The 71,773-nt window shown below is 39.2% G+C and overlaps 5 protein-coding genes across 6 annotated transcripts in view; all 5 read left to right on the top strand.

Moving 5' to 3' along the window:
• Positions 1-669: 669 nt before the first annotated feature.
• Positions 670-3,198, top strand: LOC105929710 (female protein). The gene is made up of 6 exons (XM_012867600.3): positions 670-680; positions 737-802; positions 908-962; positions 1,192-1,294; positions 2,190-2,487; positions 2,616-3,198. Exons 3-6 carry the CDS (start codon positions 908-910, stop codon positions 2,832-2,834), a joined length of 675 nt encoding a protein of 224 aa, XP_012723054.2. The 5' UTR covers positions 670-680; positions 737-802; the 3' UTR covers positions 2,835-3,198.
• An 11,907-nt stretch (positions 3,199-15,105) lies between these two features.
• On the top strand, positions 15,106-19,111 carry LOC118561299 (female protein-like). Its single transcript, XM_036133302.1, has 4 exons — positions 15,106-15,160; positions 15,403-15,503; positions 18,568-18,872; positions 19,024-19,111. The coding sequence occupies exons 1-4, from the start codon at positions 15,106-15,108 to the stop codon at positions 19,109-19,111; spliced, it is 549 nt and encodes a 182-aa protein (XP_035989195.1).
• Positions 19,112-26,255: 7,144 nt separating this feature from the next.
• On the top strand, positions 26,256-31,511 carry LOC105929719 (C-reactive protein). The gene is made up of 5 exons (XM_012867613.3): positions 26,256-26,387; positions 26,545-26,599; positions 27,593-27,695; positions 27,796-28,093; positions 31,084-31,511. Exons 2-5 carry the CDS (start codon positions 26,545-26,547, stop codon positions 31,300-31,302), a joined length of 675 nt encoding a protein of 224 aa, XP_012723067.2. The 5' UTR covers positions 26,256-26,387; the 3' UTR covers positions 31,303-31,511.
• A 10,493-nt stretch (positions 31,512-42,004) lies between these two features.
• Positions 42,005-59,558, top strand: LOC118561285 (serum amyloid P-component-like). Of its 2 annotated transcripts, none has more exons than XM_036133274.1 (6): positions 42,005-42,059; positions 55,626-55,660; positions 55,810-55,858; positions 56,346-56,448; positions 56,550-56,844; positions 59,067-59,558. In XM_036133274.1, the coding sequence occupies exons 1-6, from the start codon at positions 42,005-42,007 to the stop codon at positions 59,283-59,285; spliced, it is 756 nt and encodes a 251-aa protein (XP_035989167.1). In that variant the 3' UTR covers positions 59,286-59,558. The 2 variants fall into 2 exon arrangements, with proteins under 2 accessions (XP_035989167.1, XP_035989170.1); XM_036133277.1 differs by lacking the exon at positions 42,005-42,059 and adding an exon at positions 55,257-55,275.
• Positions 59,559-70,739: 11,181 nt separating this feature from the next.
• LOC105926389 (C-reactive protein-like) overlaps positions 70,740-71,773 on the top strand; it is a 2,745-nt gene continuing 1,711 nt past the window's right edge. Inside the window, exons 1-5 of the mRNA XM_021316461.2 lie at positions 70,740-70,784; positions 70,872-70,952; positions 71,136-71,238; positions 71,328-71,616; positions 71,711-71,773. The exon at positions 71,711-71,773 is cut by the window's right edge and continues 1,711 nt beyond it. Coding sequence (XP_021172136.2) covers positions 70,898-70,952; positions 71,136-71,238; positions 71,328-71,616; positions 71,711-71,773 — 510 coding nt within the window. The 5' untranslated portion in view covers positions 70,740-70,784; positions 70,872-70,897. The remainder of the gene's footprint in view (positions 70,785-70,871; positions 70,953-71,135; positions 71,239-71,327; positions 71,617-71,710) is intronic.

Raw genomic sequence — 71,773 nt, 5'->3', positions numbered from 1 at the left:
CTGTCTGAGTCTGTCATTATTTGCTGCAAGTATTGAACCACTGACTGAGTCAAAAAGACAAAATAAAGATATTAAGGGAGTAAGGGATGAAGGAGTGTTAGAACACAAAATATCACTATTTGCAGATGACATATTATTTTAACATATGTAAGTAAGCCTTCCACCTTGTTAACAGTCCTGGTGAATAACTTAAATGAATATGGGGAGATATCAAGATATCTGGCCAATGATGCTAAATCGGTCACTATGATGATTTCAGGTCAATGTCCAGCAGATTTAGAGGGCAAATCCAAGATCAAATGGACTAATACAGGGTTCAGATATCTGAGTATCATTATTATGTATGCCTGCCTTTAAAGTTCCAATAAACCCCCATACTACTGCAATACATATGAAAAGACCTGTGTTAATTTCGCTTACTATTTTACCAAAAGATTTTCACTTTTTTGTTTGTTTTTTCTTTCAACCGTGAATAAATGTTTCATGTTTCTTTTATCATGAAAACTTGCAGCTATGATGGGAATAAAGACTTTTTCATTATCAGGTTCATGATTCACTGTGCGCACACCCAACAAAAAAGGAGAAGTGGATAAAAATACTCTGAAATACATAATGACATGATTGAGTATAAAAGCATGAACCTCTCTTAGCTCCACCAAAATCCTTCCACTAATTTTAAGGTGAGACCATTATTTTTACCTTTTGGAAGAATAAAAGATTAAACATTTAACAAAAGCCTGTTTTTTATAGTTTGTCTCCATTTTCCATTGGAGTTGTTTATTGTAGGAATTACACCTAAATTGTAAGTATTTATTTTTGAGACCAACTCTACTTTATTTTAGATATGGTGGTTTTAAAGAACAATTATATCTTAATGTTTTCCACGTATTTGTTTTCTTTATATTAGATGAGGCTGCTGGTATTATTGGGAATGCTGACAGCATGTGCTGCAATAACCCAAGGTAAACTTGCTTTTATGATCAATAAAAAGCATGTACTGTATCTGTAAGAATTACAGGTGAACCAGTTTTGCTTAAAAAACTTTGCCATAAATTTTGTGCTTGTATGAAGTCCTTTTTGTTCCTAATGTCTTTAAGATTATGTACAAATTTCCCCCGTTCCAAAAAAAGCACAACAACATATCCGTTAAATAGAGGCAAATCCTTTTACTCTTTTTGTCCCTTTTACCAGATCTGTCTGGGAAGATGCTCATCTTCCCTCTTGAAACCAACACAACTCATGTGAAACTAAAAACAACAAAAAAGGATTTCAACGGAGTAACTGTCTGTCAAAGGTATTGAAGTTACTGATATGGAAACTATTGTACTGTGCAAAAAGTTTTTAACCCACCCTTAATTCTTTCTAGTTTGCTTCCAAGAAAACTTTCCTTCATTTTCTTTCAAGGTAGTTTCATTTAGTGGTTTTATGGTTGTTCTAAAGATCCTTCAAATTTATGTTGGCCTGGTCCTTGTATGTAATCATAACAATATACAGTGCAGTGAATACTTAAGAAAAGTGAAAGATGGAGGAAAAAAAGAAAAACAGCTAAAAACAATCTATTGCAGATGGACCAGTGTCGAGGGAAAGTTAAAAAAAAAACATTTAAAACATCCAGCAAAGACATATAAAACTCTGAGATATGAATCACCCTTCAGGCGATATTTTTGGTATTTTTCCTGTCAAATAAATATGTATAAATTATGTCATTGTATAGCCTGCTACTAGATCTAGGACAAAAAAAATAACCAATTGTTTAAAAGAAGGAAAGCATAAAAACACATTTGTTTAGCATTGCCTTTGACTGTTCTAGTTAAACTGTTTTGATGAAACATCATTAGTTCAAGTTTGTCATCAAACTGTTTTTAATATTTGCTTTTAGCTTCTATTTTCCCATGTTCTATTTTGTCAAATTTTTTCTACATTTAATCCCAACTGCTTTTATTTTGTTTGTATTTTACTATATTTTATTCATGTAAAGCACTTTGCATTGTCTTTGTACTGAAATGTGCTATAGAAATATATTTGCCTTCCATTGCCTTTAAAGATTCCAAAAGTCTGGAATCTTGGAAGCAAAATTCAAAGCAAGGAACTGAGGAGATCTTGGTTATTTTATACAATACTGCATAGCAACCTTCTGCATGTCTGTGAAGTATAAAGAGTAATGCATGTCACACTTGTAATTCCCCCAGATCCTTTACAGACCTTGAAAGAACCCACCTCCTGTTCTCTTTATCAACACCCACTTATACAAATGGCTTTCTGGTTCTCTGGCATGGCTCTGACAAGGCACTGGGGATTTATACCAGGAATGCATATGCAGTTTTTGGAAAACTTGACTACAAGCTAAACGCATGGCACTCTGTCTGCACCACATGGGATTCTGCGTCCGGATTGGTGCAGGTGTGGTTGGATGGACGACCTTCCACTAAGAAATTCACCAGCTCTGGATCAACTATAAACGGAAATCCTATAATTATTTTAGGACAGGTAAAGTTTCAGTGTTCCTCCTTATTCCATAAATTCTGATTAATATTAAGCTTGACAAATATATTTCAGTATAGTTGTTTCCATTACTTTTCCATTTACTTTCCATAAAAACTCTGCCTTCCCAACAGGAGCAGGACACTCACGGTGGCGGGTTTGACATCAAGCAGTCTTTTGTTGGCATGATGTCTGATGTCCACATGTGGGACTACATCCTCTCTCCCTGTGAGATCCAGAAATACGTGGATGAACGAAATTTCACTCCAGGGAATGTGCTGAACTGGAGGGCCATGGATTTTCAGATAATAGACAAAGTGCTGCTAGAGAATAAAGAAATGGTTTGTTCTTAAACTCTAAAATCAATATAAAAAGTAAGAAAAGGCAACGATCATAAAAAAATGACCAACGCTAAATCAATGCTTTAGTAATTGATTACTTTTTGTATAATTGGAATATTATGTTTTATTTCCATTTTGTTGCTTGTTGTTAGACATGCTTGTCATGGAAAAGGATGCTGTTCCTGTTACAGAATGACTTAGACCTCACATTGTCCTATGACCCCAAGCAATGGTATCACAATGAGTATAATGTCTTTCTGCCACTAAACCAATTTTACAGGCTGCCTCTAAGTGAGCGAGGAATATGGTGTATCAATATGTCCTTCTATAAGCCTCGTTATTTCTTTTAATAAATAGGAAAATTCTCTTCATTACATAGACTGGTGTATGGTGCATTTCTGTTGTAGAAAACCCTCCAAATACATTCTAGGACTGTAATGATTAACTCAGATAATCTGGTCTAGAACCAACAATTAAATAATCTATGGACCTGCTGAGGATTGTTTTTACAATTGCAGTTTTGTTGTCCTATATATACCCAAATAATCAAGACACACATTACCATTGTAAGGAGTCAATTTAACTTAGTTTATTAAAGAAGTGATACTCTTAATTTTTAAATTAAGACTATCAAATATCTTTATTTCTAAATAGTAGAAAAGCAAAGTTTTTAAAAACAAATCTACTCTCTATATGCTTTGTGGGGGATTATTGGTTTTGATATAGAATCACTTAAGAACATGCTAAACTTCTCAAGTTTGTTGATTATGACTAAGATTACAAGAGACAAGTACAGGCCCCAAGGCACAGTTAAGAATAATATTTAAGAATCAATTTAGGGCAGTACTGCTACATCTTTAAATGTCTCTAGCATCTAAACAGGCAAATGAAATCTTACCAAAAAGGGCAGTCATTCTGTCCACTTGTGGTTGTTATTTGGCCAGCTATGTCTTTAGTGGTATATGATTCGACCAAATCAAGCATCTAAAATGTAAACTTTTTATCAATTAGCGGAAAGGATTAGCGGAAAGGACGAGTATGAGTAGGAAAGAATTTCATCGAATACAAAACACTCAATCTGTGGTATAGCAACTGAAGCCTGTTTTTGGATAAGCTCAATATGTTGCCCTCTGTGCTAATTTTATCTCTGTAAATTTTTTCTTGATAGCAAGTTCAATAGAGACGCCACTCTTGCTGGGAAAGACTTAACCATCCTCTCAGAAGTGAGGGGGGCATATTTCTTCAGCAGCCTATTGAGTCTCGCACCTCTCCAATGGCTAAGGAACCACATAATTACCAAAAGCAACAGAGCAGCACTGGGCAAAACACTTTAGTTCTTTAAATTAACAAAATCTAGCCGACCAGCACAAATATATCTTTGCTCGACCCTTTAAAGGAAGCCGAGCCCCCAGAAATGCGGAGACAAGAAACATAGAGAATTAAGTTCATAAAACCGGGTCTCCAAAAAAAATTAAAAAATAAAAATAAAATGATGGAATAAATTCTAAAAAAAAAAAAACAGCAAATCACAAACAATTAGGTTCAACGTTAACATGCACATTGTTAAATACTAGCTTTTTCGATCAAGCACTTTTTTAAAGTTAATGTTTTGAAACACGTTTTTTTTTATTCCATTATTGAAACACGTTTGTGTGCATTATCAAATAAACTAATGTTTCTTGATAGGTAACCATATATGACTTAATGCAGCATTGAGTAAAACAGTTATATAAGTCAAGAGATAAGAAACTCACAAATAAGTATGAATACAGAGATATTGGAAATAACTAGTTTTAGTGTCAGGCGGATACATTTGACCCATTTTGACCCATTTTGACCCATTTGACCATTCCATTCTAGACTTGACTAGAACAAAAAGTGCAATAAGGGCTGTTTAGTGCATTTATGTAGACCAAGCATATTCCACTGAATAGGCAGTTACAACCATGCAAGTTTGACTAAAAAATTGATGACTGGTGTTTGTTCAAAGAGAATTTGTGGTTTCTTCTTCTGTATTTTTACTTAACCATTGGGACAGTATGTGAAACTCACTGTCTACACTGGTGATAACTTAGAATATCATCATTGTTATTATTTTTTGAGTAATTCAATTAAAAAGGGAAATTGCTAAATACGCTGTCTGCCCAGAGAGTGGTGTATGTTAGCATACAGTGGCTTGCAAAAGTACTCATACCCTTGAACATTTTCACATTTTGTTACATTATAACCACAAACATAAATCTTATTTGAAAGACCAACACAAAGTAGTGTGAAGTAAGTGATCGATTAAGAAGTCTATCTTTGGTTAAAAATCCTGTATTAAACAGGTTTCCTGGATGACCCCGGCATGGCAGGATGTCCGGCGGCCGGTGACGGAGCAGGACCCTAGGCGGCTGGCGTTGGTGCAAGGTCACTGACAGGCATAGTCAACATTGCACGGCCCCTGAAGGGCGGAGTCGACTGTGCAGGGCACCTAACGGTGCCCTGCACAGCGACGATGCAGTCTTTGGTTGATGTTGTCAACAGAGCTGGCCTAGAGACCAGGGACCTCAGCAGAGTCCCTCCAGCACCTCAGACAAAGACAGCCTGTTGGTGTCTGGACAAGACCCCGAGTTGCAGGCCGGAGGATACAACAGGATGCCCTTCTTATAGACTAGAGGCGGGCTCGTCTGAACCCCCTCCTCACAGGCTGGTGGAGTGTACGTGGGAGGCGGATCCACCTGGATCCACTCTTCGTGGAACGGAGGTGGCCCCAACTGGACCCCCTCCTCACAGAACTCCGGAGCAGAGACCAGAGCAGAACCGTCTGGACCCCCTCCTGCTTTGAGAAGTCCTTGCCAATTAGACCTTTTCGAATGCAACCATTGTCCCTGTGAGTTTGCTATGGGTAAACTTAAATAAAACTGCTAATCCTGACAGTCCCACCAAGGAAAAACAGAAGTGAGAAAAATATTCCTGACCGGAGATTTACTCTAAACTTCTGTTTATAGCAGTTCTGAACTTGTGTTGCATTAGAAAGGGTGTCAATCCTGTCAGATGAAAAGGAAGTAAAGGAAATACAAGTATAAAGAAATATCTGGAAATAAATTATAATGGTGAGGTATCATCAGCGACTCTTTGGTATAGGGAGAAAGCAGTGATACGGGGAAACATCATGGAGTTAACCTCTAAACTAAGAAAGCATTCCAACATCGAAAGGTTCAAACAAATAGGATCATCTCAAGAGTAAAACATCCCATTTCCAAACAACTTGTATCAGATCAATAGAGATAGGAGAAGATTTTGCAGAATATTATAAAAACTTATTTAATGACTCCATGGAAGATAAGACTCAAGCTTATCACTTTCGGAAGAAGAAACATCTGAAATGATACAGCCAGTTACAGTACAGGAAATATCAGACATTATAAAAATAATTAAAATAATAAATCCCATGGTACAAATGGGTTTCTGGGGAAATTTCATAAAGTTTTTACGGGGGTCGATCACACCAGGACTATATAGTCTTCAATTATGCTCTGGAATCAGGAGACTCACCAAAGACTTCAGGTCAAAAGCAATGATTTCAGTTGTACATAAGGAGGAGAAAGACCGAACTTCATGCAAGTGATATAGACCTGTCAGCTTGCTCTGCAATGACTTGGACATATGAACAATTTTAATAGCAAGGAGAATGGATAGACATATAACTAAATTAATCAAATCAGATCAGATAAGCTTTATTTCAGGAAGACAAGGTGCTAATAATAACATGAGGACATTAAATCTTATTTCATGTGTCAAATACAAATCTAGGCCCACCATGTAAAACTTCCACCTTGTTAACAGTCCTGGTGAATAACTTGAATGAATTAGAGGAGATATCAAGATATCTAGCCAATGATGCTAAATCGGTCACTATGATGATTTCAGTTCAATGCCCAGCAGATTTAAGGGTAAATTCAAGATCAAATGGACTAATACAGGGTTCAGATATCTGGGTATCACTATTACGTATGCCACATCACAACTATTTGAAGCAAGCTATAGAAAATTGATAATGGAAATTAGAAAAGATTTGGCTAGATGGGAGATTTTACCTTTGACTTTACAGTTTTTATTGGTTGCTTTGACACAGCAGTCAACTCAAAACCCACATTTTTCAAAACAGTTAACGCAGAGGTCTAAACAGTGGCACCAATGGTCAAAATTAAACATTTTGTTTGCAAAAGGCTCCAACTCTGCCAAAACATTTAACATATGATCCAAAAGCACATTTTGCCTTCAAACAACACAACTTGCACACAAATGTTTGAGCCCTTCCAATCATTCGTTACACAAGGGGCAACAAAATACAAAACACCATACTCAATGTGAATCAGTGCAGCATTGCTGGTAATTGTAGCCAAAGACTGTACGCATCTTACATGGCAGTGTCATTTGTAATCAAATTTGCCTTTTTGCAAAAAAAAAAAAAAATGGATCCAGAAGCAAATATGTTGTGATGCAAATTTTATTGATTCTTCATTCTTTTTTCCAGACAAACAAATGAAATATTCCAAAAAATGAAAGATTCCAACAGAAAACACTAGGGCTGTTTGTTCCTTCTAGTCCATTCTGTCCTGACGAATAGGCCACATGGCCTCATCTACGTCACATTCAATATTTTCCCTTGCACCTAGGGAAAAATCTTCTTGCATGCCTGATTCATCCTTGACATGCCTCTGCATCTATATCTTGTGCAGCAGCAGACATTGCATTGAGCAAGGGCATCTGCTCATAGGAGCCATGATCATATACTTTCCATCGCCATGCACTGAAGAATTCCTCTATAGGAATAGATAGAGATGTATATACTGTATAGCAGCAATACCTGCTGTCCCGTCGAAAAACTCTTACCATGGATGCAACCTTGTTTCTATTGAGAAAAGTTTGGAATCTTTGTCCCGCCCCTCTAAGTGAAAGGCCATGATTTACAGTTTTTATAGATTGCTTTGATGCAGCAGTCAACTCAAAACCCACATTTTTCAAAACAGTTAACGCAGAGGCCTAAACAGTGGCACCAATGGTCAAAATTAAACATTTTGTTTGCAAAAGACTCCAACTCTGCCAAAACATTTAAAATATGGACCAAAAGCACATTTTGCCCTCAAACAACACAACCTGCACACAAATGTTTAAGCCCTTCCAATCATACGTTACACATGGGGCAACAAAATACAAAATACCACACTCAATGTGAATCAGTGCAGCATTGCTGGTTCATTGTAGCCAAAGACTGTACGCAGCTTACATGGCAGTGTCATTTGTAATCAAATTTGCCTTTTTGCAAAAAATGGATCATCATGTTGTGATGCAAATTTTATTGATTCTTCATTCTTTTTTTCCAGATAAACAAATGAAATATTCCAAAAAATGAAAAATTCCAACAGAAAATACTAGGGCTATTTGTTCCTTCTAGTCCATTCTGTCCTGACGAATAGGCCACATGGCCTCATCTACGTCACATTCAATATTTTCCCTTGCAATGCACCTAGGGAAAAATCTTCTTGCATGCCTGATCCATCCTTGACATTCCTCTGCATCTACATCTTGTGCAGCAGCAGACATTGCATTGAACAAGGGCATCTGCTCATAGGGGCAGTGATCATATACTTTCCATCGCCATGCACTGAAGAATTCCTCTATAGGAATAGATAGAGATGTATATACTGTATAGCAGCAATACCTGCTGTCCCGTCAAAAAACTCTTACCATGGATGCAACTTTGTTTCTATTGAGAAAAGTTTGGACTCTTTGTCCTGCACCTCTAAGTGAAAGGCCGTGATTTACCACATGATCAATCATAGTTGCCTAAATTTCATCTGTAAATTCAGCCCTTCCAGCTACACTGCCACCTCACACATGGATTCCTCTTCCTCATAATCGTCTTCCCTTAAGCATCTACCTCTTACTCTGACTCTCATCTGCCTTACGTTGACCATCCATGCTTGCAAAGAACAACACACAACATGGCACCTTTTACGTAAAGCCTGTAAACTGACTGCAAATTGAAAAATTGTGTAAAGAGGTGTCAAACAGGTGCTTCAGTGATTTCATTCTGATCAAGAAGTTTCTAAGAGCTTGGGACATATAGTTTCTGTTTTGCTACCACAGCTAAAGCAATGGAGTTTGGACTGCATGAATGACATCTGCGTTAACTGTTTTGCAAAAGGGTGGGGAAAATGAGTCAAACCAATGAAAATGGGTTAACTCATTTGCAAGAGGTGTCTTTTGCTCTGCAGAGATGGTGACACTGAAAACTGAGAGGTTGCCAGTTTCTTCAAACAGGTCAAAGCAACCAATAAAAACTGTAACTCATTTGCAAGAGGTGTCTTTTGCTCTGCAGAGATGGTGATGCTGAAAACTAAGAGGTTGGCAGTTTCTTCAAACAGGTCAAAGCAACCAATAAAAACTGTACCACCTGAGCAATCAGTTGCCCAAATTTCATCTGTAACTTCAGCCCTTCCAGCTACCCTGCCACCTCACACATGGATTCCTCTTCCTCATAATCTTCTTCCCCTGATCCATCTACCACTTACTCTGACTCTCATCTGCCTTACGTTGACCATTCATGCTTGCAAAGAACAACACACAACATGGCACCTTTTACGTAAAGCCAGCAAACTGACTGCAAATTGAAAAATTGTGCAAAGAGGTGTCAATCAGGTGCTTCAGTGATTTCATTCTGATCAAGAAGTTTCTAAGAGCTTGGAACATATGGTTTCTGTTTTGCTACCACAGCTAAAGCAATGAAGTTTGGACTGCATGAATGACATCTGCGTTAACTGTTTTGCAAAAGGGTGGGGAAAATGAGTCAAACCAATGAAAATGGGTTAACTCATTTACAAGAAGTGTCTTTTGCTCTGCAGAGATGGTGATGGTGAAAACTGAGAGGTTGCAAGTTTCTTCAAACAGGTCAAAGCAACCAATAAAAACTGTAATAGGAAGGATATAATTTGTAAGAATGAACTACCAATATTGTTGTTTTTGTTCCAGTCATTGCCTGTTATTGTCTCTAATTTTATTTTCAAAATGTTAGACAGAATTATATCCAAATTTAGGATTAGATATAGGACACTTCTTTTTAAAAGAAAAGGGAGGACTGAATTTATCTAATCTCAAAAACTACTACTGGGCTGCTCAATTTAAGGCTATAGTTACAAATACTTACAACTAAGACATTAGCTTAAGACACATAAGGAATGGGAGAATATCTGTAAAATCCAATTTAAACTAGAAGAATTACTTATAGCATATACAGAGGGAGAGACAAAGAAATTGGTTGGATCAAAATTATATAAGGTGCTACAACAGCAATCTAATCATAACAATTTGGATGTCAAGGGAAAATGGGAATTGGAAGCAAACATTGTAATAACAGACAAAGGGAAGATACATTTATAGCAGGGCATAAGGTAACCAGCAGCCCAACATGGAGGGAGTTTGATTGGAAGATCAAAATGAGGTATTTTAACCCTCCATTTATTACACCAAAGTACAGCAATACTTCAGAGAGGTGTTTTGGACTAGTGGGAGATTTTACACATATATTTTGGGACTGTCTAAATATGTTAGATTTTTGGAAGAATATTTAAAAGGAAATATAACATATTTTAGGTACTGACTTTATCTTAGATCCAGCACTGTATATATTGGGTATAGCCCCAGATGATGTCGTAGATAGGAATTTCACTTTGTTACTGAGAATTCGGCTTTTTACAGCAATAAAAAACAATTACAGCTTCTTAGTTGAAGCCACAGGCTCCCAGTATATGGAATGGAGAGCGAGGGTAAAAAGTGTGTTCTTTATGGTGAAAATTACAATAAGGTTACAGCTCAAGTTAGATTAGGTTAGGTTTGAGCAAAGATGTTTACCAATTATACAGATAATGTCAGGACTTTAATCACTCCCTCCATTTTTATATACTTAAGTTTTATTTTCACACTTATTACAGTGCAGTTGGTGGTAGATGTGTGAACTCTAGGCTACATGCTTCTTATGTTTCAGAATCAGACATACTTTAATAATCCCAGAAACTTTTGTTACATGGTCCAGATATACACACATTTTTATATATATATATTTACAACATTCCACACAAGGTAAAATGATATATATATATATATATATATATATATATATATATATATATATATATATATATATATATATATATATACACACACACATACATACATACATACACACACACACACACACACACATATATATATATATACATACATACACATATACATACATACATACATACATACATATATATATATATATATATATATATATATATATATATACACACACACACACATATGTATAACTATAAATCCAAGTAAAGTGAATAGTGACTTGTGCAAGAACAGTGCAAAGAATGCATAAATTACCAAAAAACAATTATTAAAAAAAACATGTACTTCGTTAATTGAAAATCTGCAGTTCCTATATTGTCCACAAGGGGTTTGTGTGTATTTTATCAGCAGATGGTAGCACTGTAACCTGACAACAGCCAGCTGCATGTCTCGCTCCGCCTAGCTCCACTCACATACACCTGGGACATCGCTCATTGAAAGTGATTTCCCCAACCAAATTTTTGGTCTGGCCAATCAGGACGCAGGGCGGGTGTTTCATGGATGTGACGTAGTGGAGAAGCCACCGTGAGATTCCAACAACAATGGCGGCTCGCGTCGAGGAAGCAAGCGTTAGCATTGATGCTGCTATTTCTTCCGTGTTGTCCAATCTATCTGATATTGTTTCATTAAAAGAACATCAGAGAACGCCTCTGAAGGCTTTTGTTGGTGGAAACCATGTTTTCGCCCTTCTCCCGACCGGATTTGGCAAGTTTTGCGGTTAGCGGTTAGCGCGAACCATATTGGGAGGCCTTTAGTCCTCGACGTGGTCGGCCCGGGATCGACTCCGACCCGCGGCGCTTTGCCGCCTGTCTTCCCCCCTCTTCCTGTCAGCTCACTGTCAATAAAAGGTGTGCCACTACAGTGTTTCCCGCAGGAATTTGCTTATGCGAGGCGGACCGACTCGCGGAGCGGGGGTGGACGACACGTTTTCCACGGACCGGCTCGCGGAGCGGGGGGGTGGACGACATGTTTTCCGCGGACCGGCTCGCGGACCGGGGGGGGGGGACGACACGTTTTCCGCGCCCGCCTCGCCAAGATAGCGCTGCGGGAAACCCTGCACTAGAGCCGCAAACACATAAAAAAAAAAAAAAAAGGGTTTTTTTTCCTGCGTCGGTCTCATCAGCGTCACGGGTTAGCTTCGGTGTGAGTGGTTGAAATAGCACGTCGATAAAGAGACAAGTGGCTTATCCAATCATATGCAAGGAGTTTTGATAAGGCCCAGCCTTCAGTAAAGGCAATTGCTATGGAGAGGTCCCAGATGTATGTGAGTGGAGCTAGGCGGAGCGATACATGCAGCTGGCTGTTGTCAGGTTAGTAGCACTGAGCTTCAGATGTGGACAATTGATTTTAAATAATTTCTTAATTTTTATCTGTTTGATGTATTTTGTCATGCAGGACAGTGTTTTTAAGTTCCAAAAAAGTGAATAAATGTTTTTCAACATTGTACAATCACTGTGATCAGTTCGTATGCATAATGCACTTAAGTAAATGTTTAACTGAGTAAAAGTATTGTTGAAATTGCACATACTTTACTTAAAAACGCTGAGGTTATTCATAATATATTGTGTAAAAGTGAAATTCATTTAATATAAAAATCAACAAAAAATCCACTTTTATTAGTTCTATTTAATCTTGCAATGAGTTTACTCGTGTCGCCCTCTTGAGATCAGATTAAGCTGTATGCGGCCCCTAAACCAAAATGAGTTTGACACCCCTGGGTTAGAGATTTTACAGGCCTGCAGCTCCCACAGAGAATGATTTTTTTAACCTCTTTTTTTGTGAATACACCATGTATTACGTAACTGCTTTCAGGATGGAAGGACGATTTTACCCAGTATAACAAAAGGTTTTTCTGAACAGAATTACAACTGTTTCCTAAACTGACTTAAGCCAAGCGTACACTGTACGAGTTTTTGCCCTTTTTGGGCCGATTCTTCAGTTGAGCGAGATTTTTTTGGATCGGGCCGAGTTGATCGTGCATCCTGCGTCATGTAGTATACAGGGGGTAATGAGGGGCGATTAGCCTCTCACAACCATCTCCTGATCAGGAATCGGACAGTAGGATGAAAATGTTTGAAATTCAGTTTCAGTTTTCAAAAGAGTTACGAGCGTCTACGAGCCGATTTCCCCCAACCTCGTGTACTGTGCATGCGGAAACAAGGAAATTCTTCTTCCTCTTCTCAAACGAAAACATAGGAGTGGAGAGAAGCATGACAGTGGTATGTGTGACATGGAGTCAAACTACAGAGGAGCAACTCGTAGAATTGCCAAGACAGCCCGTTTCGTTCTAGTGAGCCTCATATTTAACAATGAGCATCGACACTTCCGCCTTTTTCTAGTTCTACTGTTCCAGGTAGACGAGTCCGAGTAGCGGCATCTCTCTACGGGGCTGAGTCCGATGTGTGGATTTTGAACGTACGGTGTGAGCAGTCAGGTTGCATCAGAGGGTTGGGTCGCACAGTGTAAGAATAGATATCGTGAGCTGTGAACTATTAAACACTGCGGGTTCGTCGTACAGTTTGAGCTGTATATGAGTACCACGATTGAAAATATCGTACAGTGTATGCCCGGCTTTAAGCATTGAACTGAGCTGCTAAAAATAAGAGGATAATGCTGAGTTCACCTTACTGTTGAGCACTGTCTTTTGAAATATTTGTATATATGTTTCATAGCAGAAAATATGTGGAATAGTTTCAGAGGATGAAATTCTGCTTGACATAAAATACAGGGTGTATAGATAAATGACCCAAAATAGTTCCAAATTTAAACCCACATACTACTGCAATACATACGAAAATAACTGTGTTAATTTTGCTTACTATTTTACCAAAAGATTTTCACTTTTTTGTTTTCCTTTTTCTTTCAACCGTTCTTTTCCAAACTGTTCCACGTTTCTTTTTTCATGAAAACTTGCAGCTATGATGGAAATAAGGACTTTTTCATTACCAGGTTCATGATTCACTGTGTGCACCCAACAAAAAAAGAGAAGTGGATAAAAATATTCTGACATATGTAATGACACGATTGAGTATAAAAGCACGAACCTCTCTGAGTTCCAACAAAATCTTTCCACTAATTTTAAGGTAAGACCATTATTTTTACCTTTTGGAAGAATAAAAGATTAAACATTTAACAAAAGCATGTTTTTTATAGTTTGTTTCCATTTTCCATTGGAATTGTTTATTGTGGGAATTACACCTAAATTGTAAGTATTTATTTTTGAGATCAAATTTACTATATCTTAGATATGGTGGTTCTAAAGAGCAATTTAATCTTAATGTTTTCCACGTATTGTAATGAAAGGATTTTACAGATCCAGTTTTCGATTCAGTTTATTTTATGTCTGCGTCAGCGATTTGTGAAGGACCTCGGGAAACAGAGAGCAACGGGTTAGTGACCACATTTATTCAATAGTGATTAATGTTCGTAAACGTGATGTTCACTAACCTCTTCTCTGCACACAGTCTGGGGGGGTTGGGGGGGGGTCACAAGCCGAGAACTCAGCCGGCTGGCTGTCGGGTGTGTACAGCTACTGCTGCTGCAGAAGTTCTCGTGAAGAACTCTAGCAGAGGCTGGTGGTCAGAAACCAGGCAGAGGTTCAGAGCTGTGGAGCTGATCGTAGGCAGGATGAGCAGAAGGATGAGACAGATGACGAAGTTGAGGACGAGGTCCGAGGTCAGATCAAACGTCCGATGAAGCGCCAGAGGGAAATCCAAAGCGAGGTCGAGGCACAATTCCAGGTCAGATTCACGATAGGGCTTAAGGGCCAGAGCAGGGCAGGCAGGATCGGTGGTCAAGAAGCGGGGTCCGGTTCGGTACACTAGCAGGCATAGAATTAGGCAAACAGGTCAGACAGGATAGGCAGGCTCGGAGGTCGGGAAACAGAACAGGTCAGGATCAGGAAATACGAATCAGAAGAATGCTGGAATAAGTCTCACTAAATAGCTTGAAATGTCTTGTCGGAGAACTGGTTATATACTGAGGGGAACAGGTGGATACGATGAGTGGTGATGAGAAACAGGGTTGAGCTGATCAGGTTTGGGTTAGGGTCATGTGAGTAATCAGATGTCAACAGTGCCGAGATCATGACATGTATTTGTTTTCTTTATATTAGATGAAGCTGCTGGTCTTATTGGCAATGCTGACAGCATGTGCTGAAATAACCCAAGGTAAACTTGCTTTAATGATCAATAAAAAGCATGTACTGTATCTGTAAGAATTGTAGGTGAAGTAGTTTCGATTTGCTTAAAAGCTTTGCTGTATATTCTGAGCTTGTATGAAGTCCTTTTTGTTCATAGTGTCTTTACAAGATATGTACAAATTCCCCCCTGTTCCAAAAAAACATAACAAAAGATATTTAACATATATAAAAAGAGGCAAATACTTTTACTCTTTTTGTTCCTTTTATCAGACCTGTCTGGGAAGATGCTCATTTTCCCTGTTGAAAACAACACAACTCATGTGAAACTAGAAACAACAAAAAATGATTTCAACGCAGTAACTGTCTGTCAAAGGAAATTAAGTTACACATATGGAAACTATTGTACTGTGTAAAGAGTTTTTAACCCATACTTAGTTCTTTCTAGTTTGCTTCCAAGAAAAGTTTCTTTCATTTTCTTTCAAGGTAGTTTCATTTAGTGGTTTTATGGTTATTCTAATGATACTTAAAATTTGTGTTGGCCTATAGACCTCTGAGATATGAAGCATCCTTCAGGTGATATTTCTGGTATTTTTCCTGCCAAATAAATATGTATAAATTATGTCATTGTGACAGCCTGCTACTAGAACTAAGACAAAACTAATTGTTTAAAAGAAGGAAAGCGCAAATAAATGTTGTGCCAGATGATTTAAATCAAGATTAAAAAATACATTTGTTTAGGATTGCCTTTGACTGTTCTAGTCAAACTGTTTTACTGAAACATCATTAGTTCAAGTTTGTCATCCAACTGTTTTTGTAATATTTGCTTTTAGCTTCCATTTTCCCATGTTCTATTTTTTTGATAATCTTTTCTACATTTTATTCCAACTGTTTTTAATTTTTTTCCCCTATGTTTTAATGATGTGAAGCACTTTGCATTGTCTTTGTACTGAAATGTCCTATAGAAATAAATGTGCCTTGCCTTAAAAGATTACAAAACAGTCTGGCATGTTGAAAGCAAAATCTAAAGCAAAGAACAGGGACGATCTTGGTTCTTTTAAACAATACTGCATTGCAACCTTCTACATCTCTGTGAAGTATACAGAGTAATACATGTCACATCACAACAATATTCTGGAAGTCTACATAGTGGTGCTGTCTTTTACAAACTAAAGGGTTTTTCTGTGGGTTTGTTTTTTACAAAAAAGGTGAAGTATTGTAAGAGGTTCAGCAAGACGTTTCTGAAAAGTTGAATACAATTCCATGTTGAGACTTAATGTGTTAAATAAGTTGAGATTAACCTTGACACAATAGCCATGAAACATATAAGAAGATAAATGTATGATGCAGAAAACTTTCAACTGTCAGACATTGTAAGATGAGACAAACATGGGAGAAATTTGGTTAAGAATTACGGAGAAAAACTGCTGCTGATAAAGTTGAGCTTTAAGATTTTTCCTTTAATATAAAAGTAATGCAAGATCTAATGATTACAGTGAAGGAGGTTAAGCTAAGAGCACAATAATTGTGTACGGAAATATCTGGATGTGAAAGTATTTGAAGAAGGTAAATGACACAAGATTGGAAGTCTTGATAAGAACACTAATTACAACAGTAAACAAGGCCTGGTGTCTGCCAACCATCTTCACAGAGCATTTTACTGAACATAAAATGCTTTTTGCCCGAGCCAGGACTGAACACTCATTACCATCCAACTAAATTGTTTTGTCCAAGCAAGAGGGGCAAGAAAAGGACTTAAGAAGTTTGGGAGGAACACGCCAGAGAACTATGATTTTTTAATTATTTTTTTTTCTTATTTATTTATTATTTATTTATTGCAACAAAGGAGCAGTTGCCTGAGAACAGTGAGCCGACCAACTATGCTCAAATAGATTCACGTTTGCCACGTGCTCAGAATGGCCTGACGGGCTTTTTGCGTTATTGACATAGTGTCTTTTTTTATATCATGAAACTGTTTTTTTTTTCTTTCTTTTCCATGGTCATGTTTGATTTTCTGTTATTACGTTTATACTGTGATGTTGCATTATGTTGATTGTTATGGATTTATGATTAAGAATGGAAACTCTCTGATACAGACACACACACACACACACACACACACACCAAGATCTACAGTTCTTGCAATCTTTTTGCTTTGATATAAAGCGAGCCAGGATCTGATGAGTATCACAGATCCATAAATTACTCGGTAAGGCTAATTTTTAGATTCAATATGGTGTCTTCTCGCTCAGATTAGCACATAGTGGGATTACCCTTGACTGGGCTGCATCAGTTTTTACCATTTCTTAGACGAGGCAGCATTTTTCTGGTGGAGGCCCAGCCCGCCCTATGATGCCCCCTACTGGTACTCTTGGATTTGTAAGGTTTGACGGTGATGGATGTTTATCCATGGGAATGGAGAGTGGAGGACCAAGTAGGAGGTCTCTTGGGGTGGAGGTAGAGTAGACGGATTTGACATTGGTTACTGAACAGTCTTAACTTACCTAGTCCAATGTGAATTTAAAATAATGTGCATTTAGGAACCTAAAACAGGCCTAGCTCAAATAGTTGAACCCTAAATTGTACATAAAATGCTGGGACTGTGGTCTTGAGTGATAAATGCTGAATTATGAATTATTCCTGCTGATTGATGCAAAGATGTTTCCATTGATGTTTGTCCGGCTCATTTCTTAGAACTGTTTTCGTTGTGATGTGCCTTTGGGGTTACACCAACAGGGAGGGCTAACGGACAATTGGACTGTTTTTTTTAATGATGTGCCTTTCGGGCACACCGACAGAGATTGTGAGACCCCAGAGACTGAGCTGCACTATCGATTGCCATGGAGATCACAGATAGACAGACTCTGGAAGCCGGAAGCTGACATGCTTGGAATGGACAGAATCACCAGCTGTTCTTGGAGAGGGACAGCCTGAGAGCTGTCGTTCCACTGGTCCAGGACTGGTTGATCATCTTTTGGTGATGTGCCATTTAGGCACATCATCTGGGGGTCTGTTAAGATATCAACTGGGTCAGTGGAGTGACCAGCTTGACATAGGAGCTGAATGGCACACTTAGATAGCACCGACCCAAAGATTGGCACATATCTATCGGATACCACCCCGGAGGTGACACAGTTTCTCTACAGAGGTCACAGTTTGGATGTGTACAGCCCTTGCATGGGTGTGTACCTAGGTCCCTATATAATGTTTGTGTGATGAGCAATCGGGACTTCTTGCCGATCAAGAACCCATCAGTGCTGATGTATCTGTAACCATTTCTCTGTCTAAAGTAGATAAAACATAACTAAAGGTATACTTGTCTGTTTGATGCACTCTACAACCAAAGTAATATGTAAGTGGGGATAAAAAGAGCTGGGTCCACTTAGGGTGTGTCACCGCAGAATGGGTTCAGTGATTCTTAACACTTGTCACCCACCCAGATCTTTCACAGACCTTCAAAGACCACATCCCCTGTTCTCTTTATCTATGCCCACTTACACCAATGGCTTTATGGTTATGTGGGATGACTCTGATAAGGAAATGGAGATCTATCCCAGGAATACATTTGCAAGTTTTGGAAAACTTGACTACAAGCAAAACGCATGGCACTTTGTCTGCACCACAAGGGATTCTGCGTCCGGATTAGTGCAGGTGTGGTTGGATGGACGACCTTCAACTAAGAAATTCACCAGCTCTGGATCAACTATAAAAGGAAATCCTATAATTATTTTAGGACAGGTAAAGTTTCAGTGTTTCTCCTTATTCCATAAATTCTGATTAATATTATGTAAGCTTCACAAGTATATTTCACAATAGTTGTTTCCATTACTGTTCCATTTACTTTCCATAAAAACTCTGCTCACGGTTGCGTGAGTATCCTCACGCAACCGTGAGGTTTGACATTATTGGCATGATGTCTGATGTCCACATGTGGGACTACATCCTCTCTCCCTGTGAGATCCAGAAATACGTGGATGAATGAAACTTCACTCCAGGGAATGTGCTGAACTAGAGGGCCATGGATTTTCAGATAATAGACAAAGTGCTGCTGGAGAATAAAGGAATGGTTTGTTCTTAAACTATAAAATAAATATAATCGGTAAGAAAAGGCAACGATCATAAAAAAATGGCCAATGTTAAATCAATGCTTTTGTAATTGATTACTTTTTGTGTAATTGGAATATTATGTTTTATTTCCATTTTGTTGCTTGTTGTTAGACATGCTTGTCATGGCAAAGGATGCTGTTCCTGTAACAGAATGACTTAGACCTTACATTGTCCTGTGACCCCAAGCAATGGTATCACAATGAGTATAATGTCTTTCTGCCACTAAACCAATTTTACAGGCTGCCTCTAAGTGAGCGAGGGGTATGGTGTATCAATATGTCCTTCTATAAGCCTCGCTATTTCTTTTAATAAATAGGAAAAGAGTCTGCGTTACATAGACTGGTGTATGGTGCTTTTCTGCTGTGGAAAACCCTCCAAATACAGTCTAGGACTATAATGATGAACTCAGATAATCTGGTCTAGAACCAACAATTAAATAATAAATAAATAATCTTCATTTCTAAATTGTAGAAAAGCAAAGTTTAAAAAAAAATCACTTTATGCTTTATGGGGGATTATTTGTTTTGATAAAGAATTACCTAAGAACATGCTAAACTTCTCAAGTTTGTTCATTATGACTAAGATTACAACAGACAACTACAGGCACCAATGCACTGTTAAGAATAATATTTAAGAATCAGTTGATATGATAACAAAGAGCGCACGAGCAGACCGCGTCATCTTCTTACAGTCAGAAATTTCAGACATTCATAAAAATACTAGCTTCCCTACCGTCCCACACAATTACCAGTGATGATTCTGCTTAGCAGTGTGATGAACCTGAACGTCTGTTGTTGTTTCCTGCATCTGTAAGCCCTGATTAGACTAACGTTTTTCTTATCCACTTCCCAAAAGCTGACTCTGTCAAATAAATTTACCAAAGGTTGCTTTTGTCGTCTGACTCTCCACAAACAACAGAATATTACAATTCCTGAAAGTTACGGGCAGTGCCATTTTTATTTGCTTGATTCCCACCTTCATTCCTAGAGAGCAGTAGTACTGTAGATCGTCACTAGGAGGCGAGGAACTGTACTAGCGTGATGTGTAAATGGTAGTAAGAACCAAGCTCGGCACGGTTAACTGATCCAAGCTTGGTCTAAACTCGGCATGGATCGGTTATAAAAGGGTAGTGTGAATGGGGCCTATGTTTCTTAGCTACCCTAGAAACATCTCAGGTTTCCCCCAGAGGATCTAAAGGAGGTGTCTAGGGAGAAAAAAGTATGGACATCCCTCCCTGCGGCTTTGTCCTGGAGTAGCATAATTTTCGAGTATGGTTAGGAAAGAATCTCATCGAATACAAAACACTTAATCTGTGGTATAGCAACTGAAGCCTGTTTTTGGATAAGCTCAAAATGTACTGCAAAAAGGGAACTAAAAGTAAGCAAAGTTTTCTTACAATTTCTATATTTTTACTTGATTTGAGCAGCTAAATAGGACTATTTGCTAATGGAATGAGTATTTCTACCCCTAAAACAAGATAATTAGACATCCAGCACTTGAAATAAGATGATGGAGATGAATTGTTCTTATTTTAAGTGCAAAAATCTTATTCCATTGGCAAATAGTCTGATTTACCAGCTCAAATCAATGAAAAATGCACTAATTTCAATGATTATGCCGCAGAATGTCTGCCTGGGGGTTGGTTTGTTTTCCCTGATCTGCAATGGCGACGGGTCAGAGGAGGCACGTTCGGCTCAGCTCTTCCACTATGTCGGGACGGTGGCAGGACAAGGGATTAGGCATACAGATATGAGGGGGCACGCAGAGATGTTAAGGGTTATCATTATGTGATCACATTATGCTCCGGCAATTTTTTGTAGTTGGTTATTTGTGTTTTCTTCATACAAATAGAGTAAGCTGTGTCCAACATCCAAGAGATGGATTGCATTTTAGTAAGGCCTCTACCCCAAAACCTGGCCAGCTTTGGTGTCCCATCTCAAGCCAACTCTCCTGCTGGTATAGCTCTTAGAGTCACTGAGGAGATCTTTAAAAGCAACTGAGATCAGAGTGGAAAGCTAAAAAGGTTTAAAGCCATTGCGTGTTTATCCTCAAAATGGCATTCAGAACTAGAGCCTGCTTGGGTGTATTACACGGGTCTTTCGCACAGAGGTCACTAGTGTTAAAGTCTGTGTTAAGCACTGTGGGGATGGGCGACCTGTTTGTTCTTGTATGATTTAGAAACACTTCCACTGCAGGGCATATACTCAGAAAAAAAAATCAGAAAAGCATTCTGCAGTTGACAGAAAAAATAGATGCTGTACCTGTGTTTCTTTGTTGTTAAAAAGTATCTTGCAACATGACCTGCTAAAAATCATTGATTGGGACGCTTATGGAGCTGCTAACTGCGAACAGATCATTCTTCAGACGGCAAACATAAAGCATGGAGTGGAGAAGACACAGAGATGCAAGATGCCCTCATCTCAGAAGTGAGGGGGACATATTTTTTGTAGGGTCAATTGAGTGATTTACCATTCTCTTGCTTTCAATCACACCTCTCCTTAGTGGCTAAAGAGCCACATAATCACCAACAGCCTCAGAACAGCACCGTGGGAATGACATTAGTTCTTTAAATTAACAAAATCTAAAGTTTCAAATTCTGTTTGAGTTGACACAATGACCCTCTGACATCTACAAATCAAGTAGCCAGATCATAAGGTGCCAAATGAAAACATGGAACATGAGATGTTTGGTTAAAGAAACATCCAAGTAAGCAAATTATTACATATCACACAATATAAAATGGGAGCAACAATGTAATGAGGTTATAAGCCACTTAATAATTTTTTTTGGCAGGAACTTAGAAAGTGACACAATGCTAATGTTACCTTTTAGTCAAATATAACAGATGTGCAAAATGTATCAAGCTAAAGAAAAATGGCATGACGTATTCCTGCTTCCTCTAAGAATGCAAATGATGCCAAAGTGAAATAAAGGCTGAAAATACAAATAAATCAAACAAAGAGCCATCCCATGCTCTATTATTGTCTGCAGGCTCTCGCTGCAGCCCAGTCTCTGCCCTGACACCTGGTCTTTACCCTGAACTACTACTATACAGATTAAAAATATTTTAGGATGTGAATAAGAGTTAATCTGAAACATCAACAAAAAATCTCTCCTGATAACTGCTTGGTTTCTCCTTGCAGACAGATATATTTCACTCAGCAAGTAATAGCCTCTCCTTACCTGTGAAGACCCAGCATCATGGTCCACTGCTTCCTGTCTTTCTATTGTGACAATAAAGATTCAGTTTAAATGTGGAAAGCCACAGTGAGCACAAGTCTTACACAGAAATTAAACAATGGTGTGTTTATTCTCGCCATGAACTATCAAGGGATGCAACACAGAGATAACAATAATATTCTTGTTAACAAGCTTAATATTATATACTGGCATGTATTAACGAGTAATCATTTAGCTATAACATCTACATCATGCATGCAACATCATCACTCAAATTACATGTTTTATTCAGCCTTTTGCTCAGGCTGGTTTGCTGAACATCCTGACACACGCATGCACAAACACACACTTTAAAGTGTGTAACATGTTTTTCCGGCTCAGTTTTTTGTTGAAGCTCATTGTGTTAGGCAGTAATCATTGTTTGAGTTGAGCCTGCCCTCGGGCTCCCATCTGGGGTGTGGTAGTTAACCGTGGCTGGGCCCCACCATCTGGGGCCCAGCAGTGAGTTGTCTGGGCTAACCATTGTTAGTACTAATTTAGTGTCTGGACCACCGCCATCTTGAGGCTCTTAGTTGTAAGCTATTGTGAAGTCAACTGTTGCTAACAGGCTAGCCAATGCTTTCGTTGGACGCCACTTTGAGGCCCCAAGCTGGAACTGTTTTGAAGCCAACTGTTGCATGGGCTAACCATTGTTTGGGACTAGCTCATTTGTCTGAGGCACCTGCCATTTTTAGCCTTGAGGCTGTAGGCGACTGGAGTTAACCACAGTTAGCCAGCGAGCCTGGTTAAGTGCTAAAGGGGAGTGGTGGCCTAGTTGTTACAGCAGTGCGCTTGGGCTCTGAGAAGGTTGCAAGTACCCGGTTGAATCCCCACAGCCTACACTCTAGCTCCCTGAGCAAGACCCTTAACCCCCAATTGCTCCCCGGGCGCTGTACAATGACAGCTCACAGCTCCCTTGGGGAGCTTGGGGAGCAGTGCCTCCAAGGGAGCAGCCCACTGCATTTGATGGGTGAAAATGCATAAGTGAATTTCTCCATTGTGAGATCAATAAAATTCAATTATTGAAAACAATCGGGGGGGAAAAAACGGGGGAAGTGGTGGTCCAGTGGTCAGAGCAGTGTGCTTGTGCTCTGTGAAGGCCACAAGCACCCAGTTCCCTGCAGACTGCCATTGCAGTCCCTGAGCAAGACCCTAAGCCCCAGGTTGCTCCCCGGGTGCTTTAATAGCTGCCCACTGCTCCTGGGTGGGATGGGTTAAAAGCAGAAGACAAATTTCGATGGAATGTATGATTGCAATTACAAATAATAAAAAAATCCTCTAGTTTTGAAAGCCATTACACTACCTTTAAGCTGTTAGCTAAACCCTTTTTCAATGCTATTTACATCACATATGCAGCCGTTTACTGGTGATTATCCAATACTTAATTAAATAGGACTTAATTGTGAAATTACCTAAAGACTGCTACCTCCAAGATTCATCCATTTTGCTGACCTTTACTTTTATTTAATTTTTATGTTGTATTTGATTCAGTAGTTAGTATGTTCAAGTAGTATTGTTAAACAGAATAATTGCTGTAACAGGGAATTATTGGTTTAATAAATTTTAACTAGTTTTGTCATGGTTTTCAGACGTTTCGCCCACATGCAGATACGAACGGGACACGACAGTCAGTTTAAGATGTTTATTTAGAGTGTGCAAACAACAAGGACGATGGTACGAGTAATGAGACGAGGCCTGAACGTCGAAGCGGGGAGACTGCAGAGAGAGAGGGAAGAATATTATTCGAGGGCAAGAACCAGGAAATAGCCAGAACGAGGATGGCAGGTGTTTGCTGGCGAAGGATCCGGAGCAAACCTCTGCGGAGCCGAGTGACAGATGGATTAACCAGAGAGAAGCGAGAACCATCAGAATCCGAGAGGGGGACCTCGAGCCTGACTGGGTAACTTCCAGGAAGCAAGAGGGGGAGCGCCAGAGCAAAATCTGAGCCTTGTGATTCTGGAGGTGAATTCTTCAGACGAAGCGCCAAGGCAGGTAAGTGCTACAGCACCAAAACTGACAAAAACAGGAGATCCAGAATTAGTCCAAGGTCAAGGAGTAAAAAGACTTACAAGCAGGTCTCCGAGAACTTGGTCAGAGGCCACGTCGTACCACGACTGGTTTAAGGTTCTGGCGTCTTCCATCTGTTCGAGCTCTGCTTAAGAAGCCAGAGGAAGCCGCCTTCAACGAGCTGCAGGTGTGGGCCACGCCCCCTCAGCCAACTAGAACCATCTGAGGAACAGAGTTAGAGCAAGGCAACACAGAGAACCCTGACAAGTTTAAGCGTGGTCATCCGTGGTATTTTATATCAGTGATCGAATTGTCTCTACAAGTTACCGACACATCTCTTTTGAGTTAACAACCGACTATACATAGACATATTTTTTTTGCTTGTGGTTAGTAATTGTTAATTCCAAATGCAATTGTGATTTAAGGCATTGATTGAATACCCATCCTTCATGGTAAATAAGGCTAATATTTGTTAATTATTTGTTAATTAATAAACCAATTGCTAGTTATGATCATTTAAGGCTGGTAGCCCTTAATCACAACCATTTGAAATAATAATCGATGTTGCTTACCCTTTGATTAGAATAACATATTATTAATTATAATATCCAATTATAATTGTTAATAACTTTCAAACTGCATTAGGGGAAATTGCACAACATGAGATACTGAAATAAACTTGTCTATACGTTCATGTTTCAATAACTTTTTAAGTAGTACAATAGCAGCATATAGTTTTCACAAGCATGGAGAGCCCTATTGCAGCTTTAGATGGTAATGTTCACTTCTTGGTTTATGTTGGTCAATATGAATTACCATTAGACTTAGACAAACATTATTGTCATTTTGTATGCACAGAGTGCGTACAGAACGAATTTCATTTGCATACAGCTTAAGAATTTCAGTGAATTGCAGTGGATTCCAGAATAAAGTAACTTTGCAGGATATAAAGTAACTTTTCACTTTGCAGGATATAAAGTAACTTTGCAGGATAGTAAAGTAACTTTGCAGGATGAAAAAGTGACTTTGCAGGACAGTTTCAGGATAAAGTGCACAGTGATTTCACAGTGAAGATGTAAACGATTCAGGATATATATATATATATATATATATATATATATATATATATATATATATATATATATATATATATTAAAACTGATATATAAGTGGCACCTGACTATAAGCTGTAGGATCGCCAAACTATGAAAAAAAGTGTGACTTATCGTCCGAATACAGTACCTTTGGTGTTCTGCAAAAGTATTACACAGCTTCTCAGTGAGATACTGCTACATTTCTGACACTATTTTGAAACCTTTGGTTGCGGAACTTACTTTGCCTGAACCCATTGCCAAAGGGAGGTCGAGCAAAGACTAAAACATTGGTAGAAATGATGTTTGTTTTTGCCAAACCTAAACATATTTAAACATTTTGTTTGCCAAAATGAAAACAAAACAAATGTTTTGTTCTCTTTGTCCTGTTCCATGACATTTGTTTCCAAATGTTTGCAAATTCAGGAAAAGCTCAGACCAAATTAAGATAGGAGGTGGATAGATCGTGCTCTCTTAGCTGCCAGTTTTGAGCAACAAACAGTCCTGTGATCTTTGTGTTCAAAAGTGGAGAACCTGACTTAAAAAAGGTAGAACCTGCCTTTAATATTTATACACTAGGATTAGTAAATGAGGAAAGACCAGTATGTCTTTTCACAGATTTTCAGATGTTTCCTGGATGAGCAAATAGTATTTCAACATCAAGATGACCAGCCCATTGATTTTGTGCAAGTCAAAGAGCTCTGAGTAGAACAAAAAAGAAGAACTGGCTTAAGGAAGTTCACACAAAGAACTTTGCTGAAACAGGGAAGGAGAGAGCAGGAAACATTGATTCTCTTAATAAGTGTACAGGAAAATCTTCATACAGATTTCAAGGTAAGATTGTAAATTTAAATTCAAAAGAATATTAATAATTGCCTAACATTCCTTGTTCACAAGTTTTGCTTTTTTTGTTTATTGCATAAATTCAAAGAAAACTTTAAGAATATCTGAAGACACCTAAACTTTTTTTTTGGTGTCTATTCTATATTAGATGAAGATGCTCCTTCTGCTTGTGATGATGAAGGCTTGTGCTGCCAAAACACAAGGTATTTCTTTTATATAAGTGTGAAAAAAACATATATTCATAGAAATAAAATGGATGTCATCTACAATGGATTAGTCTACATGAGTCAGTTAGCTATTCCTTGACATGATTTTTAAATTAGAAGGAACAAAACATCATATTTACAGTTTGTTGGCAAACTATATAAGAATATGGAGGGAACACTTGAGATGATTGTCTGGACCATTGTTCGTATTTGCAATATTCATTCCTTTTTAAATGAACTAAAGACACCAGGGATATCCAGTTTCATGGAGATTTGCATACAGTAAGTTTCACAAAATGTGAATTTATATGGTGGCAAATTAATGTAAAAAATCGCATGAGCGGGGGCGTACTGGTGGCGCAGTGGGTAGCGTGACCCATGTACAGAGGCCTTAGTCCTCAACACGGTTGACCCGGGTTCGACTACAACCCGCGGTCCTTTGCCACATGTCTCTTCCACCCCCTTTCTGTCAGCCTACTGTAATAAAAAAGCGAGCCACTGTATTTATAAAAATGGCTTGAATACTAAACATGTCTGTCCATACATAAAGTTGCAAAAGATTCTCGGTTATTTTGTTTTTCTGAAGTGAATTACCTGCTGTATCTTTGGAAATAATCACAATTTTTTACTTCAATACATTGACAATATTTCACATTTTTTGTAACTTCACTTCAGTCTCTGCAAGCAAGATAATATCATCAGCAAACAATAAGATAATTATGTTTAAATCGTCAATAGAAATACCATGGTTGACAGTTTATATGTAGTAATAATAAAGTAGGTGATAATACATCACCTTCCTTTACTCCAAAAGGAGTGGCGAACCATCCACTTCTCAAATCCTATTACAAATATTTCTTCCTCTTTCTAAGTACTTACAAAAAAATGTACACTATATTTGAAATGTGCTAATCACGGAATCCAAATTAATTGAATGGCTGAATAGAAATATCAAACAGTGAAGGAAAATACATATTTTTATGTTTTCAGATCTTTCTGGTAAAATGTTCACCTTCCCACTGGAAAGCAACCGCGCATATGTGAAGTTTAACACATCAAGAACGGATTTCGATGCGGTAACTGTTTGCCACAGGTACAGTAGTTTTGAATGTATGAATTATATAGAACAACATTCTTCATTGCTGTGGGTGATCAACATTATACAATACATAATTTATCTGTAATTATTGCAGATCCTTTACTGACCTCAAAAGAGACCACATCCTCTTCTCCATAGCCACGCCCTCTCATGCCAATGACTTTTTGATTTTCTGGGATAACACCAATAAAGAAATGGAGGTGTTCATCAGGAATAAAAAAGCTGAATTCGGAGGGCGTGACTACAAGCTGAACACGTGGCACTCTGTCTGCACCACATGGGATACTTCGACTGGACTGGTGCAGCTGTGGTTTGATGGACAGCCATCAATTAGGAAATTCACAAGCTCTGGTTCCAACATTAATGGACCTGTCATAATTATTGTAGGACAGGTAAGGTTTCTTTTATACAACTAAAAAATGGAACCACTAACTTTCCAATTCTACCTATGTTAGACCAGCCTCAACTGCTGCCTTATTTGCAGCCCCCGGGGCCTCTGTGTAATCTATAAATTAATTCAGTCTCTTTTCACAGGTGGATAAACATTAAATAAAGATTTCTTCTATTTTTGCTTTTCCGTCACACTGAAATTATTTCGATTTGATTAGATTCATAATTAGATTATCTTAATTAATGCAAGGTGCACTTTTCAATCCAAAAGTTAATTTATTTAGGAAAAAAGGGTTTTCCAAACCAATGGCCTTGTGTGAAAAGTTGATTACAACATGACTTGATTCAGTTTAATTAAAACATACTTTCTTGATAACTGCCAACAAGTATTTGTAAAATTTGTAAGCAATATTTCTAATATCTGAGAAGTGCTTACCTACTCTGCTTTATAGTATTGTTCTAATGTTGCCACAACATTAGGTTATCTTTATGTCTTTGTTTCTTACCTCTTGTTTATTGTTCTCTAATTGTTGCCATTAGAGTTAATCCATTTGTAGATTGGCATTTTAATTCATTCTTGTGTTCATTTTGAATTATTCTCTTAAAGACTACTTCCTTGTGTTTCATGTGTTCATGTCTCTCCTTCTGTCAGCTCACTCTGTCTTCATTCAAATCAGCTGTTCCTCATTTCCACCTTTCGCTCTCACCTGTTTCTGCTGTGCCTTTATCCACACTTCCCTCTGAATATAAATTCCCTTGTTCTCACTGCTCATAACTGGTTTCTTCAATTACTCTGCTCTGTTTTTCTTTACGTCTTTTGTGCCTGAGTAAATTTGCTTTATTCTTCTTTATAACCCCTTTATAACCCCTTTATAACTTCTTTATAACTTTATAACCTGGTCTTCTTTATTCTTCTTTATAACTCTCATATTCATTGTGTGACATCCAAGTTACTTCCTGCAATTTAGTCCTGCTAAAATCTCACAATACATAACATACTTCATGTATGAGGTCCTGCCATGGCATCCTGGCTCGGTTTAGGTCTAGACCTTCAAATGTTCATGCCAACAACACCTAATTTCTTTTTTTTAACAAATCAGGGACAGACTTTTTTTCCCTGTTATGACCTATTTGTTTCTCTTTGATAGTGTTATGTCAGATGTAATGGGATGCACATCTTCCAAACAAAGTTTGACTTTTAATTTAAGAATCCAATTTTTTTCCCCCCAAATGTCTTGTGGATCATCCAGATATTTTGGGGACATTTGAGGCAAGCTTTTGTCAGCAAGGTCATTGTGGGTTTTGACTGAGGATTGTCCATGGAGATTTTTCCTTTTTTTTTTTTTTTGCCAAGTATCTTTTTTGTTATTGAGTCATGAATACTAACAATGCAGGAAATAGGCTTGCATGGCTTTACATGTTGCTCTTTATTAAACTGTGACCTCCTGGATGAGTTCTTAGTGTGTTTATGGAGTACATTAGGTAGGCTGACTAGTCCTGGGAAGGTTCACCACGCCTATGTTATCCCTGTTGTGGGCAATGGTTATTGTAGTTTTCTGGTTCCCAAATTGTTAGAAATCACTTTGTAACCCCTTTGATAATCACAGACATCACTGACTTTGATTCAAAGTTGTTCTTGAAATTATTTAGATGATTGCTTGTTTTTTGACATGTTTTTAGCCTACTTCAGTCCTGTTTAGCTTTCAGTTGGAGCCAAATGCAGACAGACTGGAGCCAAAGAGGGAAGGGGAAAGTTATAAAATGAACATTTACACGTGAGCGTAACAGATGAATCCAGTGAATGAAAAACAAGAAACTTAAACAATAATCAATGGCAGTAAAATGATATAGGAAGCAACAGATATAATCACAGGGGATGTGGAACAGCTGTGACAGAGCAAAGCTGTCTTCACACTGGCTACATTCCGTGTACACTCCAGCATCCATTGTAAAATGCACCGTGGGGCGATCCTAACCACGTGCATGTAGGATCCATTCATGTAGACTGCATTTATTTTGCTGATAAACTGTATAAATTGTACCTAAATGTTACTGTGCAATTTCTTACCATTATTGGTAAATATTTCTGTGAACTTGTTTAGTTCTACAATACTTCCCATAAAACCGTCTTAGTGCTACCCTCTTCAGGTTGAATGGTGGCTATTGCAGTAGAATTTTCATGTTGGTTCAAACACTACATGCTTTCGTCATCATAGCCTTACGTTATGGTATAAAAGAACCTCAGACACACGCCCTGTGGCAAGTAAGATTCACAACTGGGAATCACAAGATCATTGATCAATAGTGTTTAGCACTTATTACTGTGGCAATGATGCTAAGATCACTTTATCACTGTGAAAACACTGTTGCAATAATTGATTCGACTAAAAATAAACGCATGGATTAGTTTTTCAAGATCTTGCAGAGACATTCCTTTAATGCTGGAAATCTTCTTCAGGTGATGGAAGGCCATCTTTGTAATTGTATTTAGATGCTTTTGGAGGTTCGGGACTGAGTCCGTCACTACTCCCAGATTCTGGGCCTGATCAGTGGTTACTAGCCAAAGCAGCTTAGGCTGTGCACTAACTTTTGATCGCTCTTCTATTGCTCCAATAATTAGTAATTCAGTTTTGTTCTTATTCAACTGTAGACAATTTTGGCACAATTTTGGAAGTGGTAAACAATATTGTCATAAAAGGTCAAGTTAGATTATTGTATTTTTCATAATCATAATCATAATTTTTCATAAGTTTGTATCACAGGCATTTCATATTGTAGATTGTCAACAGAAATGTTTGGAAAGCCATGAGCTATGACACAAAGAAGGGTAACTTTAAAATCACAAAACAGTGAACTGAAACTGCATAGTGAGGCAAACTGAAACCTTGATGGTGAAAATTATTACGGCACAACATGCGATTAAAATCATCAAAGCCTTGTTGTGTACTGTTTTTTAAAATGACTGTCCATTAAAACTCTGTCTTCCCAACAGGAGCAGGACAGTCATGGTGGCGGGTTTGACATCAAGCAGTCTTTCGTTGGCATGATGTCTGATGTCCACATGTGGGACTACGTCCTCTCTCCCTGTGAGATGCAGAATTATCTGGATGAACTAAACTTCACTCCAGGAAATGTGCTCAACTGGAGGGCCCTGAATTATCAGATTATTGACAAAGTGCTGTTAGAAAATAAAAAAATGGTGTGTTACTAAGCTGTTAGTGCAAACTGATCTCTTTAAAAAAAAAAAAAAAAATCAGTCAACAATATGTAATCACCAATTTTCATTTGTTTTACTGTATGTTTGTGATTGCTTTCTGAGTAAAATGAACAGGATGGTGCTAGTTTATCAAATTACAAGTGTCATCTGTCACTAACAAGAAGCCATTTGTGTGATAAGGTTAATAAATGCCTTTGCATAGAGTTGCTCAGTGGCGTCACTTCCTGTTTGCGGTAAGGCGTATTGTGTCACTTCCTGTTGTCACGGTGTGAATCGCGGTCTTTTGCTCCAGACTCTCTCGTAGTGATGGTGAGATGAAGCCTCATGAGGCATTGAACCACTTGAGCCAACTGGTTCGAGAAAGGGTTAATTTCTTGGAGCTTCATGTGCACACGAAACCACCTACTGGCCAGGTGTATAATCACAGCCAGCTGTATCTTAACACATGTGATGCATTGATTTTTTTGTCTATTATGGCTCTTGGGAATGACTTCAGAAAAGGTGTAGGACAAAATCATTTGTCTACATAAATTATGTATACACATATGTGTATAATAAAATATTGTTTGAATGTATTCAATGTGTGTAATTATTCCCAAAATAGTAGTGTCATGTGATATGGCATGGTGTGTAATAATCAGACCTCTCAACTTAGATCAAAAGTTAAGAGTGAGATTATGCTAATTTTTTTTTTTTGTGGGGGGGGGGGATTATGGTCAACAATTTCCCCTCAGCAGCAACACTGAAGCACACAGAGGTTCACGCTGTGTCTTTACGCATGATCCAGCTGCTGATGTCTCCCTCTTTTCAGCTCAACGCACTTCGAGACTGTTACAGTTTATAACATTCTCATCACCTTTCACAGCGACAGGTTTCTCAGTCAGTCGCCGTGCTGACCAGACAACTTTCTATTGCTCTCGTCAGTGCACTCTGGGCGGTGCGGTGGGTGGATTTTACCCCCGTTGGTGCACTGCGTGCGAGGGATAAACAGTGGGGAAAATGCATAACTAAATACTGTAAAGGGCTCTTATAAAGGGAACAGGGGTACTGACAGGTCTGAGATGAAGCCCCTGATGTTACAAGTTCTTTAAAATGACCCTTAAAAGTGCGCACCTGAATTAAAGCGCGAGGCAGCACGCTCACCGAAGTGCCACTGATTCTATGTTGTTAAAAACAAAAGAGCATGAAACACAGCTAGTAACTCTCCTATTGACTTTAACTGGCACACGTTGCTACCGATGTGAGGACAATTAACGTAGTGATTCACATTTTGAATGGTGAACGGTGATAAAAGCACCTGCTCCGAGTGCAAGGAGGGGGTAAGAGGAGCAAGCGCTGAGGCACAGAAATACGGTGCATGTAGTAAAAAAAATGCTGAATTAATAAAAACGAAACTTAGAAACAGACCAAGTGGCGTTTTAAACTGCATCTGGTTAGCAGAACTGTTTTATGATCCAGCGTGCAGCCATGACTGGTTCTGAATGAACCGGTCATCTGGCAAAATCTGAGCCACTTCCCGAAGCAGTCACGTGGTACAGCCGGGCAGCGAGGCTTAGGACGTCATCGTTTTTGGCTCCTCCCCTAAATGAAGCAAGCTTCGATATGCGCTTTACGGAAAATGCCCCCTGTAACATCTGTCTCTAACACATAAACACTTTTGAAACATTCTCTGTTGCTCACGTTTGGGAACTCCTCATGTTCACACGGTTTGCTTTTCTCGGCGTGGTAAGAGGGCGCTAGCCTAGCTTTAGCCCCACAATGGCTTCTTCCCCTACTCTTCCCCTACTCTTCAATCCGCTTCTCCGTCTCTGTCTAAGTCTCCTCCTATCTCCTGTTCTCTGTATCAGATGTTTAGTTAATCCTCTGCAGTGATTAACTAAACATTCTTCTTCAGTATTGAAGAAGAGCAACCAACGGAATTCTTCGCCGATTTGTTATGTGAGGTTTTCGGGAAAGAGATACTTGCCTCCTCGCCTGAGATTCACCGAGCCCACCACTCACTGATACCCAAACCAGCCCGGGACAGAGACCACGGCTGGTGTTACACTGGTTTTTGTGATTGTGTTTTATTTTGTGAGGCACTATTGCTTTTTTATAGCTTTACTCGACCTAAAGTAGAAGATGTTGCGCTAAACGTTACGCCAGCAATGCAAACATAAAATGTCAAATATTCGGTGCCAGGTTTTTGTCAAAGACTTACCTGACATCCTAAACTACTACTACTAATAATCATTTCATCACATTTTAAATATTACTTTTAATCCTCAAAGTAAAAAGCCACCAGAAACAGTTTGGTTAAAATATCTATTCTTTTACATTACAGTCACAATATATGGGAGCAGCTATCATATTCTGTGACATCTATATTTCTATAATAATCATAATGGCACAGGAACTTTTTTTTTTACAAAAAACCTGGGACTGGACATTAACATTTTTATGTTTGCGCTGCTGGCGTAGCTTTTGGTGTAAATATTCTATTTTAGGCCAAGTCACACTATGCAAACACAACAGCACCTCTCAGAGTCACAAAATACAGTGTTTACAGAGTACGGTTGCACCATTACCAGATAAAAGATCTTTTTATTCCTAAGGCTTTGACAGAGTGGGAACTGAACTACCGTGCCGTAGATGACTACTACTGGGTCCTGGGTTCAAGTTCTACCCTTGTGCTGGTTCTTTCTGCATGGAGTTTGCATGTTCTCCCTGTGCATGCATGGGTTCTCTCCGGGTACTCTGGCTTCCTCCCACAGGCCATCAATAAATAAATACACACACACACACACACATATATATATATATATATATATATATATATATATATATATATATATATATATATACATACATACATACATACATACATACATACATACATACATCTTAAATGAAATATTTAAATTTTCACCAAGCTCAAATATTTGACTCTCCTGCTTTTTGTAGTCAAAACATCTAATATGCCTCTGAAATTGTGGGAACTCCTCCACTTGAGGTATACTTTTCCATAAACAGCTTCATGCAGCGGGGGGTTCTGTCTCACGTAGTTTTATTCTCTTGGTGTCTTATTCACAAGAGCTTTGGGGCCTTACCTAATGTGGGTGTTGCATTAGTCTGTAATGTTGAGGAAACTGCTGAGAAAAAAATGAAGCCCTTGACTTGCTGGTCTATTTCTATTTTTAACCTGGCAGACCTGTATCTTATAACTTTATGGTTATAAGATATTGGTCACGACCAAAGAAAAACTCCTGCCAACATAAAAAGGTGCTTCCTGTTTGGTTGAACTTAGTTGTAAAGATGAAGGTTGGAGCGCCACCATGAGTAGCTAAGAGAAGCTAGATTCTGCTTTTCCAGATCAAAACTGACTTAAAGTAGTTTTCAGCATCTGATAAAGGTGTCTACTGGAGAGCCCTTGGAAGTTTTTCCAGGCACAACACACTGGGAAGAGAAGCAGTGCAGAGTAAGAAATAGCTGGAATGACCGAATTGCCTTTCTAGCCTAGACTGTCTGGATTTGACTCCAAGAACTGGTAAACTGATTCTAGGTAAATGGAAAACAATGGATGGATGGATGGATGGATGGATGGATGGATGGATGGATGGATGGATGGATGGATGGATGGATGGATGGATGGATGGATGGATGGATGGATGGATGGATGGATGGATGGATGGATGGATGGATGGATGGATGGATGGATGGATGGATGGATGGATGGATGGATGGATGGATGATCTAAAATCATAATATCTCTCACTGGCAACAAGTTAATAGGGTTATTAAAAAGGGTTGTTAAAAAATTAAAACACAACATTTTCAACAATATACCAGACTCATTACAAGTATCTAATGAGGCCTCCATGGTGGCAGACTGAGGCCTGTTTAAAATATGGTTATTTTCAATTTTGTTAAAAAATAACATGGGGATTGTATCAATTTGAGGAAATAAATTTAAATTAACAGTGGTCTGATAAGAATTCAAATATGTTTTTAACATGATATAAATGAAACCTGTGGTTTTATTCTTTTTCAATTTGTGCTCGCCTCCTAGGTGCTCTGGTGGTCTTGTTTAACTGAGGCTAAGCAGTAGGTTGTTTTTTAACAGGACAGGACAACAAAATCTTATCACAAGACTCCTGATACTGAAAAAAACAGCTTATGTGTAGAAAAACATACCAGATTCAGAGTCACCAACAGGGATATTACTAAAAGCAAAGGAGAAGGGAGCAGCAGTGGAAGAGTTAAACATTCAACAATGCCTGACTGGAGCTAAGATTTTAGACTCACAAGCTACAGACATTTCAAATAAAACAAGTTTATGATCTGAAAACAGACATTTGGCCTCAGGTCAACAAAACATATCATTAGCTTGTAGTAGTATTGAATCATTGCTGACACATACGAAAGACATAATTATAAAATATTACCTGAAACATTTGGTAAACTATAACAGTTGATGCGTCATTTTAGAACAGAAATCTTTGTCTAACATGTCTTTTGTAGTTTTTTATTATGTCATCCTTCTGAAAAGTAGTATTTACGGGTGTGTATGGAATGATACCAGCAATAGATTATGTGTACAGTATGTTAGGTGGTTGACTGTTTTGCCCAGAAAACACTTTTTTTGTAATGCTAAACATGTTTGGGTAGTTCCTCATGAAAGACAGTAATTAAGTCCTGTTGTGGGGAAATAATGACCAATCCCTCAGTTACTTACTAAATAGAAGTAAACAGTCATTACATCAACCTCCAGGATTTATTAAGAAACAGAGCAGAGCTAAAGTAAACACACCCTTGGCTTGGCTGCAGCCTGAACCCCTTCTGTTCTCAGCCGTGGTGTCCACTGAATCTGAGGTCAACGACTCTTGCACATTGTTATACCGGACTGCAGCTTTCACCAAAAACACATAACAAAAACACCTCATAATCCAAACATTTACAATCCCAAACAGAAAATAGGCAAGCATTGACCTCGACGGACCAAGGGAGAGTGGATTCAATAGCAGGCCTTTCTCGTCGCCTCCTTCATGTAGCTGCTCACATGTTTTAAAGGAGCTGGATCAGAGGTGACCTGGGAATTTATTTGTCCTCAGTCCTAGATTAAGTTATGGTCTCGTTTCCTTATTGCTCTTTCCTTGTTATCTATAATCTTGATAACTCTACTTTGGGGAACTGAAAGATCAAACTAAATAAGCAAAACACATTGCTTTGTTGAAGTAAAAATTGTAAGAATAATTATGGAACAATGATAACAAAATAAATGGTAAACATCACATCTATCCAATTTTTTTCTATCATATAGAAACCTGTTGGATTTTAAAATCAGTTACCAGATCAAAGAGTAGAATGTGGTAAATGTTTAACACTGCCTGTCTGTCTGTCTGTCTGTCTGTCTGTCTGTCTGTCTGTCTGTCTGTCTGTCTATCATCATTATGTTATCAAGAATAACCTAAATATAAAAGCCAGACTGTGATGTCTTTGCTAACAAGCCAGGTACAATGACTAAGGTATGTTGTACTTTGTAAAGCAGAGACACTTTTTTCCCAAAAAGAAATACAGAAATCTGCTTCATTGCCAAGGAAAATCTGTTTTTCATTTATAATAATGCAAGTTAGCAATTAGTGAAATGCAATTGTAAAATTTACATTTTTGGTTTGTCCATTTTTATATCAGAAGGTTCTCCTGCTCCTTCTGGTGACATAATGTGCCGCCATCCCTTAAAGTAAAGATTTTTTTTTGTCTAAACTGATGTTGATGAGAAAAAAAAGAATACTATGGCTTGTAAGAATGAAGTGGTGTTCTTCTGCTTGATGTTAATGTAAACATGTTTATTTTACTCTGCCTACCTATTTAATTTAAAGGAATAATTAAGTAAGATATTTACTGTAAAATCAACCTAAATCAATCTCATTTGTCACCTGGGATGGAAGCAACATTCCCTATAAACAATCAGTCTTCTCCATCAACAATATCTTAGTCAAGTATTTCTTCTTTCAAACTTTGGCTCCATCTGAATACCCTTATTGAGTAAGGACTCTTTAGCTAAAGCAGAAGAGCGTCAGTGGTCGGCGTGATAAGTGCTGTAAAAATAGTGGTGTGAATAAGGAAGGAGGAAAAGGAGTCTGTATTATGGTAAATGGCCTGTAATGTATAATGCTTTATCAAGTCGCTTTGGAGTCTTTATCGAGGCCCCAAAGCGCTTCACACTACATTCAGTCATTCAGCAATTCATGCACACACTTACATGCTGACAAGCTACATTTATGGCCACAGCTGCTCTGGGGCAGGCTGACAGAAGTATGGGTGCCACACATCGGCGACACTAGGCCCTTTGCCCACCGCCCAGAGGAAATGTTTATGAAGTGTATTGCCCAGGGACACAATGACTGAGACGGTCAGAGTGGGGGTTACAGGACGAACTTCCTAGCTCCTGTGCCACTGTTGCTACATATACATTCAATAGCATATAGACGCAATTCATGTGCAATTATACATAACATCTATACACCCACACTTATACATAACATCTATAATCCACTGTAGACACCACTTACACAAATCAGTATGAAAACAGGAATGATTTGAGAGAAGCCGTTGTTTTGTCAGGCATGAAAACTTGTGAAAGTCTGTGCATGGTAATAGTTCTGTGATCCATTATTGAATTGTCACACTTGAGAACACTGATTTGTGAAAAGATGTTCTGCGTTTGGGAACCCTAAATTCAACATGGACAGTTGAACAAGTAACTCAGGATGTTTTTCCAGAGCCCATAGATATGATTATTTTTAAATGACGGCCAGCAATCCCTTGGATAATCTTGAAAAGCACACATGCTGTATGTTTTTATACATGATTAAGTTTTTTTTTTAAAACTTAGAATATTATACTTCATGTAAGAATATGACAGCAATTAAACAGACATGTTTTCTTCTTATGAATTTGTGATTAGCTGAAGCTTGAGAAATAGCTGTAGGACTTGTTGTTGTCGGACTGGAACTAAACCCCCTCCTCCATCCTTCTCTACTTTGGGTTAAAGCTCATACTAGCTGGGGTTCTAAAGACCTCTGAATCTAACGAGTATTGCCCTGCTTGGAGTTCCTGTGAGGCCTTTTTAGCTAGATAAGCAGGACACGACCGATCTACTAGGGCCCACCCTTTTACAGTAGACATGTTGGGCAACCGAGTAGCCTAAGGCGACCTATTTCCTGACCACCGCCCTAGTTAACGGTGGCTCCTACTTTTACACAACAGCACTTGTTATTGGATTGGTTAATCTTTAGTGACTCAAAAGTCCCTAAGGGTGTTGTTTGTTACATTTTGCAACAGATAGCCTTTAAAGACCTTGGTTCGGATGAAACTACTCTTTCCAAACTCTTAGAGGTCAATGACTTTATTTTTTATCTCTTCCTGAATTTAGCTGGATGATTTATGATTTATTGCTATTGAGATCATTTAGCCTTCTTCCTGTTGTTAGACAGGTTCAGCTTGAGTGATTTCCTGATTCTACAGGTCTGCCAGTAATCAAGCTTGGTGTGGCTTGTAAAATTGAGCTCAGTTTTTCAAAAAATTGGGTTAATCACAGTTAACACATAATTTAACAGTTACGAGTTTGCAATTTTAATAGCTTTCTCTTTTAATGAATGAAATCATCATCTGAAAACTGCTTTTTGTTTCTACTCAGCTTTTTTATCTGATATTAAACTTTGATGTTGTAAAACATTCAGGTGTGGCAAAAACAAAATAAATCCTTAAAAGAGATTATATTTTCACAGCACTGTATACGTCTGCTTCAAGAGCAGTCAATCAAAATGTTTATTTGTGTACGGTGTAATGTTTCTGCATGCCACGTTGTAAGCAATCAATCTGGTGGGGCAAAGAGTGCACTAAACTGTGTCATCTAAGCAAATATTGTGGAGTCATAAAATCTGAGTTTAAAACCTCTGCCCCCCCCCCCCCCATACCCAGTCACAACATTCAAGGTAAGACAATGCATTTCTAATTAATTTAACATGACAGTCCCTTGTTTAAAGATGAGCCTTTGTAAAACAGAACAGAAAATTGGAAACTTTTTATTTGTGTGTTGTGTCTTTCTTATACCACTATTTAAAGTCCTCAATGCAGAAAGATGAATTTGACGACGTTTAAATTGTTGTTTTAACGAACAGTAATGTTTGAGCTTGCTGACAAATGTTTAGCAAAAGTATACAAGGTACACCAAAGTCGAGTTTGGACTTTGCAAACTGAAATTTAAGCAAATGGTGACGAAGTCAATGTTTACTTTGAGGTTCAATTAGTTTAAAAGCTTCTAAACTTGATGAAGAATACATATTTGTGACATTGATGTTAACTGGCAATGGATCACCGGTGACCTATCGGAAAATATTTTTGACTTCAAGTCTCCTACCGTAGACTTCTATTTTTCTTTTGACCAATTATGTCGATCCACAGTTTCTCCAGAGCTAATGTTAATCACCACAGCTCATTTCTCAAAACCCTACCTCCTCCTGTTTTGGCATACTTTGCTCCAACCAGTCAGTTTAGATGCTCATTGCAACATGTGGAGATTGTTGCCAGTGGAATTACTGTCATGTGGATGTATCGCTTGTGGGGCAGGATATTTAAAACTCCATAGCAACAGCATGAGTAAAGTTCATTGGGTCACTGCACCGGGTCGGTGCATCCTTGTGTTTAAAAGACAGCTTTTGGTGTTAGACCTACATTTTCACCAGGATATATGTGTAAAACTTCTGGGAAGACCCAAATAGCAAAAGAAGAAGTGGCAGAGCTCGTCATGGGAGTAACAATGTTTTTTTTTCTGATTACTTATCAGAAAAGTTTTGGAGAGCGCCTAGGCATACCTACAGCAAAAACAGCTCTAGAATAGTCATGTTATATTATACTGCATTCAAATTGAAAAGACTTGTCTCTTTTGGCTCCCTTATTTTTCAGCTAGAATCTCCTTGCATCAGCCTGCAGATGCGTGTCAAAGAAATAAACAAGAGCAATAAAAGGACAATTTGTGTGCGTTCCAACTTTAATAATTAAAAACTGGTTACTAGAACACCATAGTGGACATAGTTAAAAAAATGTAAAGTGTTACCTTTATTCTATTTTACAAATTCTTTTTTAAAGATCTCTTGGACAAAATGTTCACGTTCCCACGAGAATCCAACACAGCAGATGCAAAGCTCTCATCAACAAAGAAATATCTGAGGGCTTTAACTGTCTGTCTCATGTATTTTCAAATGTGGGAAAGAACCAGGGAGAGAAATAAAAACATCTAGAGTTAAGCCCCAAAATTATACTTTTTCCTTGAGGACATTTACATTTAAATTCTCATATTTTTTTTAAAAAAAAATATGTTGAAGTTATTGGTACCATGAGAAATAGCCAATGGAAAAAACTTTATTGTATCACAGCAATCAAGATCTTCTTATATTCATTATTGTTTTGCCTGTCTTTACTGGCAACTTGATCTGTGGTGGTGGGCTCCAAATAAGTCAAGGAGGTTGGAATGCCTCCTTACACTTGATCTCTAAATGCCACAAGAGGCCCAATAGATCAAAAATAACATTAAAACAATGACATTTGTGTACAAACATGCATTCTCGCTTACCATACACTGTAAGTGTGTGTCTGTGCATTCTTGGTTAAAATATCATTCAGTGAAGTGACATTAAGTAGAGCAGCCAGAATTTTACCCTAATAGGAGTAGAGACAATTAGGGATAATAACAAACAGGCTTAAATCGAAGGCAACTAGACTTTTGCTCAGTTTTTCTGAAAATGTTTGACATCTATTCAGGAGTCTTTGTCATTTCTGGTGGCTCACACATGAGTAACCAGTGGTTTTTAAGCATATGGAGGCCCATCCTCCTAAAAGTGAGAGTCGTCAAAGTGCAGTTGGCTCTGATTTATGCTTTTTGGGTGTTGCCACAACACCAAATAACTGAATATTGGTGATAACTGAAAAGTTGCACAGGCACTTCATGATAATATTACTCAAGTAAATGTGAAACGTACGGTGCAGTAAAACTACTCCAAAATGTATTTTTTCCTGAGTTACTCGAGTAAATGTAGCTAGTTACTCCCTACCTCTGCATGTGATTGTAATGAATTAAATGCAGGGTTCTGAATCAGGTAAAATAAGCAAAATAAACAGCAACCAAGAAAAAAATAGCCAAAACATTAAGAAATAAAGAAGAAAAAGATAAAGATGATAATCCTGCAGCACACATTTTTAGACGGATTTCACTTTAAACATTTTCTTGTAACTCCAAAATGCTGTTCTCTGCAGGGTTCAGAATGCAATCAAGGAGGGGACATACTGAAATACACATTTTATGTAACATAATTGCATAGTGGTGTTTAGCCTGTAGAAAAACAGGTTGTCGTTCAGTTTGTTTTTCTTCTTTCCCCATTGTTCTTTTTTATAGAACCAACTAAAAACCAGTTCTGTCGCTAGCCCTATTCCAAACATGAAGCCAGTTGTTGGAAAACAAGTAACTGAGCACAACGGGCATCCTCTATATAAGAACACTCACTGGCATTTTTTTTCTCATTACAGTTGGACACAGACCTAAAGGTAAGATTGTGACTAGCTCTAATGTGAAATTAGTTACATTTAAAGTATTTAAGTAAGACTTTAAAGTATCTTGCATTCATAGCGTTAAAACCTAATATTTTAATGTTTGTTTCAGATGGCGGCTTTGAATCTCCTCATGATGTTGACAGCCTGTGCTGCAACTCCTCAAGGTAGAACACATGTAATAATATAACAAACTTTCACAAATTAAGTTAATTTTCTATGCTTCTAAGTAAAAAAGACTGATAAATTAAAGTTATGTTTAATACTATATGTTTAATTATAAGATAAGATAAGATAAGCTTTATTGATCTCACATTGGAGAAAAAAGACCTGGTCAAAGTGACAGTTTCATGGGACTTTTTATTATGGTTTTCATTGTGAAATTATTTTTTATTCTTTTTGTGTCATCTAGATCTATCTGGAAAATGTTTACCTTTCCACAACAAACTAAAGCCCCGCGTATACACTGTACGAGTTTTTGCCCTTTTCGGGCCGATTCTTCAGTCGTGCAAGCATTTTTTGAATCGGGCTGAATTTCAGCTTGATCGTACAGGGGGGGAGGAGGGGCGATTGGCCTCTCACGACCACCTCCCTATCAGGAATTGGACGGTCGGTTGAAATCAAACATGTTTGAAATTCAGTCGGCCGTCGTGAGGTTTTCGTGAGCGCATCCTGCTGTTCAAGCAGAGCTACAACAGTTTACGAGCCGTTTTCCCCCCAACCTCGCACAGTGCGCACGTGCTAACAAGTAGATTTGACTGACTATTGTGACATTGTTGATAAACAAAGAGGAAAAGGCTGGGGTGTTAAATGTGCACGGCCGCCAGCTTACCTCAAGTTCTTTCTGTAAAACTGACAGACCGTAGTAGTCACGTTTGCTCAGCCATGTCTTTGTCCAAATACGTCGTCGCCTTTTCTTTTTAGGGCTTTCTGCACACAAAATTGCACGTATTGCCAAAGCAGCGCGTTTCTCTCCGGTAATGTAGTAGGTACACCTATTCTGGCGTTATGTTAACTGTGACATCATCCAGAGAAGACGGCTCACCCGCTACTACCATCTAATGTAGAACAGATTACTAGATCAATGTGTGCTTCTGTGCTTTTTTGTCTCTCTTGTTGTGTCTCTGCTCTGTCTTCTGTAACCCCAGTCGGTCGAGGCAGATGACCGTTCATACTGAGCCCGGTTCTGCCGGAGGTTTTCCTTCCCGTTAATGGGGAGTTTTTCTTCCCTCTGTCGCTTCATGCTTGCTCAGTATGAGGGATTGCAGCAAAGCCATGTACAATGCAGACGACTCTCCCTGTGGCTCTACGGTTCCCCAGGAGTGAATGCTGCATGTTGGGACTTTGATGCAATCAACTGGTTTCCTTATATAGGACATTTTTGACCAATCTGTATAATCTGACCCAATCTGTATAATATGATTGAACTTGATTTTGTAAAGTGCCTTGAGATGACATGTTTCATGATTTGGCGCTATATAAATAAAATTGAATTGAATTGAATTGAATAATGTTTACAGTAGCCATCGACACTTCTGTCTTCTTCTTCTTCTGTCTACGTTCGGACGTACAGTGTGAGCACTCCGGTCGCGTGCGAGCATCGCGCGATATACAGATCGTGAGCGGTGAAGTTTTAAACCCCCCGGTTCCGTTGCACAGTTTGAGATGTATATAAGTACCACGACTGAAAAACTCGTACAGTGTATGCCCGGCTTAAGGGAAACAATTAAGTAATTGCACCTTGTTTAAATTTATTAACTTTACCTTTCTTACTGGTTCTTTACAGATCTTAGTAGAACCTACAGCCTATTTCCTCTGGCAACACCTTTTTATGACAATAATTTTGTCATAATTAAGGACGTGGCAGCATAAGCACTTGATGTCTATGTCAGGAGTGAGAGGGCTCAGTTTTCTAGACTACAAGCTGAGTGTGTGGCACTCTGTCTGTTCCACAAGGAATGCTGAATCTGGCATTGGGCAGCTGTGGTTTGATGGCAAGTTTGTCAGTGGATCACAGATCAGCCAACCAATTGTTATTCTGGGACAGGTATACAAATAGCTTTAATATGTAAATGTCTGAACTTTAACAGTGGGGTAAGTTAGTTCATACTTAGACATTTAGAATTTCTTATTCTTTTGCTGCTTTTTTTGTCATAGGAACAGGGCAGCTATGGTGGAGGCTTAGAGATCGGGCAGTCTTTTGTTGGCATGATTTCCGATGTCAACATGTGGGACTATATCCTTTCTCCCTGTGAGATGCATCACTATGTGGCTGAACTTACTTTCAGTCCAGGAAATGTGTCTAACTGGATGGCGCTGACATTTGATGTTACTGGAAGAGTGCTGATAGAAGATAAGCAAAAGAAGTGTTCGTGAAACAAAAAACAAAGCACACAAAAAAATTTGTAAAGGCTGTGTTTCAAAGTAGGAAATGTTCATTCTCTTTTTGTTCTTGGGAAATATGGTCTGTTCAATCATACTAGAAAACCAAGTATTTGAATTGTGTAAATGTTAATCACCTTCATCACTAAAGTTTGATGAATAAATATTTCTCACCTGGTGGAATTGCCCGCAGACTTTTCCAGTCTCACTAATCATAATATTATCCACAGAAATATTGGATTTATTCAGTTTATTGGAGCTGGCGGTTACCTGATATATCGGCTGCAGTTTTGGCCTTGGTAAGACTGCAGGGAGTGTGTTATGGATTAAGCGTTGAACACCCATACTCATGCTTTGTGAGCAAAACAGCAAGCTGGATGCGATACTGGCACAGCATTGCATGCCCGCGGTGGTATGAACTGAGAGGTGGAATGGAAAGACCTCAGGGGAATTTCTAGCTCGATTTACAGCAGAAAGTCCAACAATTTTTTCTTGGGGCTTGCCTTGAAGATGGACCAGCGGAGACTTGAAGGCTGACACAAGTTTTACAGTCAGCCTGATAAAAAAACAATCTCCTTGTTATTGAATCCGGCGCCCTGATGCTTGCTTATCTCAAATTCACCTGGATGTTATGCAAAAAAAAAAACGCTCTACCCCCACCTGGACCTGCTCATGACACCTGTGAACTCGAACAGTGCCCTTGTTGAACTGCTGATAATATTCCAATACTATGGCTGGAAGGACTCGAGAGTCATTGGCCTACTGACACACGCATGCACGCACGCACGCACACACACACACACACACACACACACACACACACACACACACACACACACACACACACACACACACACACACACACACATGGTGATAAATACAACCCCCTGTGACTCATTGTATTCACTATGCCTTATTGTTTTTTCCCCCTGGGACAGGAACTTAGGTTGGAAACACGTAAGTGCTGCTCACTTGGGGTACTAGACTTGGACCCCCCCCCACTGAAATGTGTCGGCTTATGGTGTTGTGTTTATGTTTGCTTTTTTTGTGCTGAGGGTGTTATTTTACATTTCTTACACTGTCAGAGAGACAGTGTAAGTTTGTAATGGGGTTTAGGTATAATTTGAATGTTATCTAAGCCATACAAAGCCTTTTTGGGCAATAGTATAAAAATTTGGAACTCCACACTCCTCCAGACCTTGAATTGAGAAAGCTTCTTGGATGGGAAATGAAACGTCTTCAAACTTCAGAAAAAAGTCCAGTTGTTTTGTTTTTTTAATGTTTTTGTAACATACGGGAATAAGGACCCAATATGCACACAAACAGGTATGAGCCTTTAAGTGTTTTATTTACTCAAGCTCTGAGCGTGTCAGGGAAAACGCGCAGGCAGCGCGGCACATGGAGCGCACAGCAGGCAGCTCTCCAACTGGAACCCCCCTATGGCAGACACTACAGGTTAGTGATCGGAAAAAAGGGAAAAACTGGCAAGGAGAGAGAAGGAGGATCACTAACCTGGTAGAGGGATTCAGAGCTTGGGACCGGTTCGGGTCCGGGGCGGATGTCCGATGGCAGACAGTGATTGTGAGGCCGTTAAGCGGCAGGCAAACAGGGGCAATCCAGCAGGGAAATCCAGGTCCGTTCCAAGGTCTATTAACTGGTGGACAGAGATGCAAAAGGGTTCAGGCAGATTCGAAGACTTAATCAGAGCGGGGGTCCGGTACACAAGCAGACTATCCAGGGCAGAGACAGAATCGGCGGTCAGAAGGCTGATCAGGTCGGGCACACAGGCGGTTGGACAGGAACAATTCAGGGGTCTGGCGGGCTCGGTAAACGGTGGCGGAATCAGGTCGGATAACAGCAAGACTGGCAGGTTTCAGGAAGGCTGGAAAGTAACAAGGGTTGGCTTGAGACGATCTGGCACTGGGGGCTGATCTGGACTGGGTATATATGGAGGTGAGACAGGTGGAACCAGTGAAGACTAATTGGAGAAACAAGAGGAGTGGAGCAGGTGTGCTGAATTGTGTATCAGCTCCAGTGCCAGGATCGTTACAGTTTTTTTGGAATTATGACCTGGATGACTGAGAACCTTTACCAGCATACCCAACAACTTGCAATGGTACCTTTTGGATATCTGCTGCAGTTTACAGTGTAAATAACCACAGATTTCAGAAAAATAATGTACAATGTATGGCCTTGTTAAAAGTAATTAGATAATCGTTACATATTACCATAAAACCTTTGAGAATGGAATTGCCTTAACATAGCCCAAATCACGTTTGGTCTGGACCTATTTCTTTTGGCCATTTGCTAAAGACCATCTTTTCAAACTGCCAAGCAGGTAAATTACAAGTTACAATATGTGTAAGAGAGAGTGATTTCAGCTGCCCCCTTATTCAGTGGTCGCTACAGCAAGTCAGCAATAAATTTAAGTTTTTACACTGGACGGCCTTTTTTCTTTTTTTTTTTCAGTGCCCTGTCTAGCAATGTGGCAATGGGAATTGATATCTCAATGCCAGATAGAGCTCGACAGATTTTGCTTTCACAAGTGGAGTGAACAGCTTTCGCCATAGTGCTCCGCTTGATTTATGCATGTTAATAGCTTTATTGTGATTCCTGCTGGGAGAATTTCAAATTATATGGACACTACAATGGGAGAGTAAAGGAAGAACAAGAAGAGAAAAAAAAGAAAGAGAAGAGGTGAAAGAAAGAAGAGATAAAAGGGAGAGAATGATAAAACGTTCTCCGTCTGCTCCATCACCTGGAAAGAGAGATGCAAAAAGAACAGCACAACCAACAGACAATAAAGCAACAGATACAATCGAGTAACACCTAGATGCCATTGCTAAATCATATGTACAACTATTAAGCTGACGTGTAAAATTAAACCTGAAAATAGAAAGTGAAAAAACATAAATAAATAAATTACAGGCTTTCTGTATATAAGTGAACACTTAATACCTGGAACCCTGCACCTGTGGGAGTTTGTGAGAGTGCACTAGTTTAGGTGAAAATTATCCAGAAGGAAATAGCTCGATAGTGGTTGTGGAGAACCAAAGGCCTGCCTTCCCCGAGCACAGAGGCAGGAATCAGGGGACCCATAACCCCGGACTCCCAAAGGGGCCCCCAAAGCAGGGCACCCAGGAGGGGTTGACACAGGATATCTGCACCCCCCCCCCCCCCCAAGGAAAGAGGAGAGACGACCCTGAGGAAATCCCCCAGCCACTGCACGGCCTTTCTGACACAACCTGGATTGTGTTATATTGTAACAAAATGTGAAAAGCATCAAGGGGTATGAATACATTTTAAGTCATTTTAAAGTTATACTTTTGTCATAGTTCTTTATTACATGATACAATTGCAATGCCTCAACTTATTTTTTTTTTTTTGTCAATCAAGTCTTTAATACTTTGTAATGATGCCTGTTTTTTATTGACCTAACAATAATGACATATACATGTCTCTCACAACAACCTATCACTTAAAAGCATACGCAAGGTAATAAAGCACTTGATCTGCAATAAAGTCCTCAGTCAGGAGTTAGAAAAGGATTTTCTTTTATTGCCCTTTCCGTATTATCTATTATTGGTAGCTGTTACTCCAACTGGAACTGTCATTGTTTAATTGCTAAAGTTAGCTTGTAAAATCTTTGTGCATAAACAAACCAACCACACCAATCAGCCTTCATTTTTTAAGCCATTCACTCCTGGAAGTTTGGTAGCTGTCTTAATATTTGTCCAACTGTTAATAACCTTTCTCACTGTGGAATGATGGACATCAGTTTTTAGTGAAATGGTCTTAACACCCTTTCCTGATTGACATAAACTTTTGACTTTTGAACCACATTGCTGATGCATGGTGTTACTATCCATCTATATGCACACCAATAGCAAATCATTTTTTTAGGTTGTCTCATTGATGATCAATTTGATTTGTAGAAATTCCCTGCTATGGTAGCACAAAAGCTATGCATAGTTCTTTACTTACATTTTTCACTTTTAAAATTTTTGCTTGTTTATTACTTAATAAATTATGAAAACATGGAATATGTTGAGTACACTTGAGGTTAGATTAAATGAATTTTTGATCATGATAAAAGTTTTTATCAACTCAGAAGCTGTAGTTTATTTTTTACCAACGCTCTATCAAATTTATTTTTATGTACCATGAGTAAATCCTTGACACAACAAAATTAACTTTAACTTTTTATGCAAATCATTCTTCCAAGATGGAAACTAGTTGTGATTTTGTTGAAATATATTTCATTAAATAGAGACGGGGAAAAATAAATAGAATTAAATTAAAAGGAAACAGATGCACAGTCAACACTCACATCTAAATTCTTATTTCTAAGAGAAGAAATTAATGATTACTCCAACTGCCATGTTATTGGGAAATGATAATTCTGTCATTCATTTACTATGTTGAACACAATGATTCTCAATAAATGATTACCATATCAAGACCCAATACATATAGCAGGATATTTGTTTTGAAACCAGGATGTTGTAATTAAACAGGTCCAAGGGTAATGTCTATATGTCTTCTGTTGAATTTCCTTTGCTTTTAAATGCTGCCAATTGCTCAGTTATAAACTTCTACTTTTGATCCCTTTTTGTTATGGAAGTATTTGTAACACCCATGTTTTCAAATTCGCAGAATATGTTTTAATTTCTTTCACGTGATTGTTGAATTTCTCCACTAATTAAATACTAATTTGAAACAAAAATATATTTTAATGATCTGATTAAACTGTTCAAACCAACTAAATAATGGTTCCATATTTTACAGTAAATGATCTTTGGAGAATGTAAGACAACAGGTCTTACTTAACTTTAACTTACCATATCAAGACCCAATAAATATAGCAGGATATTTGTTTTGAAACCAGGATGTTGTAATTAAACAGGTCCAAAGGTAATGTCACTGTTTATCGACTGTCCTACATTGTAATCTTTATGTCTTCTGTTGAATTTCCTTTGCTTTTAAATGCTGCCAATAGCTCAGTTAATAAAACTTCTTCACTTCTACTTTTGATCCCCTTTTGTTATGGAAGTATTTGTAACACCCATGTTTTCAAAATAGCAGAATATGTTTTAATTTCTTTCATGTGATTGTTGAATTTCTCCACTAATTAAATACTAATTTGAAACAAAAAATATATATTTTAATGATCTGATTAAACTGTTCAAACTAACTAAATAATGGTTCCATATTTTACAGTAAATGATCTTTGGAGAATGTAAGACAACAGGTCTTACTTAACTTTAACTTACCATATCAAGACCCAATACATATAGCTGGATATTTGTTTTGAAACCAGGATGTTGTAATTAAACAGGTCCAAGGGTAATGTCACTGTTTATCGACTGTCCTACATTGTAATATTTATGTCTTCTGTTGAATTTCCTGTGCTTTTAAATGCTGCCAATAGCTCAGTTAATAAATCTTCTTCCCTTCTATTTTTAATCCCCTTTTGTTATGGAAGTATTTGTAACACCCATAGCAGAATATGTTTTAATTTCTTTCACGTGTTGTTGAATTTCTCCACTAATTAAATACTAATTTGAAAAAAATATATATTTTAATGATCTGATTAAACTGTTCAAACCAACTAAATAATGGTTCCATATTTTACAGTAAATGATCTTTGGAGAATGTAAGACTGGAGTGCACACGGATGACTTGTGGCTGACGTCACTTCCTGTTTGCGGTAAGGCGTATTGTATCACTTCCTGTTTTCACTGCGTGAGCAACGGTTTGTTGCTCCAGATTCTCTCGCTTTTATCTTTAATCTCTTTGCTGTAACATCTGTTTCTAACACATAAGCACTTTTAAAACATTTTCTGTTGCTGCACATCACGCTTGGGAACTCCTCGTGTTTCACAGTTTGCTCTCTTGGCGTGGTAGAAGGGCGCTAGCCTAGCTTTAGCTCCACAATGGCTTCCTCTCCTACTATTACTTCAGCTTCTCCGTCTCTGACTAAGTCTCCCCTTATCTCCTGCTCTCTGTGTCAGATGTTTAGCTATTCCTCTGCCTCCTTTAGTGATAATGGTACTTGTAATAAATGTAGTGTTTTTGTAGCTTTGGAGGCGAGGGTGTCAGAATTAGAGTCCCGGCTCCGTGCTATGGAAAGACCAGCTGATAGCCGCCCCTCTGCTAGCGCGGAGCCACATAGACCTAGCGTTAGTTCACTTAGTGGTCCTCCAGAAGCACCCGAGCAGCCGGGTAAGCAGGCCGGCTGGGTGACAGTTCGTAGGAAGCATAGCTCTAGATTTCAGCCCCCAGTTCACCACCAACCCGTCTGCGTTTCAAACAAATTTTCCCCACTCAGCGACACACCCGCTGAGAAGCCGATCCTGGTTATTGGGAGCTCAATAGTCAGAAACGTGGCACTAGAGACACCAGGGACCATAGTTAAATGCCTGCCAGGGGCCAGAACGGGCGACATAGAATCTTACCTAAAACTGCTGGCTAAGGATAAGCGTAAATACAGTAAGATTGTTATTCACGCTGGCGGTAATGACACCCGATCACGCCGATCGGAGGTCACTAAAGTTGGTGTTGCTTCGGTGTGTGAAGTTTGCTAAAGCAATGTCGGACTCCGTAATTTTCTCTGGTCCCCTGCCTGATTTGACCAGTGATGACATGTTTAGCCGCATGTCATCATTCAACCGCTGGTTGTCTAGGTGGTGTCCTGAAAACGACGTGGGCTACATTGATAACTGGAGAACTTTCTGGGGAAAACCTGGTCTGATCCGGAGAGACGGCATCCATCCTACTTTGGATGGTGCAGCTCTTCTTTCTAGAAATCTGGCCGGATTTATTAGTCCTCCTAAATGCTGACAACCCAGGGTCCAGACCAGGAAGCAGAGCCGTAGTTTAACACACCTCTCTGCAGCTTCTGTACTGTTACCCATCCATTATCCTATTGAGACGGTGTCTTTCCCACGGCCAAAGCTTAACAGATCAAAAACTTATCTAAAAGGAACAAATCTTAAAAAACCTAATAAAAATCAATACGGTTCACCTTGAACCTAAAAATAAAACAATTAAATGTGGTCTATTAAATATAAGGTCTCTCCCTCCAAAGACTTTGTTAGTTAACGAATTGATTTCTGATAAACAGATTGATTTGTTTTGTCTCACAGAAACCTGGCTACAAGAGGACTACGTTAGTATAAATGAGTCAACTCCCTCCAATTATTCAAATTTCCACATTCCCAGATCTGTGGGAAGAGGAGGAGGAGTGGCAACCATCTTTCAGTCTGATTTATTAATTAGTCCCAGGCCAATTAATAACTACAGTTCTTTTGAACATTTAACCCTCAGTTTCCCTCATCCAAACTGCAAAGCAATAAAACCTCTTCTGTTTGTTGTTTTGTATCTTCCACCAGGCCCTTACACTCAGTTTTTGGATGAGTTGTCAGATTTCTTATCTGATTTGGTGTTAAATACGGATAAGGCTATTATAGTGGGTGATTTTAACATCCATGTTGACACAGAATGTGATAACCTTAGTGTAGCCTTTAAAACTATCCTAGATTCAATTGGTTTTGCTCAAAATGTGCATAAACCGACGCACTCTTGGCTCCATACTTTAGACCTTGTGCTGACATATGGCATTGATTGTGAAGAATTAACAGTATTTCCTCACAACCCTGTCCTATCTGATCATTTTTTAATAACATTTGAGTTTAATCTAACTGAGTTCTCCACCCCCAAAAGAGGGTTCCATTATAGTAGATCTTTATCGGATAATGCTGTATCAAAGCTTAAAGAGTCTGTCCCCTTTTTAATATCCTCCGTATTGCAGAAATGCCCTGTAGATGGCAGCAATGTTGTATCTTCCAATTCACAAATAGATGTCTTTGTAAACGGTATGACTTTGTCATTGCGTTCTGCATTAGACAATGTAGCTCCCTTGAAAAAGAAGGTGATTATTCACAGGAAGCTGGCTCCTTGGTTTAATTCAGAGCTGCGTTCCTTGAAGCACAATGTTAGGAAATTGGAGAGAAAATGGCGCTCTACACACCAAGAGGAATCCTACTTAATCTGGAAGAACAGTCTATTGTTGTATAACAAGACCCTTCGCAGAGTTAGAGCAGCATATTTTTCATCATTAATTGAGGAGAATAAGAATAATCCTAGATTTCTCTTCAGTACAGTTGCCAAACTTACCCAGAGCCACAGCTCTGTTGATCCATCCATTCCCTTAGCTCTTAGCAGTAATAATTTTATGGGATTCTTCATAAATAAAATTGATTCCATTAAAAATAAAATAATTGGCATCCTCCCAAACATGATTACCTCATCCTCAGTAAGTGAGGCAGCATTGGAGGAATCCTTAGAACCTGCGCAGTGTCTGAACTGTTTAAAAGCAGTAGAGCTTTCTGAGCTATCTAAAATTTTAGCTTCATCTAAACCTTCTACCTGTATGTTAGACCCAATCCCAACCAAGTTGTTTAAGGAGGTATTCCCTCTGATCAGTGGTCCTATTTAGACATGATTAATCTATCCTTGGTAAATGGATATGTACCACAGGCTTTTAAAGTAGCTGTTATTAAACCTTTACTTAAGAAACCATCTCTTGATCAAGATGAGTTAGTAAATTACAGACCTATATCTAATCTTCTTTTCTTATCTAAAATTATTGAGAAAGTAGTTGCTAATCAACTATGTGAACATTTACAAAGTAATGACCTACTTGAGGAGTTTCAGTCAGGCTTCAGAGCTCATCATAGCACTGAAACAGCTCTGGTGAAGGTCACCAATGATATTCTCATGGCCTCAGATAATGGACTTGTGTCTATACTTGTCCTGTTAGATCTCAGTGCTGCATTTGATACAGTTGATCACAATATTCTCCTACAAAGACTTGAGCATACAGTAGGGATTAAGGGAAAAGCATTAGGCTGGTTTAAATCTTATCTGTCGGACAGATTCCAGTTTGTTCATGTTAATAATAAATCTTCCTCAAACTCTAGGGTCACTTGTGGAGTACCACAGGGTTCAGTCCTTGGACCAATTCTATTTACTATATATATGCTTCCGATTGGCAAAATTATCAGACAGCATGGGATTAATTTCCACTGTTATGCTGATGACACTCAGCTATATTTATCCATAAATCCTGATGAATCCAATCAGTTACTTCGACTGCAGTCATGTCTTGATGACATCAAAAGCTGGATGACTTTAAATTTCCTGCATTTAAATTCTGACAAGACAGAAGTTGTAATCTTTGGGCCAGAGTCTTCAAAAAATAAAGTTCTTAATCAATCCCTTAATCTGGATGGCATTAACTTAGCCTCTGGTAATAAAGTTAAAAATCTTGGTGTTGTTTTCGACCAAGACATGTCATTTAAATCCCATATTAAACAGGTTTCCAGAGTTTCCTTTTTTCACCTCCGGAATATCGCCAAAATTAGAAACATTCTGTCCAGGAGTGATGCTGAAAAACTAGTCCATGCATTTGTTACTTCACGGCTGGACTATTGTAATTCTTTACTATCAGGAAGTCCACAAAATGCAGTTCGAAGTCTTCAGCTGATTCAAAATGCTGCGGCAAGAGTTCTGATGAAAATCAACAAGAGGGATCATATGTCTCCAATTTTAGCTTCCCTTCATTGGCTTCCTGTTAAATCAAGAATAGAATTTAAAATTTTCCTTCTAACGTATAAAGCCCTTAATAATCAAGCTCCATCATATATCAGAGCTCTGATTACCCCGTATGTTCCTAACAGAGCACTTCGCTCTCAGACTGCAGGTCTGCTGGTGGTTCCTAGAGTCTCTAAAAGTAGAATGGGAGGCAGATCCTTTAGCTATCAGGCTTCCTCTCCTGTGGAACCAACTCCCAGTTTTGGTCCGTGAGGCAGACACCCTATCTATTTTTAAGACTAATGTTAAAACTTTCCTTTTTGACAAAGCTTATAGTTAGAGTGGCTCATACCCTGAGCTATCTCTATAGTTGTGCTGTGATAGGCCTAGGCTGCTGGAGGACATCAGGGTCTAATTTTCTCACTCTACTGATTTCTACTGTTCTTCAGTCTACTGTTCTCCAGTTTTGCATTGTATTACATTGAAATGACTGTCGTCATTTCAGCTTTTAACTTTTTGCTCTCTCTCTTTTTCTTCATAGTAGGTACACCTGGTCTGGCGTTCTGTTAACTGTGACATCATCCAGAGAAGACGGCTCACCCGCTACTTCCATCTAATGTAGAACAGATTACTAGATCAATGTGTGCTTCTGTGCTTTTTTGTTTCTCTTGTTGTGTCTCTGTTCTGTCTTCTGTAACCCCAGTCGGTCGAGGCAGATGACCGTTCATACTGAGCCCGGTTCTGCCGGAGGTTTTTCCTTCCCGTTAATGGGTGGTTTTTCTTCCCACTGTCGCTTCATGCTTGCTCAGTATGAGGGATTGCAGCAAAGCCATGTACAATGCAGACGACTCTCCCTGTGGCTCTACGGTTCCCCAGGAGTGAATGCTGCTTGTCGGGACTTTGATGCAATCAACTGGTTTCCTTATATAGGACATTTTTGACCAATCTGTATAATCTGACCCAATCTGTATAATATGATTGAACTTGACTTTGTAAAGTGCCTTGAGATGACATGTTTCATGATTTGGCGCTATATAAATAAAATTGAATTGAATTGAATTGAATTGAGAATATAAGGCAACATGTCTTATTTAACTTTGTACAGGCCTACTATTTTTCTAAGTGTAGCAGAATAAAGATGGAATTCATGATTTTCAGCTTTCAACTACTAAATGTACGTTCACTGGCAACAGTCTGAAAATACTGTGTAAAAAATTGATGTGGACACTGTAGAGAACAAATTTCATTGGAACTTCATTGCAGTGACAATAAAAAGATGATTATGATTATATGATTATTTACATAGAACTTGGGTCAGTAGTAGGGAGTTATTCTACCAACAGTGAAAGTATATAAGTGACAATCTGATACCTTTGCACACAACGTCCAGAAACAATATCCAAGGTAAGACACGAAATACAATTCATAGTAGGACAATATTGGGGTAATATTTCACAATGTTACAAAGTTTTGAACTGCTCTGAGAAAGACGTTTCTACAATCATTTATTTTATACCGTTTCTTCCCATTGTTCTGTAAATTGGCTGTTGTTAATTTATTTTTAAGTTGAACATTTCACATTTTATCTCAATGTGCCTTATCATTTATTTGTAATTGCACAATATTTTCTTCCTTTCCGATATGTTTTTTTTTTTTTCTGTTCTGCTGTACAACGTTTTACATTTTGTTCTTTTCATATTGGTCAATATTGCATGTTAAGTCTTGTGGCTTTTGTCTACTTGTTTTTGCCACAGTCATAGCTGAATTTCTCCTCTGTGGGACAATAAAGGTATTTCTATTCTATTCTATTGTGAACAAAAAGTTCTAAGCTTTTTATGGCAACTGTAGACAGCAGAAAACTTGAATAAGTCTTTATTTTCTGTTAACCACTGCTGCTAATATTTTTGACAGATGTGTGTGTTTTTTTGTTTGTGTCAGATGCTGTTCTTGCTGCTATTGGTGACATCATGTGCTGCCCTTCCTCAAAGTAAAAAATGCATATTTTTACAGCAATAGACATAAAAGGTTTATAATGATATTTATAATGATGTCAAATGTCTAGAGTGAACTGAATGTTTCAATCCTGAAGTATATAATTTTAGAATGGTGTAGTCACACTTTTTTATCCCTTTGACTTCCGCACAACCAAATTAATTTGTAAAAGAAGAAGTTGTTGGTGAAACTGAATAGCTGTTTTTTTTTTCAAATAATATCAGGGATTTATGTATTAGATTAGCATAATCAGGAACCAGAGAAGTATTTTTTTTTTTTTTTTTTTAGTTTTTTTTTGTTTTTTTACCTAACATTTTAGAAACACATTTCAATTAATTTTAACATCATGATGATGCAATTCTGTGTGCATAATTTTTGCTGCTAAAGCCTGCCAACATTTTATGGGTGAATTATTCACTATTTTAAAGGGTTTTGGAAAATGTGCTTCTCTTACATTTCCTAATGGCTTCTTTGTTTTAAAGATCTTTTAGATAAAATGTTCACCTTCCCACAAGAGACCAACACAGCACATGTTAGGTTGACAACATCAAGGCAAAATTTAGGGACTGTGACTGTCTGTTTTAGGCAAGTATTTAATTTTTGATATTCTTTAAATAAATGTAATTATCTAAAGAATGCCTGAATGTCTAAACTTTTAAAAAAAAATGTCTTTTGCCTCAACATAGGTACTTTACAGACCTCAAAAGAGCTCATGCCCTTTTCTCATTGGCCCTACCATCTAAGGATAATGCCTTTTTGCTTTTCAAATCTAAGTTGGATTCTCTTAACATGTGGGTAAATAACAATTACGCAACATTTGAAGGACTGGACTTCAAGCTGAACAAGTGGCACTCAGTTTGTGCAACATGGGATGCTGCATCTGGTTTGGTACAACTGTGGCTGGATGGAAAGCCTTCAAACAGGAAATTCGTCAGCTCTGGATCCAATATCAATGGACCAATTATAATTACTTTGGGACAGGTGAGTTTTAATCAGTGTAAATGTTGAAATGTTGGTGCATTATAAAAAAACACAAAATTGTATTGAGATTAAGAGTTAGTGGACGTAAACTGCAAAATAATTTGGTGATATATACATATATATATATATATATATATATATATATATATATATATATATATATATATATATAATGGTTTATTACTGACTCTTGGTGAAAACAATGGCTAAATGAGGATTCAAAATGTATAAAAACAAGATTCTACATTGAAGTTAAGCATTTTTAATTCAAAGTATGACTTAAATTGTATTAATCTTGTATTTGTAAGATTAGTAAAATCAGACAGATAAAACACAAAATTGTATTGAGATTAAGAGTTAGTGGACGTAAACTGCAAAATAATTTGGTGATATATACATATATATATATATATATATATATATATATATATATATATATATATATATATATATATATATATATATATATATATAATGGTTTATTACTGACTCTTGGTGAAAACAATGGCTAAATGAGGATTCAAAATGTATAAAAACAAGATTCTACATTGAAGTTAAGCATTTTTAATTCAAAGTATGACTTAAATTGTATTAATCTTGTATTTGTAAGATTAGTAAAATCAGACAGTGCTTGAAGAATCTGAGTAAATATTTACATGCATTATGATATGACAAAAATATACAATCAATGTTGCCTCTTTTATCTTTGAGCTCACAAAAAATGTTTTTGTCTCCTCTGTAAGTTTACATCAGCCGTGTCAAACTCCAGTCCTCGAGGGCAAGTGTCCTGCATGTGTTTCTGCTTCAACACAATTGAGTCAAATAATCAGAGGTCTGATGTTGTCACAGTACCAACAGTTTGGTATCAGTACCAACGTGTATTTCAATACTTTTCGATACCTTTTCAAATAAAAAGAGAACACAAAAAATATCATTACTGACTTTATTTCAATAAAAAAATCTTAGAACAATAACATATCAATCAGTAAATAAAATAAAATACCTCAAAGACAAATAGACCATTTTTAATTAGGATGTCAATGTCATAAATTTGCCAGAATAAAGCGGTGATGATTTGAGAGTAAACTTGTGATATTACCAGAAGAAGAGCTTCTATGATAAGAAGAAACTTGGATAGTTATCAAGTGACGTGATCAGCTGAAACAAACTGCAGCCATTTTGAGCATTTTAACGTAGCGGAGAGACTGCTCTCTCTTTTCAAGCAGAGATTTATTTAAGTGCAAAGACCGTTCAGTGAAAAAATTATTATATTAACATCCTACTTATTGGACCAGGGCAGAATCAGCTGCAACGTTGCGCATGTGATTTATTTGAAATGTGGATATGCAGTGTAATGGGTCTCCTTCTTGTGCCTTCGGCAGCAGCCAGGACAAAGCACTGACTTCAGTGCTTGGAAGGTGGGAGGGGCAGGGCTTGCAGCAGCACTTACTGCTCGCTAAAAACAGTAAACTGCAGTACATGTATAGTCACCAGCGCAAGCGTGAATAATATTGCGGGTGTGAATGTTTATGATAACACCGATCTATGATTAAAGTCTGATATGGTGTGAAACTGAGCATGCGCATATGTCAAATTTGCTGTCAGGACCGAAAAGTTTCCTTTCAAGTTTTTTTTTTTTAAAGATACAAACTTTTGGGTGGAAATGACGTACACATATTTCAGGCACCATTTTGTGCATACGCAAGCTTTATAAATGAGGCCCCAGGTCATTAGCAGAACTCTGGAGAACTCGACTACATACTGAGGAGGTAATTCAGCTAAACTCAAACCCCTTGAGGACTGCAGTTTGACATCCCTGGTTTACATCAAGTGAGTCTGATTGGCAAACTGTGCATACTTGTTAAACAGAAATTTAGGGTAACAAACCCTGGGAAAAACTGTTTAAATTCTTAACTTTCTCCTGCTTGTACATTTATTTTGTAATAAGTCACATTATAAGGAAAAAAACTACTTTGAATTCATCTACCCTATTTTGTAAAACTAGTATTGCTTCTGTTTTCCTTGTGCTGCTTTGGTTAATAGTCCAATGATGTCTAGAATACGGTGAGGCTACAAAGTATTGATATGTGTCTAATAAAATATCTACATCACTATGCATTCCAAAAAATATATGTATATACAACTACTTTTACAGCTTCTAAGGGTTTTGATGCTTGTGATTGCATTTTGATTATTGTCTCCGACTTTTTCTTTGCTTACAGGAGCAGGATTCACATGGTGGTGGTTTCGATGTGAAACAATCATTTGTTGGCATGATGTCAGATGTTCATATGTGGGATCACATGCTTTCGCCCTGCGAGATCCAGGAATATGTGGATGAAATCAGCTTTGGAGAAGGAAATGTGTTGAAATGGAATGCACTGGAATTCCAGATTACAGGAAAAGTGTTGACAGAGAGTAAACTGAAATCTTGTCAGTAAATCATCTTTTATATAATTTTAGATAATGGCCAATCATTAATAAACTGTATTAGCAAGAAACATTTCTCATGGTATAAAGCAAAAACTCACTTAAACGTTGTTGTTTCATTCTAAGATCATATATTTTTGATTTGTATCACTGAATCCTTTATATAACTATATGCTGATCATATGTTTGTTTTATGGTTGTACTTACAACTTTGTTGGATGTTTTTTCAAAATCTGATAAGCATGAGAAGAAAAACAATAAATCTTCTTAATAAAGAATGCAAATTTTTAAGTTGGTCCTTTGTATTCTTTTCAATGAAAATGAGCCACAAACCCTAAAATAAAAACACATTTATGGTAAGTAAGGCATGTTTACTCATAATACACATTTCAGTGACAAAGTGCTGCACATGAACAGACAGAGATACATAGGAAAAACAGCTTACAGCTTGATGTGTCTGATCTGACCATTCTGACACTACAGCTAGAAAGCAGCATAGTAAGGGAAGAAGGCATAGTGGAGGGAGTGTGTTTCTGTGTATGTGTATGTGTCCCAGATAGTACTTGCAGCCATTAGTCTTTGATAGTTATGGAACATTATCAGGCAGTTCAGTGGGCTCTGTTTCAAGGTCACAGATGTCAGAGGGTATCTTATTTACATAACAACCAGGAGAAATTAAGATTGCAGGGGAGCCAGTTTGGATAGTAACATTTGTTTTGGGCAGGCAGACTCTGGTTTTTCTGTCAGCCTTAAAGTCTCACTGGTACGTCTCAATATTGGTTCCAAAACAGCCAAAATTGTGGTCATTCTGCCAGAGTCCAGCTTCCAGCTTTCTTCAAGATCGTTCCCATCCTGCCATCAACTTCAGAAAGCACAGCTGGCCTGCAGTTCTGCTTACACAGAATTTCAGTCTGAGTGCTGGTAGCAGACATATCCCTCACATAGTTCAGGAAGCCTTGACATGGCCCGAAACAGCTATCGATGTTTCCACAATTTCTCGATACTCCAGGTAACCACCAGCTCCAAAAATCCTTTTATCATAAATCCATTTTTAACAGATTTTCAACATCTTCGACAGACAAAATGGACAGACACACAATCCTCCTCCCACCATGTGTCCAGCTGCACATGTCCCGTCAGACACAAGGGCTCTCCTTTGCCAAGTCTTCTCGCTGAAAAGACTTGGCGAAGTCCAGATCCATAATTTATAATTTGGAAGACATGTAAAAAGAGGCTCCTAAAAGATTGATAGAATCGGGGGAGTGAGAGGGGAAATAAGAAACGAAGAGAGATGAGAAAGGAAAAGCGTCTGCGTTCACCGAGAAGCAGGTAGAAAAAAAATTATGATAGATGTGACTACCTCAAGGTTAAGATATCATCACAAATTTTGGTGGTGGTGGATTATTTATGTTACTAAAATTATTTGTTTTATCATATTGAAATATTCTATCTAAATCTTTTTAAAACATGTACACTACTAATAAATAAATTTAATTGGAAGTATAAACATATTTAAGACAGGGGATTTGAAAATAATGGGATGGTCTAAAGCTTTGGATAACCACCTCATAAAACATGACGACTCATGGTTCTGAATATCTAAAGTATATTACTGGATTAACCTACTAAGAGCATTTGTTTAGTGCTACAAAAAATGTGTTTATTTTTGTTGTTCCTCTTTCCCTCATTTATTAAATGACGGGATAACACGCAGCAGCCCAAGATATGCTCCCTCCGCCTGGTCTTCTCTCGCTCTCGGTTGGGTGCTGACCTCGGCTGGTCCCCTGGATCAACCCTAGTCCTCCGCGGCACATTGGAGCTTCAGCAGCCTCTAGATCCACTGGTGAGCTGAGCCTCGGACACAACCGGCACTTCAGTGACACCTTGACACCGCGTTGACAACACTTCATGGGTGGAACGGCGTTCCTTAAAACCCATCAGCTGGCCACGTAATTGGAAGCACCTCACACAATCAAGGACCTGCATGAAAAACAATTACCAGTCACTTGCTCACGGCAGGGCTATCACACACCCCATAAGTGCAATTTTGAGTTCTATTGAGAAAAGGAAATCAGGATAGTTTAGAAATGTAACCATAAGAACATCTTTCTTAATTCTGAACTTTATAAAATATACTCCCCTCCCCTCCTAATAATGAATTAAATATATAGTTAGATTTTTATACGGAAGAAGCTTTTATCCATTTGGGCCAATAAAACTTTTTACAGAGATATAGAATATGTGTGAAATCAGACTGAATGTGGCAAGAATCAAAGGAAGATATTAAAATAATTGAAATATTTTTTGTAGACAGAATAATCAACAAGACCTCAGATATGAATGAAAATCATAGAAAGTAAAAGAAAAGTGGAAAGTTCATAGCCAACCTACCAGTGCAAGGCCTTTTTGCACACACAGACTACACAAACGCTATACTACTTGCAAGAGCAGACTGAATGTTACCAATATCTGAAGTAAAAGAAAAACTGAATATTTGGTGTTGTCAGAAAAAGGTTTTGAATGAAAATAAATAAATGATAATTAAGTATTACAAACTTTTCCCGAGTAAACAGACTGTGGACTTGATATTTCTGCTAGACAAAGAACACTAAAATGGTTTAGTTAAAGGGGGAAACTGGTGGAAATCCGGGAACCTCTGCAGGAAAAAGCAGGCAGCAATTTGGCAGCAATGGGGAGAGCAGGTTTAAGTCACTTTAGAGTGGTTATCAGTAACAAATATATTAAGTAGTTTTCATGATGAGGCTACTGGGACGATGATGATTCGATCATATTGCTTGGGCTTGTTTTATTAGCTTGGTTGCTTGTCTCTCTCATGAAATTTGGGAACACTTTGGGAAATAAAACATGTTAAGCATTTTCTTAACTAGACATGTTTAACTAGACTTGTTTTAAATAATTTATGGTCTGCCAACTTTTTGAATTCATTCTCCTGTGTTTTGTAATACCTGCTATAGGTAACAATGCAATGTGTTTAAATTTATTACAATCTTTTTCCATTGAAAGTCAAACTTTTCGAATTTGAAACCAGTTTTAGCATGTTTCTACTGGTATTTGACATTATCTGATATTTATTATTGGTGATAAGGTCTAAGTCTTTGAGATTGAAAGGCCTCCTCTCAGTCACACACTAATCTTCAACTTCTTCCACAGATTCTCCATCAGATTAAAATTGAGACTGTCACTTGTCCAAAACTTCCAGTCAGAATTAATATGTTGGTATAGTTAAATGTTACTTTAATCTGTCATGTAGATCAATAATTCAGGGCTTAACTATTAGATTCTGTTTAGAGTGAAACATTTCAGGGATCTGTTGAATATGACATTGATGTTAACAAAAAATGTTCAAAGAAAATGTTAAAGTTTAAATTCAGAAATAATTTGTGCAATTTGTTGATCAGAGCTATTATTTGCAACAAAAAGATACAGTGAACCCTTGTTTATCGCAGGGGTTACGTTCCAAAAAGAACCTGCGATAGGCAAAATTTGCAAAGTAGTCAGCTTTATTTTTTACAGTTATTATACAGTACAGTACTATAGAACGAAACAAAGGATCAAAACCTGTTTCCAGCATAATGTTTTCTTTCCTGCAGTCATTAATCCACAAAGCTAAAGCAGACTCCATCATTACAATGGTCTTGTTTCGGACAGTTGCAACCCTTTTTGCATCCTTGTTTGTAAGGAACTGAACCAGAATTCGAACAGGCAAGACGTATTATTTTTACAAGAAACCCACAGTGATTTTAACAATATACCGAACTGGCACTAAGAATGGAAGGGGGAAGCCTTTTTAAGTCATGGCACATCCCAGAGTTCTGGGGTGGGCCTCCTCTTCTCCAAGGCTTTCACCCCAAACTCTTAATGTACAAAATATCATCCAGATCTTTCATTAAAAGCTCAGTTTGACCATTTTGACATGGTTTTTATCACTATTTAGGCTCCTAATGTGCAGAGAGGAAGCAATTTTAGACACAATTGGGGAAAGGTTGGGAAATTGCGGATCCAAATATTGTGTTTTTTTAGGTGGGGATTTTAACTGTACAGAAAACAAGTTTTTAGACTGCAGTCACACAGAGCCTCACACAGCCTCCCAACAAACCCTGCGGCAGCTGGTCTTGTCCCACAGCCTGATAGATGTATGGAGGAGGATTCACACAGGCTCCAACAGTACACATAGTCCCACATTAAAGAAAGCCACATATCTATAGCTCGCCTTGATGATTTTAATTGTTTTAAACACAATTTTTATGTGTTTAAAACATGTCAGATTTTACCAGTAACTCTTACAGACCACTCTTTGTTTATAGGAAGTATTCTTATCACAAACATTTTACCTAAAAGCGCCTACTGGCATTTTAATCTGGCTTTAACCCACGCTCGCCGTTTTAGAGAAGCTCTTAGTTATTCTTGGACTGATCTTAGACAAAGAAAGTTGATTTTACTTGTCTAAGGCAGTGGTGGGACCATGGAAAAGTTCAAATAAAACAACCTTGTCAGCTGCACACCCTTAATGTCACTCGTGACGTCACCAGATCTATTAGAGTTCTGGAGATGAACATAGTGGAACTAGAACATCTAAGTGAGTCCACAGGAAATTGAGAGCATATTGAAGCTCTCAAATCCAAAAGGCTAGTTTTAGCCAACCTGCTGGAGTCTAAAGTCCAAGGTGTGTTGGTTAGGTCTCAGATTCAGAACATCATAGAGATGGATCCTCCCTCTAGTTTCTTTTTCAGCTCTGAGAGGAAACGTGGACAGAGGAAGGTGATCCATTCTCTACTATCTGACACACGGGAAGTAGCTGAGTAAAACAGGCCAGATTAGAAGGAGGGCTATGGAGTTTTACTCTGTTTGGATAAAACTCTGTTTGAAGTACAGGGACAACGAGGAGCTGCTTGGAGAGTTCTGCAGTGGGTTGCCCCAGGTCTCTGAGGAGACCAACACACAGCTGGAGCGCCCCCTGGGAGCGCAAGAGCTCCACACATCCCTCCTGAGCATGCAGGGTTAGAAGGCTCCTGGCATCTATGGGCTCATCATAGAGTTTTATAAAGCGTACTGGAACATCCTAGCAAAGGAACTGCTGGATGTGTACAATGAAAGTTTGGCCGCTTGTTCGCTCCCGCTGTCGTGCCACAGGGCAGTCATCACCCTTCTGCCTAAAAAGGGAAACCTGCAGGAGATTAAGAACTGGTGCCCTGTGTCTCTCCTATGCAAGATCCGCTCCAAAGCCTTGGCAACTTAGCTGGGAGAAGCTACGGAGTAGGTCATCTACAAGGACCGGACCTAATGCGTCTCCAGCAGGTCCATAGTAGATAACATCAACCTAATACGGGATGTTTTGGAGGTCTCCAGTTCATTGGGTCTAAGAACGGGCTTGATCACATTAGAACAAGAAAAGGTGTTTAATCACGTTAAACACGGCATCCTCTGGAGAATAATGGAGAGGTTTTTGCCGCTGGTCTGATCGGCAAGATCCAGGTGATGTGTAGCGACATTAACAGCGTGCTAAAGCATAAAGGATAAAGGATCTGTGTGCTCCTTTTAGGGTGCATAGAGGTGTTAGACAAGGCTGTGCACTGTCCGGGATGCTCTACATGCTCTCCCTGGAACCCCTGCTTCAAAAGATATGTTTGAGTGTTCACGGCTTTATTTTACCTGTTTTAATAGCAAAGTGGTTTTATCTGCATATGCTGGTGATGTCAATGTTTTTCTAGAAATTAGCAGGATGTCGACTGACTGACCGAGATAACAAATATGTTTTCTGTCTGATCTGCGGCGAGGGTGAACTGGGGAAAAAGCAAAGCCCTAGCCGTGGGTGAAGGGCTCCCGGTTCTCCCTCGAGGGCTTTTATAGAAAAGAGATGGTTTTAAATATCTTGGTCTGATTTTAGGAGATGAAAATGCTGGAAAAAAAGAACTGGAAAAATGTGGAACAGAAAATTCAAAGCAAAATCGTAAAGAGGAGATGGCTACACTCAACTTTGTTATTGTGATGTTAGTGCTACAGCTTGTAGCTGTTAAGGTCTTTGAAGTGTGCACTTAGGCACTTGAACCACACATGACGTTTTCCAGAGCTGTGGTACTTTCCTCTGCTTCAGGCTGATGTGAAAGGTGTGCCACATGATACCACACAGCTAATCCACACAACACCTCAGAAGCTTGGAGCTGGTGCCATCTGGACCTGCAGCATTCCTCACTTTGGTCTTCCACAGAATGTTCCTCTCTTGGAGCATTGAGAAAGACAGGGTGGTGGAGGGGACTCATTAATGGCATTATGTGTAACGAATGGGGTGGATGAGAGCTGAAAGATGGGCTATTCTGGGTGGAAGGACAGGCAGACAAGGGTGTTTGCAGCATGTTTGGCTAACCTCAGGAAGTGCTGGTTCAGCTCACTGCTGGTTTTTAGTCACGGAGTTACAATTTACAGCTTTATACTAGATTGTTCCTCTTCATCCATGGCAGGAACAAGTAGCTTAAAATATATTTAAACGCAGTGAAACTATTTTATAATTTTCATTTCGCACCAACTCCCCGAATGTCCCAAGGGAACAAGCTTCACACTTTGTGGCAAACAACAAGGTCGTCTGTTGTCTGTGATGGGTCCACCAGAGGGTGCATACAGCACACTTAAGTTATTTTCTAATACAATATATTTTTCATACAAAATAATGACAGTTGTTATCAGTGTGCGATTTGCAACAAAAAAAAAAACAGGGGGGGGGGATCATTTCAAAAGTTTTATTAATGAATAAAAGTTTTATTAATAATGGTTAGCTAGCAGGTGCTCTTTCAGGTAGCTAGCTAGATCCAATAGGTTAGACTATTGTTTTTAAACTTGCACCACCTACTGTTGGGACTCGGGAGTTGGTATTAATTTACTTTAACCGCTTTGAGCAGAAAACGTAATAATACTCTTTAAAAACAAACAACAAAATTAATTTACAAATGTGAAGGACACAAGACATGTATTAATATCAATTTAGAAAAATCCATAATATTCAGGGGTTAAAGCAAAAATAATCAATTTGACTGAAAACATTTTCTAGTCAGCCCATATATTCCCGGGGCCGTAGACGTCATGCCACCTTAGTAAACTCATTTGCTTATTGTAACATGTCCACTTTAACCAAATCTGACAGTTCCATTGACAATTCCTGTATCTCTCCCACCTTCCAGCTTCAGAGCCTTGGCGCCATCCTGGACAACCCTCTGCATAATCTCCTTCACTTTCCACATCCATAACATCACCTGGTTAACTTTCATATTTGCAGCATCAAGCAAGTTCTTCCTTCGCACATTTGCCAAACTGGTCCACAGTCCACTCACCTTTCCACTTTACAATTTCAAACCCCTCCATAAACTGCAGCTAATTCAAAAGACAGCAGCTTGCATCATTACATCATCTTCTTCACACCTGTACTTTAACTCCACTGTCACATTCAATATAAATCAATCCTATATACTCTGTGTCCCCACCTCTCGCTCATTGACTGCTGGAGATGGTCAAGAGCCCCTCCACAACCTTCTTTGTTACAGAAAAGCGCAGGTGGAATAATATTTATGATTTTCTTTTTTACTTTTTCCGAATCAGACCCAGTCAAACCGGGACATCATTTCACATTCCGACGCTCCTTCTTCTTCTTAAAAAATACAATACAAAATCCTTCACAGAGTACACTACACAGGACAAAGATTATTCAAGATGGGGTTGGCACAATCTAATATCTGCCCACACTGCATAGGCAATCATCCTGATAATTATTTTCATGCGTTATGGTTATGCACACCAGTCCAGAGGTTCTGGACACAGATATGTAAGGACTTATCAAAGTGCTTGAGCTGTAAAATGACACCTTCCCCATCAGTTTGCTTGCTCGGTAATTTTGAGGAAAGTCCTCTGAAAAAAGAAATAGTTTACATGGTTTTCACTGCTTTATGTATCGCAAAAAAAACTATCCTCATGAATTGGAAAAGTAAACAAAATCTCAGTATCAATCAGTATAGAGATCTTTTGTTGGATCATATTAATCTAGAGACAGCATCTGCTTCCACATCTGATTGGTCTCTTTGGGCTCCTCTGATCAACACCATCACTTAGTGGAATAGGGGGCGGTGGGTTGCTGCCTGCAGGGCGCAGTGGCTGGATGGAGGGGTTCCTGGGGCCCTGGGGGCACTTGGAGAAGGGTGCCTGGTGGATCCGGCTCTGGGGTCTGTTGCCCCCATCTGGGAGGAGCTTGGGAGGCCTACGGGTGGCCTACAGCAGCCGCTTGCGGCGCTCTTTGGGAGCTGCGTGTTGACGGACGTGGGTTACTGACCTGGTAGCTGTGCTGCCGCTGGGTGGGGCCGGGGTGGGTCTGGGGTCCCTGGGGCGCGCCGCTCTCGGGCGGGGGCCCCGGCGGGGCCTCGGGGGTTCCGGTTCCGGGGGGTGTGCCGCTTTTGGTGTGGGCCGGCGCGCGCCCGGGTGTCCGCCCCTGCACGGGGCCTCGATTGCGCTGGGGGGCCTCGGGGCCCGTTGAGCTGGTAGGGGGGCATGGTCATTAACATCTCTGGGCAGATGCTCTTCTCCTTCATTGGATAGGCACTCTGCCAGTGGGGGGAGGGGGAAGGAGGGGGAGTAGGGACCTACCCAGCCTGGATGTCTACTGTCGAATGTATGGTGAGTTGTTTGAACGTTAGTGTTGGGGAGGGATTAAATCTACGGGGGGGGGGGGGGGGGGGGGACGACGTTCTGGTGGGCTTGTGTCCGGCCCCCTGTCCCGGTCCGTGTTTTCTTCCGGTGCGGGTTTCGCTTGGGGGGTGGGGTTTGGGATGGCTCGTGCGGGCCGGCTGGCCAGGGTCCCCCCCTCTTATTTATTTATTTATTTATTTATTATTATTATTATTATTATTATTATTATTATTATTATTTATTTATTTATTTTATTTTTTTTTTATTTATTTAGTTGTTGTTTTTTTGGGGGGGGGAAGCCAGTAGGCTTAGTGGGTGGGCTGGGGGGGGGGTTGAGGTGTTGGTCCTGGTGGGTGGTTGGCTGGCGGGCCCTGCGGCCTCTCCCTGGCCCCCGGGCTACGGTGGTGCCGCTGGCGAGGCCCCCCTTCTATGGGTGGGGCTTTCGGGGAGCGGGGGTGCCTATTGGAGTCAGTAGGGGAGCTGGCTCCCTGGGATAGCTTCCCAGTCATTTGCTCCCCATCCCCGGACTCCTCCCTCTGCCTGCTCCATCACGCCGCCACACATGTAGGTCCTGGGGGAGGGGGCGTTACTGGAGGTTGCCACTTTCTGGTGACGCCCCTCTCCCCAATTTTATCATGCATCTTAGACACTTTCACTTCAAACATTTTTCACATCGCACACTCATGTAGGCCATGGTGGGGGGGTGGGGGGAAGACGTCTGGGGGGGGGGGGGGGGGGGGGGGGCTTATGTTGTGTGAGCCTCACCTCGGACGGCTCCCTTCACCTCCTCTCCCACTTAGACATTGAGGGTTCTGGGCAGTCGCCCGGAGGGGGTGCGCTGGCAACAGCTTCCTTCCGGAAGGGGGGTGGGCTGTGCCGTGCATCCCCTTCGGCGCTCCCAGTTTTTAAACGCACTTGAGAACAACATGCAACAACACAACATCTGAGCAGGCATAGGGAGGATCGGGGTCTTCTGCACACCCCCGTTCTCCGATGGCGGCAAGGAGTCTGGGGCCTGAAGGAGGTGCGGACCACTGTGTCCGGGGTCTTGGCGGGGGGCAGCGGTGTGTAGTCAGCGGCTTGCCAGGTCTGGGGCTGATGCCTCCGCTCCCCCCAGGAGGGGCGGGGGGCAGGGATGGCAAGGGTAAGGTGGGGGAGGGAGGGGCTTTATTAGGTATTTAGGGGGTGAGGGGGGCTCTGGCCAGGTGGCTTGTGCGGGTCGTGTTGGCCCACCCTCTTGGGGGGGGGCCCGGTCCGGGGGGCGTCTGGTCCGGGGCCGGGGCCCGGGCACAAGCAGTCGTATAGTCGATTTGGGGTGACCCCCCCCTCTGGTCAGTGTTGGATGTGAGTGTTATGTGGGAATGTGTGTACAGCGTCTTTTTTTTTTTTTTTTTTTTCCTGTGTGTGGTGTTTGGGGCACAAGGGAGGGATGGTGTGAATGAGTTTTCCTTTTTTTTTTTTTTTTCCAGGTATGGGTGTGGTCCGCTCCCTCTCCCAAGAACATCTCAAGTCTCCGCTAGGTGCGGAGCCCATCCCCCCACGTCCTGCCCTCCTCCACTTCGTTGGCGGGCGCCTTGGCCCTCTGGCGCATTGGTTGGTTTCGGGTTTGGGGCGGGTTCCCGGGCGTGCGCCGGCCCACTCCCGGCGGCCTCTTCGCGGGGCCTGGCCCCCCGGGGGCCGGCCGGTGCCCCCGTCGCGGGGGCGGCGCACCCCTGGGGCCTCTGGGCCTCAGGGCCCATGGCCGGGACCACTTCAGCGGGGCTAGCTGCCGGCGGAGCCCACGGGCTCGTCCCCGCGGCTCTTGAGGGCGATAAACCTCAATCTGGTAGATTTCTGCTTTGCAAAGACCCTCCCTACTCTCCTTCTGATTGGCTAATGTCCTGGCTCTGCCAGATTTCATTGGTTGAGCGCAGCTTCTGTTTAAAATCTTGAATAAAAAGTCTTCATGGAATATTTTGCGCTCATTTTCCAAATGACGAAAGTCCGTCACAACGACGGAGAACATTAAACCCCTGATAATATTACTTATTCAGATCAGAAGGGGGAGGAATGTATCCCCCCCAGGGACGAAATATGAGTGACCAGAGGGGGGGACATCACAACCAGAGGGGGTGGGGGGGGATCCCCCCATCTCCCCAGCAAATTGCACCCAGGTTGTTATTAAGTGAACCATAGCATTTTGCAGGAAATGATGGAAATATTTTTCTTCTGGTCCTTTTTAAACTGATAAAGCGCATTCAGCGGCGACCCAGAAGTTATTCTATTTTCGCTTACGCAAAGGAGCTTATGGTACGGATCGTGCTACCGGTACAGAATGGGTAGTGACACTGCACTAACTGGTGGAGGAGTGAATCACTGTAGTAGTCTCTGTAGTAATTTTTTACTCGCTTAACGGTGAGGTCATTTGGAATTTATTTGTCGCACCACTAGATGAAAATCTTGCACACTGGGGCTTTCAAGTCACATGGGCTATATCTATGTCTGTTTCGTACATGTTTTAAAAAGTTACTTACTGTACAAACTGATTATTATAGAGATTCTTTATTTATTTGCTGGTTGTGTTGACATTCATATCCACCCACTTGAAAGCTACTTTGTAAAAGAGAAACATACTGCCGGTATTAGCTGACCAAGCCAGTTGTTGTTTGTCATGACCAGTCAAGAATAAACTGGCTTTAGTCAATAGCCCAAAAGTGGGAAGTACTTCTTGATAATTTCTCAGACTCTACTGTGGACATTGACTCCAAAAGTAATGAGGAAGAAGCACCTCTATAAAAACTCACAGCTCCATTTCAACATAACCACAACGAGCTAACCTTGACTTGAAGGTAAGATCACTGCTGCAAAATACAATAAAATAAATTAAATGCATGCTCCTTATCTACCTGTATAAAAACTAACAAGTGCTGTGACAGAGGTGTAATCCAAGAATCAAAACCAGATGTCGGCTTTGCTCCTCTTTGTGATGCTGACAGCCTGCGCTGCAAGTCCGCAGGGTAAGGCACATACGTTCCTCTATTAACAGAGCAAAATAACGAGAAATTCTGAACTTGATACTTCCAGATATAAATGGTTTTAATGAAAACATGTCGTTGAAATGTTATGGTTGTCTTTGACCGAGATTGTTGTCTTATCAAATTATCTTCTTAAAAGATTTTAAATGTCATGTCTTTTTATAGATCTTTCAGGAAAAATGTTTACATTTCCACAAGAAACCAACACAGCCAGCGTGAAGCTGAATATAGCCACACATAATTTAGATGCGGTGACAGTCTGTCTCAGGTATTGTTACAAGATAAACAGCATGAAGAAACCTGAGTTTAAAGCAACATAAACTGTTTTTAATGTACCTTTGTGTTTTTGTTTCATAGGTTCTTTACAGACCTCCAGAGAGCCCATGGCCTATTTTCTCTGGCCACACCGTCTTCTCATAATGGCTTTCTGATATTTAAAGAGTCAACTGCCGATACAGTTGGTTTATATGTGAACAATAAAGCAGTGCCATATGTAGTGGGCTACAAGTTGAATACATGGCACTCTGTGTGTTCCACGTGGGACGCTGATTCTGGATTAGGCCAGCTGTGGTTTAATGGACAGCCTTTAGCTCGGAAGTTCCTCAGTAAATCGCAGATCAGTAAACCAATTGTTGTCCTAGGACAGGTATGTATTAATCTAGAATATTTAGTTGAAGTAGCATAAACTCATGTATATATTTTTTTCTTTTCTTTGACTGAATTTTGTTTTTTACTTTCAGGAACAGGACAGTTATGCTGGTTCGTTTGACACCAAGCAGTCTTTTACTGGCATGATGGCCGAT

This window comes from Fundulus heteroclitus, chromosome 3 (genome assembly GCF_011125445.2).
Source record: "Fundulus heteroclitus isolate FHET01 chromosome 3, MU-UCD_Fhet_4.1, whole genome shotgun sequence".
NCBI lineage: Eukaryota > Metazoa > Chordata > Actinopteri > Cyprinodontiformes > Fundulidae > Fundulus > Fundulus heteroclitus.
The sequence above is the reverse complement of the archived record's forward strand: the minus strand, read 5'-3'. Positions and strand labels throughout refer to the sequence as shown.

Bases quoted from the DNA above. Each gene is read 5' to 3' on its own strand.
- LOC118561299 (XM_036133302.1), top strand. From the start codon at position 15,106: ATGAAGCTGCTGGTCTTATTGGCAATGCTGACAGCATGTGCTGAAATA. The intron at 15,504-18,567 runs AGGAAATTAAGT...TGTCACCCACCC, and splicing joins ACGCAGTAACTGTCTGTCAA to AGATCTTTCACAGACCTTCA. The intron at 18,873-19,023 runs GTTTCAGTGTTT...CGCAACCGTGAG, and splicing joins ATTATTTTAGGACAGGTAAA to GTTTGACATTATTGGCATGA.
- LOC118561285 (XM_036133274.1), top strand. From the start codon at position 42,005: ATGGCGGCTTTGAATCTCCTCATGATGTTGACAGCCTGTGCTGCAACT. The intron at 42,060-55,625 runs GTAGAACACATG...TTTTTGCCACAG, and splicing joins CTGTGCTGCAACTCCTCAAG to TCATAGCTGAATTTCTCCTC. The intron at 56,449-56,549 runs GCAAGTATTTAA...GCCTCAACATAG, and splicing joins ACTGTGACTGTCTGTTTTAG to GTACTTTACAGACCTCAAAA.
- LOC105929710 (XM_012867600.3), top strand. From the start codon at position 908: ATGAGGCTGCTGGTATTATTGGGAATGCTGACAGCATGTGCTGCAATA. The intron at 1,295-2,189 runs GTATTGAAGTTA...TAATTCCCCCAG, and splicing joins GGAGTAACTGTCTGTCAAAG to ATCCTTTACAGACCTTGAAA. The intron at 2,488-2,615 runs GTAAAGTTTCAG...CCTTCCCAACAG, and splicing joins CTATAATTATTTTAGGACAG to GAGCAGGACACTCACGGTGG.
- LOC105929719 (XM_012867613.3), top strand. From the start codon at position 26,545: ATGAAGATGCTCCTTCTGCTTGTGATGATGAAGGCTTGTGCTGCCAAA. The intron at 27,696-27,795 runs GTACAGTAGTTT...TAATTATTGCAG, and splicing joins GCGGTAACTGTTTGCCACAG to ATCCTTTACTGACCTCAAAA. The intron at 28,094-31,083 runs GTAAGGTTTCTT...TCTTCCCAACAG, and splicing joins TCATAATTATTGTAGGACAG to GAGCAGGACAGTCATGGTGG.